A 69306-nucleotide genomic window follows, 5' to 3' on the forward strand; every position below is an offset into this window, starting at 1 on the left:
CTCTTGCAGAGCAGGGGCAGCTGCAAGGCTTGAAAATGGGATTTTTTGGGGGGGAAGTGGATGTTGAAGTGGGGCTATGCTGCTTGAGATGCGCTCTGCTTGCTTATTGGAAAGTACTTCAAGTTAGCCACAATGGGGGCCGTGCACTACCTCTGAGGAGGTCTACAGGACAGGAGGTGGGGACAGAGTTTGGGACACCTATGCTTCTCACCTGATAATCACCAGTAAATACAAAATATAATCCAAATGCAATACCGTTAACATCTTTACTGGACAACTTTTGTAGTCTCATCACTATAAAAGTACATTTAAAAACACACACATGCAAAGATAATCTAAAATGACTACAGCGATTCCAGGGTTTGTCTAGGCTCACAAGCCAGGCCACTAATATTTACTGTCTCATATCACAGGAGTCAACTTGACTGGCATGGCAGATGATTAATCACTGATCTATCCCTGTAGCCTGTCGGAAAACATGCAAGATATCATTTACTAACCACTAATTGCTTCAAACAAAATCATTTAGTATGACAAATTACTTAATATTTCACATTAATGTATAATTATTTAATATTGTGGTATTGGCAAGGAAGAAACATGACCAGGAAGCATTGTTAACAAAGCGCAAATTGATATTTTATTAGCAACTCGCACTTATGGCACAGAAATCTGCCTGATGGTTAGCCAGAGAATTGCAAAATCAGGGAAAAACGAGCAGAGGTGACAAACAGGTTTCACAAAACAGTAAACACAAACTAAAACAACGCACCTATATAAAACAAATAAACACAATTTTACACATATAACACTAAATCTGAATTGACATTAAGTTGTATGAGAAGTTTTTTCTGTGAGACTGGGTTGGAAAGTGCACTAATGCTACAGTATAAACTTAATGGAATTAATCTGTGAACATTTTTGAGTCCAACGATTATATCTTACTCTGACAATTTCTTTATGTTCGGTTGGTCCTAAGTTTGTTTCTCCATTGAAAATTGGCACAGATAAGTCAGATAAGTGCATATATATATATATATATATATATATATATATATATATATATATATATATATATATATATATATATATATATACAGAGATGTGGAGAGTCATTCAGATTGAATCCTTCAAGATTCTGAAGTTTGAAGCCAGAAAAGTGTGCAAAATACATCAGACAGTCCATGGGTGGCGAGTCTCAAGATGACACTAGGGGTCGACGGCCCTGGTGTGTTTTTAAAAAACAGAACATTTACTCTATTGCATTGTAGTAGTCATGTTATATTGTACTGTACGGTTGAATGTAATACATGTGATGCTGCCTCAAAAAAACCTCCTACATATACAGTTTCTACATTCAATAAAAACGAATGACAACAGGGCCATGATATTATTACCAATCCAGTCATCGATACCAAGATATCAAACATAAAGACATAACCATATGGAAACCATACAGTGTCTAACTCCATGCTGCTAGCATGCACGTCTTTCAGTGGATGAGAGGAATCCTCTCTTGTTAACATGTTCAGGCTGACCGGCTCCTCTCAGCACCTGAGGGCCAGAGGAGAGCTCAAGTCCAGGTAATGGAGGAAGAGGAAGGCCAGAGTAAAAACAAACAAACTCAGCCTCCATCCATCAGCCGAGCCTCCTCTGTCCTGGGACTGTTTACTTAAAGAACGTCTACTGTTTGCAGCTTTGCGGCAGTGCCTTGTGGGTACAAATATCTAAGCTCAACTCGTATTGTATGTCTCCAATATTAGCTGCTGTGAGTTTCTCTGTACCAGGGTTTAGTCATGTTTGGTTGCATTTTTGTGGTGCTTGATCACTTGTGTAATTTTTCAGGTGTTCAATGTGTTACAAATGATGCATTCTACTGCTAATGTACATCAAGGTATCACTTTTTTCCAGAGCTCACAGACACACAAACACACACACACACACACACACACACACACAGATATATATATATATCTATATATATATATAGATATATATATAGATATATATATATATATATATATCTATATATATATATATATATATATATATATATATATATATATATATATATATATATATATATATATATATATATATACGCCATCTAAACTATGCTCAGGCTGTCTGTCTGCATCCAGACAGATCACATACCTGGCCTTATCTGAGGATGGTTTAGTTTGTTTCGATGTTTATAAGAGCAGTTATCATAGGTGGCTTCCTAAAGCCTCCTTTTCCTTCTCTCTCTCTCTCTCTGTCTCTCTCTCTCTCTCTCTCCACTCACCTGTGACAGAGCACTTCCCCTGGCCTGCTCTTATCAGCCCACAGAGGAAATGCCTGCCCCAGGTAAACAAGACCCCCTGACCTTCAGGCTCTGCCTCATGCTGCAGCAGACAAGGTGTTTTTTCTGCTCCATGGAAAGCAGCAGTGGTGTAATCCTCTCTGCCATTCCCAGATTTAATCTAATCTATAAATCAGCAGGTGTAAAACAGGAACAGTTTATCAGCATAGTGAATGTACTGTTCTGCACTCATGCCAGTGTGCTGAGTAATGTGCAGAAACCGACATAATTATAAAATGAAAACTATCTATGGCAATAATAACTTCTAAAATGCATTTAATAGAGATAATCTAAGGCATTTCAGCTTTGATGTACAACCGCCTTTAATAAAGACGCATGCTAGCATTTTTTTCACCTTGCATCTATATGTGCAATTAACAGGGACAATAATTGTAACATATTTCTTTGTAATAATTCTTCTTTTCAGATATGGGGCTTCTTTTACAGAGAACTAGAATGTAGATAAGTCTATGAATGTTCCCCAGTTCCCACCTGATTGAGGAATACCACAAAACCTGTGGTTACTGTGTTGGTCCAGTTTTGGAAAGTTGGATAAAACTATGTACAGACATACTGAAGGAAAAATCAACATAAAGTGTTTTAGTAAGGTGTTGGGCTACTACAATCCACCAGCTTCAATGGGACTACAAGTCTCTGGAACTGCACTTGAGCAAATAACACCATTCTTCCGAAAGATATTTTTTCACTTCGTGATGATGATAGTGGCGAGCCCTATCTAACACATCACTCCAAACTCTCCTATGTGTTTACAACTGGGTTGAAATCTGGTGACTTTAAAGGCCATAGAATATCATTTACTTAATATTCATCTGCATGAAACCATTCATTAAGCCCTCATGTATTGTGGATGGAGGTGTGGATAAAGAGAGGACTTTCATTAGTATAGGAATGTATCATCATATGATAAAGGTGAACAGTGAATTAATTTGGGGACAAGTGGACACAAACCATGCCAGCAAAATTCTCCCAACATGAATAACAGCGCCACCAGTTTTCCATTTATTTTGGCATCCTTCTGTAAAAACAGCTTTGGTAAGACATTCTTTCATGTCTGTCTTATCCTAGTTTATTTTAAGATTGTAACCCTTGTTTTGAATTTGATTGATATATAGTTTATTGAGGGACTTAGTTGATCAACTGCCCTTAGAGTTCCATTATAAGTGACTTAGGGGGACTTTTCTCAGTACTGGAAAATGTTTCAGAATAATTGTCTGTGGTTATTGAACACTAGCTACAGACGTGGTGGACAGAGGTTAGGTAGACAAAAATGATCAATAAAGTAGTCCAATAAATCAAAAATGATCAAAGAGTTATTATCAAATCCTGGCAATTAATTGCCTGGCAAGTATTTATTCTTTAATAAATAATTCTCTTTTCCAAAAAGAAAAAAAAAGATAAATACAGTACAATGATCATACATGCAGAGTGTGATAAGAACTTGAACACCTAAACACACAGGAACACACACACTAACACAAAAGGCTTTTCAGTGATCTGCTTGTCGAGCAGCGCTAGGCTTTGAGTGACACCGTGTCCATTTCTCATCTCTGTAGGGGGAAGAGTGTATGTTGTTCCTGGAGTAAAGGGGCTACTAGTTGTTGATCCACTGCTGACCTTTTGTGTGTGTGTGTGTGTGTGTGTGTGTGTGTGTGTCTTGCACTGTACAAGCAGAAAATGATATCGAATTAGCCATGTAAGGGAATACCGGTACTTGAAACCTTTGCCTTGTGCCTCTGTTTGTGTGTGTGTTTGTGTGTGTGTGTGTGTGTGTGTGTGTGTGTGTGTGTGTGCGTGTGTGTGTGTGTGTGGCTCCCGGAAAGAGAGGTGCTCCCTTGGGAGCAGTAGTCCTGTTTGGTACGCATATTCCCACAGTTCTATTTCCCAAGGGATGCCCCATCCCACACACACACACACACACACACACACACACACATACCCGCACATGCACATAATAACACAAACATGAATGCACATATGAATATTGGTAAACATGTACACTAACAGAAACACATAGCAGAGACCTCAGAGGCTCATGCTCATCTTTCTGATTCTACCACCCCAGGGTTACACACCTCTCTGCATTTCTCTCTGTATGTCTCCCTTTCATTATTTCTTCATCCAGCCATCCATGCTAACCCCCCCCCCCCCCCCCCCCCAGGTTACCTGAGCCAAACATGCACAATTCTTCTTGATGTGCTGCTTCCCACGGTGAACAGTCTGGGTGGGTGGTTGCAGGGCTCCCCCATGACCACTGATGGACAATGAGGACAATGCACTCTGATGATGTTGGGAAACTGACCAGCTTCAGCTGTATGGATTAGAAAAAAAGGCCCCGTTAACTATAAAACTGTTGAATTAAAAAGAGAAGGCTCACTAACTACACCTACTGATAATAAACTCAAATAATGATTGCGGTCAAAATATCAGAGTAAAAATGTACACTTAATGACTTGATAAAGCCTTATTAGGTAATTACCTAATTAAAACATGTTCCTGCAATTATTATTATCATAAATTCCAACTGTACCTGTGATACAAATGTTACTCATGTGCTACTATCAAACTGTACCATAAAATGTATACGCTCTTCATTAAACACCACAAAGCACATTTTGGCTCTGTGGTGGGAAACTCCAGTTCAATCACACACCAGAGCCCAAACTGAGACACTTTTGTATTAACACCAATATGCTACACACTAATTAGGTGCAGCACTTCCTCAGAGTTCCTAAATGAAGCTGAAGTAATTGAATTTGGTATTGTAGCCCCCTCTGTCCCAGGCTGCAGGTCAGCAGATAGGCCAGGCTAAAGATAAGCAGAACAATAGGTCAGGCAGGGGAGCGGGTATGGTGTAATCCACCATCTCTGACTCATCTCCCTCCTGCCTGGGGGTCTGGACAGAGGAGGTTGTTAAACCAACGTCAAATACTAAAACATCCTGCGTCAATGACTGATCTTTCTCTCCTCCTGACCCAGTAGCTGAACGCTTTTACACCCTTCACACCTCAGTGGGAGCAAAGGGAGGGTGTGGATTCTTCACCGGCTCAGAGGGGTGTTTGATGTTAGCGTATGCATGTGTGTGTTTTCACAATAACACCATGTACAGCAATTTCTCAGGTCTCGCAATCTCTTGGAAGATACTTTCAAATCATTTGGCACGCTTGATTGGAAGAAAAAAAAGACAGTGGGTCTAATTTTAAATTAATGTCTATGTTCTGTCACTTAAGGCAGTCCAGACAGGGTTTCGCTGAGCTTCGTATGATTGTTATGGCCAAAATGCATGATTTCTCTGTGGCTTTTTTCAAAATTTGCAGTTTTTTGTGCTTTTTTTGTGAGAAACTGCTCGAGTTGGCAAAATTGCAATTACAAGAAATAGTCTTTCACTGTGATGTTTGTTGGTAAATGAGACCTTTTAGCTGTACTCATGATCGACACGTGAATCAGAGAGGGCTTTGGCTGAATGCACGTTGTGATGACGTCACGTGGTTCGCTGTGATGGCGTCACATGACACGTCTTGGCCCAAAAATCTGCGGAAAATCTGCTGTGATTTTGAAAAATTGCAAGCCCCTCTGAATATTGCTGTTTCCTTGACTTTGTGTTCATTTCCGCGACCATAAAATCGCAAAATCCTGGAGCGACTCATATGTCATATCTTACTGTCTATTTCTTAAATACACCAGTGCTGATCTACCTTCACTAAGATTTTACAGAGAGATTTAAAGCTCATGAAGATTGGCATAAAGCCATAAAACTGATTATATACTGTATAAAAATGTGTTTTAAAAATAAATAGATTTATACTATATATAAAATGAATACATTGGTTTTTCTTCAGTAACTGCTTTATTCTGATCAGGGTTACGGTGGATCTAGAGAGTATCCCTGGAACACTAGGTGTGAGGAGATAATATACCCTGGATGGGACGCCAGTTCATTGCAATTTAGCAAAGACAATCCACCTATTGAAGATTTTTGGGAGGCAGGAGGAAACCAGATAACCCCGGAGGAAACCCATACAGACATGGAGAATAACCCCAAGTTACAACATTAAAGTCCATAAATAAAGTTATGTGTAATAAAGTGGAATGACAGGAATAAGTGTTGAACACTCTAAGAAAAAGCAGTTCTCCGAGGCAAGGTAACACAAGGAACCAGCTGAAATCCATACGTAATTATAAATCCTATCTGTGAAAATTAATATCAGCTGGGTTAGTAAATTGATGGTATATAAAAAGGCTTTTCGTTACCAAAGTGTCACACAAGAAACATCTCATGATGGGTAAAAGCGAAGAGCTCTCCCAAGACCTTTGCAACCTTATTGTTGCAGAACATATTGATGGAATCGGATACAGATGTACTTCAAAACTTCTGAATCCTCCAGTAAGCACCATTGGGGCCGTTATCTGCAAGTGGATTTAAAAAAATAAAATAAAATCTGTGGTTTTCATTCTGGTTTGACTCAACTGTTTTCCAATCATGTCATGCGACAGTGTTTTACTCAAAAATGTATTGTTTATATACTGAAAGTATGTTTTGGCCAACTGACCGAAAAATATGTGCACCATGAGTTCACAGTTGCACTGGTCCAGGGTGGAACAAGTTGTGTAGGAAAGGTTGTTCTGGAGAATTTGTCCCTTGTTTTTCTGGAAGTGGAACCGGTATTTTAAAGTGAAACAGAAAATAGTTTTCTGTTTAGACTAAACAGAAACTAAAAAAAAAAGTGTCTTGATGCACCTTACAGTAAGAAAGGCATGTTGATGAGAGGGCAAAGAAGTGCAATCAGGATCAGTACATTCAGAACATTGCTCGTCTCTATGATAGTTGGCAGTACACACTTACGCATTTACACACACACACACACACACACACACACACACACACACACACACACACACACACAGCTCATGAGGATAGGAAGCCCTGGCTGAGGCAGGTTAATATCAGGTACACTTGACAACAATGGTTGCCCTATGAAAAGACCCAGCTGTAATAAGTTCTTTGTTGGTTCCTTCCAGCTCCACCACATCCCATCATTACTCATCCTGCTAACCAATTTGCTGGTTGGCATGGCAACAACCGCAGGCCGAAGCCAAGAAGCAGGACTGGAATCTCAATAGCTGAAGGAGAGCATGAAAGTGAAGGAGAGAAGTTTAAAAATGTCCTCTGTGACCCTTCGCTGTCCCACAATTCACAAATAGAAATGAGTGCGAATGCAAGGATTGCCATATGTCACAGTTTTATATCTAGTATTAATAATAACCCAACTCATATTTCCGATGCATCCTACGTATTACTTCAACAATCTAAAACTGCTAATTCTGTTGTTTTGGTTCAAAGGTTTAGTTGTATACTTTAGAGGTCCCTGAAGGGTGTGTATAGGCATGCAGAATTAAAATAAGACTCTAATTTCCAATAATTCAAGCCTAATTATATCACTTTGCAACATTTCATTTGTGTAAAGGACTAGTTAGCCACATAAGATAAGTATGGTCAGCCACTAATGCATGTGTGTGTCAAGGTGGGGTGTGTGGAGGCATGCAGGATGCAGCACAGTGTGTGGAAGCAGCCGGCTGGATTGGGCCCGAGTGCGCAGGTCAGTGTGAGGCGGTCAGCAGCTGCCTCCTGGCCGCAGTCCCACGCTTCCCAGGCTGGGGGAGGATTGACAGCTCGCTAATAAAATCAGAGCGGACCCATTGTTCCGGGGCCAGAGCCACCGCTGCTGTTTACTCTCTCCCATATGCATTATTCAACGGCCCAGGAGCTCCCAGGGAAAAGGGGGGGTCATTCAGGGAGCCTCTTGCCCTTGTTTTGTTTTGCTAATTTTCAATTAAAATAAACCACGGGTGCTGGAGCAGGAGAGAAAGAGAGCACTATGGAGAGATAGCTTTCCCCCTACTATTTACTGTGTGACGTCTAAGGGGATTATGGCTGATCACATAAATGACAATAAAACGCTACTTACAGAGTATTATTCCAGTGACATCGCTGTTATTTCACATACGGGGTTAGAGAGGGGACAATCAGACATGATGCTGCTTCAGTGTACTTAAGCTTTTACACTCTGCGTGATGGTTAAATACCTGTCACACACTAATGAGCCTGTGACATTAATCCAAGCAACAGTTTGCATTCTTGTGGATGAGATATTAATACAGACACACATCATAATTTTAGGTATGTTTTCATTATATCAGTCACAGTACCAGATATCTAGTCTGCTTAAGCTGTTTGTCATCCCATAATTATTTCAGACTAGTTAAGGGAAATCATTAGGAAGAGTGAACAGTTGTTGTTTTTTTTTTCAAGAGATCAACAATATGCACATTCCTTTAGATTCAGAACCAACAGGATAAAGGTTCCAGCAGGCATTCAACAGGCATTGAGTATTAATCATCCTACAGGCTATTAAATATCAGTAATCTGCGCAGGGCAGCGATGATCAATAAGTGCACCGGCAGGCTGTTATTGTTCGCTTTTTTCACGCAGGAGGAGGCTCCACTGACCAGGCGGGGCTGTGCACAGATGCAGTGACAGTGGGGAGCGAGAGAAGTTAAAGATTCACCACACATCTGTTCCTTTGCCACCGGAGCGGACACTCAGGCTCCTACCCCTGCTGCTGCCTGTCCACAGGCCTGTCTCTCTCCATGTCTGTCTGTCTGTCTGTCTTCCTGTTGTCTATCCCATACAGTAACTGCCCGTGTGCTGTCCACCTGTCTCACTTTCTGCGTCCCACAACACAGCTGACTCACTGCTTCCTCACAGTTTGCCTAACTGATTAAACTCTCACTGATTTCCAGAAGCAACATATAAAGTAACTAGTGTATTACTTACGTATATAATTTCCTTTGAACGAGCCGTATATCTGCTGATATTCAAATATTTCTAAAATACAAATCAAAACTACACAGTTGATATAACCTGCCAAATTTATTTTAAGTGTCTGTAAAACCTGTGTAGTTACACATAAGCTACAGTATACATGCAACTATAATATAATGTATGTACGGTGGGGTTCCAGACGTCTGAAACCGCTAGTGAAAATGCTTTCATTTGGCATTCTTTTCTAATTTAAAACATTTTTTTAAATGACAAATGATATTATCCACAATAAAACGAGTCAAAGTTAAATATTACACCCTGGAAAGTAGAATTGACATGAATATCAGAATTAGTATTATACAGAAAGTGTTAGATCATAGCAGTGCCATCTGAACATGTGCCTCAGTAGAAGAGATCAAGATCGAGGAAAATCGGGCATTTTGTACAAAGGAGGCAACAATGTCAATATCATAAATTTGCTTAAATTTAATTAGTGGCCTAGATATAGTGCAGGATCTTAGATAGTGTGTGTGTTTGTGTATATTATTGTATTTGTATATAATATTCAAATGATTTGTTTTAAACGAAAAAAAAAAAAGATTTTTACCCAGTGATACTTTTCCTACTGATGATCTCTATAAAGATATGCTTAATTACCTATATTATGAGGATATATGCAGTATATATATATATATATATATATATATATATATATATATATATATATATATATATATATATATAGTACAACAATTATGCAGAAGTATATATAAAAATAAGTGAGCAGTTCTTATGTTGTTAGTATTTAGGTACCACCAAGTCCCCCTCCCGAAAAAAATCTAAACTGAATTTCATACATATGTGTATTTTTCACCAAATCTCCTACTGTGAATATAACCTTATTTACGTTATAGTGGCATGTATAGTTTACTACACGGGTGTAATATCTTTTTTTATCTGGATTTTGCTGTGTAACTTGCTCTTTGATTATTAGATTAGATCAAGTTTGTGATTGGCAAGACAAAATGTTGCCTTCAATCTGTATAGACAGATGTCTGCTGATATTTCTTTGCTAAGCTACGTAAATAATTAAAATTGGGCACTGCTATATGTAAGACAAATTAGATATTAAATATTGGAGAACAAAAATATATTTATAGGCTAATCCTTCATTGAAGTACGATCTCTTTTTCCACTACAGTCAGCAGAGATTCTGGGGGAATTCATTATTATACAAATAAACTGTTTATAATCATAAAATCAGTCCACGGTCTTTTACACACTTGTTAAATCATCCTGAAACACAGAGCTTCTACTGGACATCTTTGTGAAAAAGAAAAAAAAAACACACAAAAAAGATTATCTCCATCAGGGCATCAGTAACTTCTTCTCATCCTTGTCATCTTCTCATATAAGGAGATGTTACAAGAGAGAGAGAGACGGAGAGAGAAGGAGACTGAAAGAAACTGTGGAATGATCTGTGAAGTAAGCGAGAGTGGAGTTAGAAGAGAGAAAGGCCCTTTGGCCGTGCTGAATGGGGCTCAGGGTGCAGGTGAGCACTTGAGGAAGGCCTCGCACCTGCCCCCATTGTTCCTGACTAATGGCTTTATGGTGAGGAGGATCCGTCTGCCTCGTAAAGCCAGCAGGCCACTAGCACTAAAGTCTCACTGCTGTCGAGGCATTGTGCGAGGGTACGAGAGCATGTGTGCGTACAGGCAACGGTCTGCTTAATGAAGCATCCAAGCACATGGACACTGTAAGAAAGAGATGTAACCTCATATATCCAAGAGACAGATTTACATACACTGAATAAATTAAATAAATGAATAAAATTGAAAAGAACACAAACCCGTCCCACATGAAATGGGAGCAATATAGCTGGACTTCATATAATAAAAGTTATAGCTTCTAACATCACTTCGCACCCTAACCGTAACCATTCATATGCACTTGCTTGTGTCTTACACTGAGCTGGAGCCTGTCCTAATCCTAGCAATGTACAGCTCAGCAACAGATATTAATAGTAATGAAAATAATAATAGACTCATTCACACAGTTTACCCTTGTGAGCAAACACATATACAGGCCGAGAGAGAGAGAGAGAGAGAGAGAGAGACAGAGAAAGAGAGAGAGAGAGTAAAGAACGTTCTTCTCACCACTGTCAGTGTCTGGTTTCACACTGTTAATGACTGTGTACTGTTTACAGTACTGCTTCCTCACTTGCCAGTGTCATATTACTACAGTTTCACTGAAGACACATACACACAGCTCCAAAACATGAGAAAAACATTGGTTAAAAGATATGATTTTCTTCTAAAACCATTTTTTTTAAAAAAACAATAATAATAAAATAAAATAAAAACACTTAATTATGATCTTAATAAATTGGGCTGATCGGCAGCTTCCCTAAAGCAGATGGCTGTCTCTGCGGGACTGTTAGTATCAGGCATGAAAGCCTTTCGCTCATCAGGTCAATGACAGTAAACACCCACATTAACATTTAATTTATTCCAATTTCTCTCATACGTACAGTATTATAGATAAGAACCAAATTATATGACAAAAAAACTAAATCTATGAGTAGCTTTTCTTGGCAAAGCCATCTTAGAAACCAATTACAGCACAAGTAATAGATCATTATTTCCCCGAATCAGCCCAGCTTATGGGGGTGGGGGTCAAAGATGGCCACCAAATGGAAAAGAGAGGTTTTTTTCTTAAATAGAGAGGGGCACAATAAAGACATAATCATCTCACCCTCAACTTTTTTCCTCTCCAACTTTCCGTTTTTTAATTTGCTGCCTGTGAAGTGCTACCTAATTTACTTTTTTGCCACATCCCTCCGAGGTGCCATTGTTGTGGCCGCCGAGCCGCCGCGCTTCCTCTCTTAGCTCAGCTCGGCGTGAAATTGGTTTAATGAAGCCGAAAGGTATGAAGCACTGTAGATTCCAGCGACGCTGTTTCGTTCCCCCCACCTCCAACTCCCCCTTAAGCTCACTCATATTACATCCTCATTTTATAAATCAGCAAATAAAAGATCACTATCTCTCACATTACATCAGTGGATATTACAGCCCGGGGAATGAAAATGGCCCTCAACACTGTTTTTCCGGGGCGCGTGTGTGGAAAGTCAAGCTAATGGGTAATATCAGGGAACTTATAGGTGTGTTCGCTGGGTCACTGGGCAAGACGCAGTAAAGTTATCTGTTGGCCTACAATACACACTGACCCTGAGAAACGGGCTCTCGGGTTACTCTTCCTCCTGGGTGGGGTTCTTATGGGATATCAAGGGATGTCCTGAGAGATTATTGTCTGTAAGTGAGGTGTGAGAGAGAGCAAGAGAGAGAGAGAGAGAGAGAGAGAGAGAACACATGTAAGTGAGAAGGAGACAGAGAACTGTATGGAGGTCTGCTACATTATATGATGCCTCTACTGGTATATCGTTTACGGCTCTTCGTCCTGTTTTTGGACAATTGCATGAAAACACATACTGTAATGGAATATTTAGATCCCCGCTGGTGGATGAGACACTGAACCCTGATTCAGACTTCATAAGCAACCGGGAGAGGGGGGTTGTCTGTTCAAAAGTGGGCTAGCTAACTGTTGGGAGTGTGTGTGTAATTGTGTGTGTGTGTGTGTGTGTGTGTGTGTGTGTTTTGGGGATTACAATGAGGAGCCTGTGTGAGATGAGAGGATGTTAGACAAGTAACAGGGAACGAGTAACTGTCTCTGTGGGTGCACTGGAGTGACATGAACATTACAGTCAATTACTGTCAGAAATGTATGTCAGGCTTTCAAAGCAATATACGTTTCAGTTGTGTGTGCAACTGTAGCTTGAAGCACAAAACACTTGTGGCATGCCAAACGTATTTCACTAGCAGCGTTTGCCCTGCAAAAGAGAGATGCTGAGAAGAAGAAACAAACACTAAATTGTCAGTGATCATCCTATCATCAGCTGTGAGCTTGCTATGTAACAGTTGGTCATCTTTTAAAAGCTGAAAATGGCTGTGCTTGGACTCATTTGTTGTGCATACAAATGGGGGCTAGTGCAGGACATCACACGCACATAGATACAGACGAAAGTGGTGTTTATGGCACTGTTAAACTAGCATGTTTAGCCTCCGAATGATCTGCAGTGGAGACCAGCCGGTGCGATTAGGAGTACAGCACTGTAGGAGTGCTATCTCTTACAAGTAATTACTCAACTATCAGGAAACACTGGCACAGGTCTGACAAAGCAAGCGAAAGCTGAGAGACAGCAACTGGAGAAAAAAAGGGGGGGGGGGACGCCTACAATTTCATAAAAGGGCCCACTTTCCCAAACAAAGGCTAGGTACATCTGATGAGGGAAAATCTGTTCCTATTTACCTCATGTCCAAAGTGTGCCTCATGCTTTCATCTGCTGGCTTATGGTTATAGAGATAAATAAAGAGACTTGCATGATATGGTTTGTCCTGATAAACGTATTCTAGACTACACAAAATAATATAACAATCGTGTATTATTGGTTCTACAGTAATTGTTATTAAATGAAACTCTTCAATTCTCATGCCTCTTCCTGTGGAATAATACAGCTGACCTGCTTTCCAGCTGCAGTATCAGATCATTCCACTGGTAGGAGCTACTGAGCAGTGTTGAGAAAGTTAGTTATTTACTGCCTTTAAAATGAGTCACAACGCCACAATGTGACACAATTATATGCAGAAATTTAAAGAAAGTTCAATAACACAGCAAAGATTTTTATTTAAAAAAAAATCTGTTTAGAGATCACAGATCAGACCTGAACAGGATCCCATTCACACTGTCTTTCAGGCTGGAGTGTGTTTGTGGTCGGAGGTTGTGAGACAGGTCAAACACAAAGGTCACACTGATGAGGCAGATCTGGTGGCCTGTGTTAAGAACCAACAGGAAAGGCAAACTCTGACAAAGTTTAACACCCAAGACAAACAGGGTAATATCAAATAAACAGCTGCAAGACTACACAAGTGTGGCTCCTCTCGCCTTCTCCTTTGTCCTATTTAAAAAGCCTCAAGGTGCAGAGCAGTCATGGGGACGGTGGCGGGAGGGCAATGTTATAACACATCGCTGAAACTGTGTTGCGCTCATCTGATCAAAGACTGTATGCCTTATTCTTACTGCAAAGTTGATATGTACCATCTATTTCCAGACCATAAAAGATGCCATTTTCATTCTGCTGCTTATATATTTATACATCTTTATTGTGTCATATAAAGTGTGATGTTATAATCATCATCATCATCATCATCATCATCATCATTATTTATTTATTTATTTATTTATTAGGAACATTTTGCGACCAATTATCTTAACTGGCAACAGGTCAGTAACATGATTGGGTATAAAAAAGAGTATCTTAGAGAGGCAGAGTCTTTCAGAAGTAAAGATGGGATGGAATCTGGATGGAAACATCTGGATGTTGCTATAAAACCTGTATATACCTTTCAGAATTGATGGTGCATTTCTCAGTATTCAAGCTGCCAACTCCATCGGCACTAATGCACTCCCATACCATCAGAGATGCAGGCTTTTGAACTGAGCACTGATAAGAAGCCGGATGGTCCCTCTCCTCTTTAGTCCTCTTTAGTTTAGAGTCTATGGTTTGCAAAAAGTATTTAAAATTTCTATTCGTCTGACCACAGAACAGTTTTCCACTTTGCGTCAGTCCATTTTAAATGAGCTTTGGCCCAGAGAAGACGGTGGCATTTCTGGATCATGTTCACATATGGCTTCTTCTTTGCATGATGGAGCATTAAGCAGCATTTGTGGATGGCACCACGAACTGTGTTCACCGACAATGAGTTCTGGAGGTGTTTCTGAGCCCATGCACTGATTTCCATTACAGAATCATGCCTGTTTTTTTTATCCAGTGCCGCCTGAGGGCCCGAAGATCACAGGCAATGCAATACTGATTTTCACCCTTGTCCCTTGTGCACAGAGATTTCTCAAGATTCTCTGAATCTTTTGATGATATTATGTACTGTAGATGATGAGATATTCATAGTTTTTCTCAATTTTACATTGAGGAACATTATTCTGAAATTGTTCCACAAATTGTAGATGCAGTTATTCACATTCGTTAGTGAACCTCTGCCTATCTTTACTTCTGAAAGACTCTGCCTCTATAAAAATATACTCTTTTTACACCCAATCATCTTACTGACCTATTTCCAATTAACCTCCAGCTGTTTCTTTTTAGTAACACTTACTTTTCCAGCCTTTTGTTGCCCCGTCCCAACTTTTTTGAGACATTTTGCGACCATCAAATTCAACATTACTTTTTTTTTTTATCTTAAAATGGTACATTTACTCAGATTAAACATTTGATATGTTTTCGATGTTCTATTGTGAATAACGTGAGTTTATGAGATTTGCAAATAATTGCATTCTGTTTTTATTTACATTTTACACAACGTCCCAACTTTTTTGGCATTGGGGCTGTATATTATTCACTTTGAAATTCAACTGATAAACTGAAGAAGCACTGATTCAAAGAGCTCTCTCTCTCTCTCTCTCTCTCTCTCTTTCTCTCTCTCTCGCACTGTCTCTTCCTTTCTGCGCATAATCCCAAATTGAATGCTACTTAACACACTGTTGTGCTGACATACTTATCCCCTGCTCCTGAACCTGGCATATACACACACCTGGCAGTGAACACACACCTGGCCTGCCGCAGCCTCCCACTAAGAAGCCCCGTAGTGTTTCACGTTCAGATCTAGTGAGCCTGAACTAACGCATACACACACACCACAGGCAGTGCAAATCCCCCTGAGACAGCCTGCCGTGAGCTAATGAGGAATTAGAGAGGACTAGGACAGCTTTACTGGGTTTATCTCATGGGAGTGACTCACAGGAAGACCCAAAGGCCAAAAACACGTATACATGCATGCTCACATTTATACACACACACACACACACACACACTTACTTTTATATGATAACTAAAGGTTTACATGTTCTATCTCAAAACGTGCAGTAGAACATACACCATCGGGCCAATTAGGAAATTTAAACTTTACAACACTTTGTTTTGCTCTTTCTCTTCATTTCTTTCTCACAATCTCTTTCTCTCTCTCACTCTCTCTGTCACTTTTTCGCTCTATCTGCAGGAGAACACCCTCAACAGGTATGTAACACACAGTTACCACGCCAGCTTTCTGCACGCACTACTCATTACATTCTATGTCATTAAGTATGGGGGTGGAAGAGAAAAAAAAAAGACTTAAAAGCTAGAAATCGGACGTCTAGCATGAAGATTTATAGCAGATGTAACTGCTGTAACCTTTTCCTCAGTGTGCTAGCCAGGGTGCTGGAGAGAGAGGTGTGTATGTACAGATATATGTGTATATATATATATATATATATATATTTCTGTGCGTGTGTGTGTGTACTCACTGAAGTACACACATGCTAGCCACATTACAAAACAATCCATATTAATTTACATTTACAGTTACAGTTATGTAGTAAACCTACATTTCTACTACATAAGTGTATATTATCTTTCATGTTGTTGGCCAGATATCCGACATTTCTGACAATGCAGCTTTCACTCAAAAGCCCGAAAAATATTATTCTTTGCAATCTGTGTTTGTATAACTGGGGGCATAACCTTATTGTACCATCCATGCAAAGGGCGATGCATGAATGAGTGCATGAAGTGTGAGTGTGTGTGTGTGTGTGTGTGTGTGTGTGTGTGTGTGTGTGTGTGTGTGTGTGTGTGTGTGTGATCTTAAGCCATGTCTGCAGGCTGAGGTGGAGGAGTCCGCATGGTAGCAGGTCTGGCACGTCTGTCAGGCCTCAACCTGTAGAGACGTGGAAACAACCTACACCCAGAGAGAGAGAGAGAGAGAGAGAGAGAGAGAGAGAGAAAGAGAGAGAGAGAGAGAGAGAGAAAGACTAAGAGAGACTAATATTAGTTAAATTCCCAGATAACAATAAATAAGGGTTCCTTAACAAAACCTGAAAAGGTTAGATATTATAATGCGGTGCCACTAAAGCTAGACCCAACATCAAAGTTCCTCTCTTTTGTTTGCACTGAAACGCCTGTGCTGCATCTTTAACTGGTCTTCTTTAGAGCTGAAAAAGATACATTGGCACCAAACCACACTAAGCATGCCATCTGTATTCTGGTTTTCCCAATTCAAATACATAGCAAACAAAGAGAATAATCCACCTACGTTCCTAGGCCTTTCTCTCACTATAGACAGTCCGGTTCATTTCTCCTCCTATTTCCTGCGATGAGGCAGGGCGCAGAGAGACTGCGGATTAGAAGAGAAAACAGGCGAGAGAAAGAACGGGCGAGCAGGTGAAAAGCGAGAAAATGTTGTTGCAGCAGCCCCAGGTTTGCTCAGCTGGGTGGCATTCAGGCCCCACCCAGACACCAGAGTCTTGCAGAACCTCTTCATGTTTATTTCCGTTTCTCTCTCTTTCTCTCTCTTTCTCTCTATCGCTCTCTCTCTCTCTCTCTCTCACACACACACACACACACACACACACACACACACATAACAAACAGAGGTCCTATCATCCAGGAGTGGGACTTGAAAGTCAGGTTTGTCTACTGTGGGAAAGGTTTACTGTGTCGCAGGTGGTGGGACCTGACCTCGTCTCGAAAAAGAGACGCAACATAAGCACTCTGAAGAAGAGTGACGCTCGCTGCCTTTACGGAGGAGAAGCAACATGGACACATGCAAGAAAGGAAAGAGAGTAAAGAAAGGTGACCAAACAGTGTAGGCCTGAGGGCTGGAGAACAAATGGAAGTTTTGTTAAATAGGTGAAGGACTGAGAAGGAGAATTAGCGTGATAAGGAGTGAGAGAGGAAGTGAAGAAGCAAGAGAAGGGGGATGAAGAAAAGGTGTGGAGAGGCAGGAGGCTGCAGGTTATACTTCAGGGGCCAAAAGTTCAGCAGGGAGGAAGCGCAGGTAAACAGGGAACCTGAGACAGCAAATGCCTGCTCTTCAACATGACCCAACCTTTGTCTCTGCAGCCTCGAGCTGGCCTCAGATTTCTGCCCGCTTCTAACACACACAGTCATGCAAGCACAACCCAAATTTCATTATATCCACGATTGAGACATGCACAGATGCACACAGATGTTTTTAAGAACACACAACTGTGTTGTACATCAAAACATACAAAAGACATGCCATCAAACAAAGAGAGCAATTATCATACAAACATATGCAAATCCAGTGTTCTTTTTTTTCTGTCAATGTTTGTGCCTCTGTAATGTTCACTTGGGCACCTCAGGCAGTAAATCATGCGTCAACATAATTATAATAATCAGTTTTGACACGAGTAGTATGAGTCCAGACGCAGAGTTGAATTAGGCTTCACAGGATCACAGAAAGAACGCATCTGATTCGCTGTTTGAACTTATATGAGCTGAATTATTTGAACTTGCTGAATCACTGAATTAGTGACTTCACTTACTATGCTTCTTTCTAGTTTCTAAAAGGAACACATTATTTTAACCTTTGTGGAATTATTAACATGCATATTAACATACTCTCTCACTCACACACACACACACACCCATACACGTGTTTAGCGAGACACAAACCAGTGCTAAGCCCTCAAAGCAGCCCTGCATGACCAACGATGATGTCATATCGGACAATGCCTGTCTCCAAGCATAACAGTAACTCATCCATGAACTGAGGGAGATGAGAAGAGAAAGCTATAGAGGGGAACGTGCCTTGAACAACTTGTATACACTATACCTCTCTCTCATACTAATTTATTTACCTGTGCTTCCTCATTCTCTAGAAATTGTCACAATTATACCTAGGGAAATACGGCACAAATGCAGCATGCCTGAAAAAGACTTGCGTCTGGAGGAGAAGGAAAAAACTTTATTGCGACATGCCACAAATAATATAAATAAATAAATAAATAGTATTTAAATAATAACACAGTAAGTCATTGTTGCGATCTCATATTTAACGCTCCCATATTTCAAATAAATGCATATTTTAGGTGTGTGTGTATATATATATATATATATATATATATATATATATATATATATATACACACACACACACACACACACACATACATACATACATACATACATATATACATATTTTTTATTGGGTACCAGCTGCTATGATTTTAAAAAAAATTAACCAATCAGAATCCTGCATTTTTCCTGTTTCTATTTGAAAGCCAGCTACTACACTCTGAGCTTAGGGATAACAAGGTGACAGGTGATATAATACTGAAGGCTTACTGCAGGAGGAGAAAAAGAACTGCAGACCTAATTTTATATGATAATGTGTTATTTTGCGTTATTGCTAGGCGCTAGCATTTTAATCATTTTCAGTGTTAGTGTTGGGTCCGAGTCCACCTTTATCAAGCTCAAGTCGAGACCAAGTCCTTAATCAATGGAGTCCGAGTCCAAAATGGGCAGAGTCGGACTCAAGTCCGAGTCCTTAATGGCTGAGTCCGAGTCGAGTTCAGAAAGTAATTAAATTGCAAAAAGATTTGAAATTTCAATTGTAAACGCAACACTGAGCTGTTAAATTAATATTTTAACCTTCACAAACAAATGACAGCATAAATGTAAAAAAAAAAATTTATTTCATGTCAACAGCACCTCAGCTAGTTTCCTATCAAAAAGTGGTTTCAAAGAAGAAAAAAAGGGATATAGAGGTATATGTAGAACTTTTATTGTATTACAAGTATATGAAAATACAAATGAACCTGTTTTTTTATTGTATCACACTATATTGTGTCCTCCAGTTCGAGTAGACATTTCAATTACTTGATGCATCTCCTTCATAGTTATATCTATAGGCTGAGAGAGAGAGTACAGAGTAGAGTTACATTTATCAGCATGTCATGACAATAGGCTTCATACTTTATTACTGCTTTTAATCTGTCTATGAATGACAACAAACTCATTTCTGAACACAGCTCTGTTCTTTTAATTCCTAAAATGAAAAAAAAAATCCCTATCAGCAGGGTTTATGATATTTACTACATTAAGAAGTACATTTCACATTTTACGTGAAATTCAAAACTGGAATCACCAAATACTAATGTTTATGGATCGGCGGTACGACTACAATCTTATTTCACGATAACGATACGTTTTCTCAGGTAGGTCTATCAGTAGTATTCAAGTAAGAAATACTACGGAAATTGAATAAAGCAATTAAATGTAAAATAAAATAGACTCCACTGTATGACATATACAGTGATTCTTATTAAATTTACTGAAGTTATTCAGTCAAAGGAGTGAGTGATTTTCTCTTTGTCTTTTGTTGTTTGATGAACATTAATGACAGAGACAGCAGCAGGTTTATTAGACTGCTGTCACTTTAAGACCTAATGCACAGATCTAGTATACTGTATTGACACACCTCAGATTTTCCCCCAACTGTTTACTTTCACTTAAGTCATAACCGACTGTGTTTGCATGAATACTCGGCCAGACCTGCATTTTGACATGCTGTGTGTGTATTTATTTGACTGTCTGAGCGCCTTAAGCTGCTAAAGAGAACTCAGTTCGGTACTCTCATGATGAGGTGGCTTTCTGTGCGTGCGTTTCAAATATGTGCATGTAGAAAGTCACCTGGTCAGGCAGGGAGACATTCTTAATTTCTTGTTATCATGATTTTATGTTGTTATTTATTTTCTGTCTTTCTTTTCATGTTTCATGTTCCAAGTCCAAAATATCCGAGTCCGTGTCACGTTCGAGTACAAATTTTTCCAAGTCCGACTTTGGTCATAATTGGACACAAGTCTGGAGTAATGGTCTAGTAATAGTCATAAAGGTATTCTATGCCAATTATATTAAGTATGGCAGTGATAGCTTAGTGGTTAAGACATTGGCCTTCTGACTGGAAGGTCATAAGTTCAAATCCCAGCACCACCAAGCTTCCACTGCTGGGCCCTTGAGCAAGGCCCTTAACCCTCAACTGCTCAGTTGTATAAATGAGATATATGTAAGTCGCTCTGGATAAGGACTTCTGCGAAATGCCATAAATGTGATGTAATGTTAATGTAATATAGCAATATTGACTGACAGTAGCTTGTGCCTTAAATAATTAAAATAACAAATCATTGTGTCATCACCAATTCTACTACTGTCAGACATCCAAACAAATTGCATGAGTTTAACTCTACAGATTTCATGGTGATTTAACTTAGTATATTTCCTCATATATTCCCCCTTAAATTATTTCCCTTGTACACCACTGCATCATGGAAAAATGTATCTGACATTAGTCATATGTAACCACACAATGAACCACAATTAAGAAGAAGGATGAAGTGAATTTGTCTTTACAGAGTGGATCTGATGCTGGGGTTTGGCTGGTTTTGCTATCTTCACATCACCAACACACAGGCATATTTCCTCTGCCTGCTGCTCAATCTGAAATGAAAAGACGTCAGTAAGCTGGATATGTCAGCAATGAGTCAAACCCAGCACATTGAGCAAGGCCACACAGATACTGCCTTTTGCATGCGACTGCACCCAGCATCACAATCTGTGTGCCATAGAGAAAACAATGCCGGGTAATGGCTCCATAAACAGGAGTCCAGTTAGGCCAATCAGCAGAGGAATCATCTGGAGAGCAGGGGGCTTCAGACACACTGATTGCAAGGTGATTTACCTCACGGGATAATGACTCAGCAGGCCACAGTCTGACATGAGAGCACAGAGCGTCTGAAGGGCAAAAAAAGAAAAAAGAAACATCCAAGACTATTAACAGCTTACACACTGGTGCAGATCATTCACCTAGTCATAGTTGCCTCTCTCTCTAGGTTTTCAATATCTGCTCTCAAGCAATGGAGGAGTAGCCCCAGGTGAATACGGCAGATTTATTTATATTCCCCATTTTCTTTCCCATCACAAAAGGTGAGGGAAAGTGACCTAGCAAGCTGCTTCCTACGGCATAGAGAACAAACAGTGGGCAGGCACACTTGCTGCTTGCTGCAGCCCAAAGAATAGGTAGGAAAGGTAAGTTTTTTTCAAATGGTAAATATGTGACGGCCAGTGTGTATGTGCGTGTGTGTCTGGGAGGGGGTCTACGTCAATACTTGAATGGAGTAGTTCTTTGATGTCTTGAGTTCAACTTGGGTCTCTGAGGGCAAAGGAAGGGCAGAACGAGGAGGAAGGCGCTCCATCCAAGTCATCTGATGGCTTTGTGGGATGGTAATGCATCAGCAAATGAAAAGGTCTCAGTGACTGCAGGCTATTCGGACATAAACCTCAGCACCACTTCAGTGGAGGTTCGTTGGCACAGTGGAAAGTGGCCAAATGAAACTTTTCAGTCAAAGAAACGTCTTGTGAGTGTGCATCCTGCATTTTCAGTTTGAAAAATTAAATGGGAAATGTTTGAAATTTCAACGTGAGCTGCTCAGAACTGAGTAATGTTTTAGTTATTTACATTTGGCTGTATGTAATATCCTTGCTGTTTATTGCATGGCTGTCAAATCCTATTATTAACTTATAGAAAGTATTTCGAGGCAAAATGATGAACACCATATTTTCACTTTCCCGTTTTTGCTCCTGTTGTGAGAAGTATGGCACCCATAACCCCAGAGAAAGGCTTCAGAAGGAGGACAGCACTCAGAATGGGCTGTTGAGAGTGGGAAAAGGGTGGGGTGTTGGTGGGATGATTGGGTCTATTTAACCCCCAGGAACAGAGTGCCCCCCTTCATCCCTATGCAATCCCAACAAGCACCCCCCCCCCCTCCCGCCCCCCTCAATCTGATCCCATCCCACTCCTCTCCTCCCCCCCCCAAGCTTTGTGAACCCTACACTGAGCTCCTCCCTATTCTGTCACCCGGCCATTCCGCTTTACTTAACACACACAATGGGTGCTCCGTGCTCGGCCTCCTGACGCTGCATTCTGACTGCGCACTAGGGAGCAAGCTATGGAAGAGGGCCTACTGACCTAAAGGGGGTCAGTAGAGGCATACATCAGATGACTAAATGCCATCCTGGGAGCACTCAGGCCTGGGCACCAGACCAAAACCCTACACACACATATGGACCACACAAAGCAAGTGCCATCTGAGTAAGAAAATGGCACTCGGCAACTCTGTGTCTTTCAGCAAAATCTTGACAAATCAAGAAGAGAAATGTTAAACTTACCTCTTTGCATAGAATATCCAACAGATTAAAATATATATAAAGAGGATGAGGGAGATTATAAACTGGAGGAATTAGTTACTGCACTGTATCTCTTTATGGAAACATACTGCATGCATATAAAGTATACAGACACTTTAATATTTACCCCTTTTCTTTTAAGGTGAAGTGAATAAACACCAACTGCAATTTGATGGGAAAAAAAACTTTCACAAGAATATTTGTCTCTGCAAATGTTTTAATGTTCCATATCTTTCTGTGGTATACACAAGGCCTACAGTGATGTGGTGCCTACAGGTAAGTCCTCACTATCCTATCCAAGACATCTGCACCAGAGGTGCAAACAGACGCCACACACATGCTATCTCATGCTAAGTTAATCCCACAAGTGTTTGTACATGTACAAGAGAGACAGCGTGTGGTGTGTATGTGAGAGATTAGAAAAGAGTTTAGAGTTAGACTTTCAAATTGCTTGCTTGTTCGCTTATATTTCACACTACAGTTACATCTTTAAGCCCAGACAGGCCTGATTGCTTCTCCCTACTTTGACATTCGGAGGGAAACCAATGGAGCTGGGAAGGGACAGGAGGGGGCTGAATTATATGCAAATAACCCCCTCCCCCAAAGGGCATCCAAATTTTGTGGGGTTAGAATTTAGTTCATCTAACCTGAATAATCAAATGTGGGAACGAAAAAGAAAACGGTCCTTTCCTTGCTTACTCTACTACATCTCAAACGCAGTAATCCACCCCCACCCTCCCCCACACCCCGACTCAACAATATCATCTCTGCTTCCATTAACTTACCCCTAGCCGGAGAGAGCAACAGGATGAATAGAGGATCAGTGGAAATTGCTAACAGAGCAAGAAGAGGAGGATGAGGAAGAAGCATCCTGAGGAAGGCAGAGAAAGACTTCATACCTGATCAGGCAGAGAGATCGGCTCCTGATTACGACACCGTTTTCCCAGCAGGCCCACTGCCTCATCCAGAGCTGCTGAATATGGAACAGACAGCCAACCAATCCTGGCGTCACTTTCTCTCACCTAATGACAGAATTAAGGCTATTTAGTGCCATTTTCTCATGGTTTATGGGCTTTTCAGAACACGCTTTGCCATGAGAAAACTCTGTTCGGTATTATAGTGTGGGAGGTCTAGCATGCAATGGTGCAAAAAGCATTGTGTGACAGAACATAGCATTACACTGAGTTAGTGAGATGGCTGCATTCTGACAGGCACTGAAAGCATTCCAGACTCAAAATAGTGCCCCATACAGTGATCATTTGCAAAGGATTCATATCTGTAACTGACTCATGTCATTTTCGGCAAAGGAAGATTATCAGTTTTGTCCGCGTTTTAAGTATTTGAAAATAACGTACATTCCAAATGAAAGCAGTAGGCAGGATGAATACAGAAAACTATGAAAAGAAACCCTTTGTAAAGTTCATAACTTGAAATAATTCGTTCGTTTCTGGGTTTTGATTTGACTTTGAGTGAATTAGAGTGGCCAATATGAAAGGTTATGACTCTTAGGAAGATAAGCAGGTAAGGAGCAGGTGGAAAAATTCCCCAAGCTCTGTCCAAGTTTATTACAGATATACAGTACAGGCAACATTATAATATCAGTCTGTATTTCCCTAAATTTCTTTAAATAACAGTCTCAACTGTGTTTAGGACAATAATTCTCTTTAATAATGGGATATGATGGCAAACTGGTTGTGAGTTGCATTCTGTTATGGCCTATATATATATATATATATATATATATATATATATATATATATATATATATATATATATATATATAAAGGAGGAGGTGAGAGGAAAGAAGGAACTCCATCTTGTCAATGACTGCACTGGAGAAAGTGAACATAGAGAGGTTCTGTCTCCAGCTGGACATCCACACCATGCCACACACACACGCACACACACACACACACACAGGGCACACACACAGGGCTGGGGGTGTTGGTGTAGGTGGGCTAAGCTGTTGGAGTTCATTTTCTAGAACCAGTGGAGGAGTAATAATGATGAAAGGCTAAGACACCACCACACTGGGCCACTGATGCAACTGTGCTCAGTGAAGACTATACTAAAAATTTTTTTTAATCAGATATCCACACATACACAGAATCACTCACACACACATTAGGTCTCCTAAGGCTTCCCAAACATCACCAAATTAATGTAAAGATGGGCTAGTCACTAGGCGACATACAAATCCTTTAGTTGCCTTAAATCTCAAACTTTGACCTTTGTGTCAGTCAGTGAAGTTGCCGTCACTGTGTTTCCCTCCTTAAGCAGGAGAATGCACCCAACCAAAGCCCTCTTTTACATCTCAACGGGCTTAAGCTGAAATACTAATGACTACCTGTCAAGAGGCGGCTAAGTAGACGAACAGAACGAACGCCGCAGCACATGTGGGAGTCTATGAGACATGGCGGTATAAATATTTTGATTAGCTATCAGATGGGTTTATTTTGGAATTTGGAGACTGAACTCATTTTACTTTGATCCACAAATTATTAGCTCATCTTCAAAACAATGTCACAAATTCATCTTTAATACAGGATGCTAAATTAAGCAGCAGAACAATGCCTTTCATAATTAAGGCTAACAAACTCTATACATCATCTTAACAATCACATGTGACATAAACACAAGGAACGGCAACCTGAACAGGGACGTAAACCTCTTAAACTTTACCCACCATTTAGAGGTTGCATGATAAGTGATGGTTTTGGAAAAAAATTTCCACGTCAACCAGCCTACACACGCACGCATGTTCTGTTAACACACCTTTAGGGACAGGAATAACAAGATGCTCAAGAAGAGGTGTCTCATTAGACAAGATGGCACCATCAGGCTACGTGGGAATATCGCCCTTCTAGCTGAATGTTTTTATGTAACACATGAAGCATCCATGATAAACACAAGTCATGAGTCACTACTAAGTCAAGTTGACGGAGAAGACGTAAATAGGAAAAGGGGGAAAAAATGCCTAGAACTCATAAAGCTCGTTCCCATTTACATGACAACTTAAGAGAAATGCTTTTTTATGACTCATTCAGGCCCTAAATCACTTCTTTCCCACTTTTTTCTCCCATCGCCTTGGCTATTAAATCACCATCTTGACCCGCTGACCCAGGGCCCAGGCTGTAAAAAAGCCCCCTGCAGGTCACAGGGCTGATTGGAGCATTTGAATATGAAATGGCCTCGGCAGGGCATGGAAACAGCCTGGCAAGGCGAGAGCCATGCTGACCCCCAAGCGAGGGGCCCACCGATCAGCCGCTCTGAGGATATTGGGCTCGCTCTCTCTCTCTCTCTCTCTCTCTCTCTCTCTCCTTCACTCTGTGTGGATTTACTTGGCCTTGAGGAGGGGAGGAAGAATGAGCGGGGATGAAGGGAAAGAGTGAGGGAAAGGAGAAAGAGAAGGGGAGAATTTGAATAAGAGAAGAGGCAATTCCTGTTAGCATAACAAAGGAGGCCGCCATCGTCCCTGATTGGTGTCACAGTGCGGCTCTATAGCTGACCAGGCCCCCTGGGCGGGTTGGTGTGTGGAGCTCAGGCATGTTTATGCATCCAAGGTGTGATATTTGCCAGGGGTGGAGGGACAGGGAGGGTACCCAAAGTTCTCTTAAGTTTGGGGGCGAAGTTTTGGGCTGAAACGCGCATATTTCTAAAGAACAAAGATTTGTAAACGCAGCCTCTTGCACTCAGAAGTAATTTTCCTTTTAACCATGGCAAAATGTTTAGATATGAACAACTGTCATTGGTACTAAACAGAAATAATATCCATAACAACCTGTTCCTCAGCCCGATCTGTGTACCAATTTCATCAACAGAGTTCAAATTACCCTACTTGCACTAGCCACTTTCTCACAAAACATCCAGGAATTTTTTTTTCTGGACTGTACATGTTTAGCACACGTAAGTCACAGCTTACGTTGAAACACATTCCTAATTATCCATTATTATACCAGTAAAGACAATGTCTTATCTACACAATTTACTCTCTTCAAATTTAATCTGCATAGTCAATTTGCATAGCTCTACAGCACAACATATTTTACAATGCCTCATAATCTTGACATTAATATCATTAGGCACATTAAAATTAATATTATATTTATTGTGTAGTTGTATTGTGAAGCATAAAATTGTCTAATTGTACTGGGTGAAGTCTAATATACAATGGTTTCACTGTTTACTGTATTTTTGGATTTATTTTTTTTTTTATGTTATACAATAATAAGAACTGGACAGGTTCGGGACATATCTAGCTGTCACTTTGTTTTCCTATCATGTAAGAAGCCAAGTTACAAACAAGGAGCCAGTACTATGGGACTTACAAGTGATAGACAAAAAGAAAAAACATTCAAATGACACTTTAGTGAGCTGTAAAATGCCCCTAATACCGTTTTCACAAGCAGCGCCTCAAGCTAAAACCTGCTTCACTACACATGACACTTGATGAGATGAAAGGCAGACGAGGAGGAGAGAAGAGAGGACCTCAAAGCACCCGAGTCTCGTCTGGCATGTTGTATCATTCCACCTCCACCAAAAGTTCCTCCACACCTTTAATTTTCCCCAGGAGAGCTGCCATAGAACAAGGTTGCATGCGGTAAAAAAGCATGTCCATTAAACACAAAAAAATCTGAACATTGTCATGATTTGGTCTAATGGATTAAATAAATACAAAACAGCATTAAACAGGTCCTGAGGATAGCTGAAATACCAAGACAATTTAAATAGATTCTTGTTTTCTTTTCTTTTCTTTATTTAAAAAAAAAAAAAAAAAAAAAAAACAGTTAAGACTGATGAAGTTATATTTTACTGGTGAGGTAGTAGAAACCACACCATCTGTAATTTGCTTGATTTCAACAGGGCCATTAATTATTTAAGAGCTGATCTTCATCTGCAGTTTCTTTCACAGGAAGCCTGTTGTACTGATATGGTTCAGCTTTACATATAGAATTTAGTTTCGGGTTGAAAAAGTTCCTCGTGTTACGTGGCAGCCTTTATCAGTCAAAAATGTTTAATGCTTCTAATTACATGTCAAGAAACAAACCCTGACAGACCACAAAACATAGCACTACAGCTCACGAAACACAGAAGTTGAATTCAAACATACTTATTTATATATAAAAGTAAAAGATTCAGATCACGTTATTCACCCATAATTCATCGTTCTCATATATTACAAAGATGAATATTTTTAAGATGGGGAAATTTTTTATTTTGAAATGAGCAGCTACACATTATCAACACAGGCTAATCCCCAGAGACATTAATCAATTTACAACACAAGCAGTCCAAAAAAAAAAAAAGTGTACTGTTCCCATGAGGAAAGCCTCATTACCTATTAACATTTCTTACAAATGTGTCATACTGATGTTCTTTTAAAAAGATTTTGTAAATAACGCATGCATGAAGATATGAAATATAGCCGTTGGTCTGGATTTGGAAGAAAACAAGGTTGTAGACTCTAGAACACTCACGTTGAATGAATCTATTATACCGCTACATTCTCCTGACAATACAGATATGATAAGAATCTGTCACATGAAGTAAGACATGAAATGTTCTTTGTTCATCTGTCAATCTCTGTTTCATCTCAATGTCCCTGGCCAACACTAATCAATATTTGTGGCCTAGATGGGAGCCATAATCACACACCGTCACGCAGTACCCTGCAGCTCCTTAACCTTTGTTCTTGTCTGCATTGTTCCTTTACAGTACCAAATTTGTTCCACTGTCACTGGGCATATGTGTCTCACTTCAGCTACCAAAAATAAAGTCGTTTTCTCCACTGTTTTGAGTTTTGCGCTCCACGATGAGTGAGACACAAAAGGACATATGGACAGTAGTTAATGTATGGCTGGACATATTGTATGATATGTTTTTTTGTTTGTTTGTTTGTTTGGTTTGTGTGTGTGTGTGTGTGTGTGTGTGTGTGTGGATGCCAGCTACAGGTACAATTACAACTTTTGTCTTTTTCTTTCACCTCTCATCAAATTCTCCTTCTCACCACACAGTAAATGACAAGGGCAGAATATCTCTAGAATAAACAAAAAGAATAACAGCATTCCTGAAACAACTTGACTTTCATCACGTGCACGTTCAATAATCCATAATATTAACAACTTTATGCCTAGTGTGATATCTCGAGGTTTGTTTTACTTACACTAAGAGCTCTAAAACAAACATATTGTATTAAATAAACAATTACAGATACCTTAATGTGACAAAAATAAACCTACAGTCTATGACTGGGAAGTCATTCCAGGTGTTTGTATAGCTTGTAGGCTTGGGTGCGGCAGTTAAAAAACTCATCCCCCCCTTATGCAACCATGTACTGTGATCAAACTTTGTGCTGGAGTATAAACAAAACACTTCCAAGTCGTTGCAAATGATACCAGAAAAGAAAAAGCTTCTAAGGACATCCTAAATGCAGAGACACTGATCTATCCTTAAACAAATGATTACTGATAAATCAGAGAATAATGATCATGATCAACCCAAGCCTAGCTCATACTGCATGTTACACAGTCACCTGGCATCAAATGCAGGCTCCGTAGAATGTTTATTTGAGTCATTTCTACTCTGATCATCTTCTTTGAATAAGTTTAATATTAGTCAATACACCAATCCATTAGGTTTATACTCTTGTGTTTCATTTATTTGAATTATATGCACCTGCACTGGTCCTCCTCCTTGATAAAGTTTTCTGATTTGATCTGGGTTCATATGCTTTTTTTTCCCATTGACTGAAATTCGATGACTGCTAATATTAGCACAGGTTTTTGCACCTGTGCACCTTTGCTGAACCTGACAAGGAGCAGCAGTTAACCTTTATTCCACCCACTCGGCATTCTTTGTGGTTGCTATACTATGGAGCGCCAACCGTGGATATTGTTAACAGCAGACATCAGAGGAATGGGACAAGCAAGCTGGCACACATCCGCCCATGTCAAGGCTGAGATTAAATGCAACTGCCAAGAGAAGTTATGAACTGAAATATCTCTGGAAAAAAATGTTTTAAAGCTTGCTTCTTTTTATTTTATCTGTCAATTTTGAGACTAGAATGGGTGCAGTGGTTCAAGGCAAAAGAAGTTTTATTCATAGTAAAATACAAATAATATATAGTAGAAGCCCAATGGATTCATTTACAAGTCTGGTTAGTGAAGGATAGCTGTAAGTCCGACAAGTGAGCACAGGGATAACAACCATAGGCTTGAGAGGTGGAACCTACACCTAAATAAAGTGCAAAAGAATAGCCAGCTCTGTGAGGTGGGGATGAGTCAGTGAGGGTCAGCTCAAAGCCCTGACCCCATAAGGATTGGATGCTTTTTTCCCACGGCGGGAGCTGATCTGAGAGGGTCTCATTAACAACATCTGCCCCAGTTCAGGGGGGATTAACCCAGCCCTCAAGCTTTTGCACCCCCTATTCTCCACTCCACTCCACTCGGCTGTCAGTCCCGCAGCAAACAGCAGCCTCTGTCCAGTGGACAGGCCTGACAGCACTGCCTACAGCCAGCCTGCTCTCCCATAATGCCCTACTGATCAATATTCCATCCCTGATATACAGCAGAAACACTGAGGGTCTGACTCCCTTGGAATACCACAGAACCAGTTTAGATGGTTGTCTCAAACCTCTTTTTCAGCTCTAACTTAATTCAAATTAAATTCCAATTAGCACATAAAGCTTAATCATTTCAAACGAGGCGTGCCCCGTCCAACCTGTAGGTCAGGCATAACCAAAAGAAAAGTATTCGTTATGAAATAGTCCTTTAACTAAGTTGGATGTGGTTGTATCATAGAAGTGCAAAAGAATGGCACCGGGAATGTCATATTCCAATAATAAATGTAAAGCTTAGACAGGAACTGACATCAAAAATATGGGGGAAAAAATCCCAACAATTCAGTGCCGTCTGTATTGTGCAGGATTGCAGTGTGGCGTAATTAGGATGATTTGGAGAGGGGGTTAAACAAACAGCCCCAGTGAGGTCATGGGCAGATGGAAGTGAGGATATGCCTGCACTTGCTGAGTGGGCACAGCCATACTTCTCTAACTGTGGAGAGAGAGAGAGAGAGAGAGAGAGAGAGAGAGAGAGAGAGTGTGTGTGTAGAAGGGGCCTCTCTTGGAAGTTAGGGTGGCTCTTGCTTTTCTCTAATTTTTACATGCCCAAAGGGGTCTGCTATCTGTACCTCCTGGGTTAACTACTGCACTGGTTCTGCTGAAAACAAAATAAATGTAATGGGCAAACAAATAAATCTTATATATGTGATGTACACATGCGAAAATATCTCTGTGTAAAAATGTGGGCAAGCAAGATATATATATATATCTTGCTTGCCCACATTTTTACACAGAGATATTTTCGCATGTGTACATCACGGCACATGTATTAAGCTATTATGTATTTAACTGTAGCAAAGAGTGTGCTTACTTCCCTAGGAGATGAGGCTTGCCTTGGCGATAACAAATCAAAACCTTGGCATGATACGTTTCTTTCTGATTGATGATTGATTCTGATTCGAAGTTATTGAGCCATAAAGTTTAGAACATCGGTAAAATCAAAACAGATACAACTTTTCAACTGTTAAGAATTTTTTCCCATTTCTATGTATATTAATATATAAAATATTTATAACATTAACTCAGTTTGCCAAGTATGACAGATATTTAGAATTCAAAGGTTATAAAATACAGAATTCATTTTCTATCCTCTTTTTTCTTTCTTCAAAATTTTAACCCATACAGTATCTGTATATTCCCTTTCCTGCTTAAAATTCTCAGCACAATTGGTGTCTTTGCACTTAAGAGCCACTGAGGTATAATCACTTATTCCCTGGGTTCAAACCTGCTCAGTCTGCACCAAGTCATGCAGCCAAAGCAGCTTAATAGCAAAAAAAAAAAAAGATCTGAAGTGTGTGATTAGATGACAGACAAGCCACTATCGCACTAGAGTGATTTAAGACCAAGCTAGGGAATGCGGGGAGGTCCTAATCTAATCTCCTGTCATCCATAGAGGTGCAGTGCACTAATCCCAAGGCCGCAGATCAAACCCCAGCAGTGTGTGTGGGAAGGCCGTCAGCCTCAGCAGAGTCCTCTCAAGCCGTGGCCCAGGGAAAGTGCAGCAGGGGGTCTTGCTGTGAAGGTGTCAGGTGCAGCAGCAGCAGCAGCATTAGACTGCCATAGTACAGTAGACAGAGAGCTGTCACTCTGATTTACCAAAAGTTACAGCCTTGTGAAAAAGTGACAGATAAGAGATGTACCATTCGGCTCAACACAGAAGTAATGAGAAGCAGGCCTACAAGCATCCTGGACTGGCTGAAATTTATTTTAATTAATAAGAGTTAATAAATGATAAGTCTATGCAGAAAGATCTATTTACATTTCATTTCTTTTATTTCATTTTGGTTAGTGTTGATATAAGGACAAAAACTTTAGTTTTTTTACATCATGCAGCATTCGCAATAGGCCCTGTAAGTCAAATTTACACCTCCAGGGAAAAAGTATTATTATTATTATTATTTTTTTTTTTTTTTTATTTTTTTTTTTTACAGGAACACTTCTGTTTCTCAAGGCACAAACAATATAGATATAGCCTCAAAAGGAAAGAGTATTATATATGAGGTCCTCTACAATTTGTATAAGTCACTAAGTGCTCCACAGCAATGTTAAACAGATCTACTCTTTAAGTGCAATTTGTGTAAAATGGTCTGAGTGACTTGGTTAGTCTTCACATTAAACACTGTAAATATCAGCTAGATAACTGAACAACAATGTAAAGTATTAAACAGCCTATATACAGAGATAATAATGCTTGCCTTTCTTGACCAGGGCAACTGTATGAGATTTGCATGCTTGAGATCTGAGACTTATAATGTGTACTATGTGAAATCTAGATTTAATCCTTATAGTGTAGGTAGTTTGAATAGTAAATGCGATTTAACTAACTCCTCCACCAAACCAGCCCATTTATTAAGGCAGGAAAACTAAAAGAAACAATAAGAAATGATCAAGATAGCAACTCCTGGAGTGTTACCTTTTTTTCATAGCATATTTTAGCTGTCGTGTGTTTGAATATAGCAATGCTTTTCTATTAGACAGTGACTTCGGACAAATGAAGCAACGATGTCTACTAAGTAAAAAAGAAAAAGAAAAGAAAAAGGAGAAAGAAAAACAGACCGCGCCATATCAACAGGTGGCAACTCGTTTGGAAAGTAGAAAATGGCAATCTATTTATGTGACGTTCAAATGAGGATTAGTGACGTTCTATGTAAACATGAACTTGTTTGTTAATTTATTTAAGATTTATTATCAATTTAAATATATTTAACAATTCAGTCTTTTTGTTATGTTGTAATATTTACTTTATTGTCATTATTTAAAAAAAAAAAAAAAAGCTATGTTATTTTATGTGATTGAGCGCATTCATGTTTTTTTTCCGCCCAGATGCAACTAAACACACTGAATAAAAAAAACAACAAAAACAGCTAAAGCAGAAATGTAGTTAAGCCTGCTTTAGATTTTAACATCATTTAGAATTGAAGCAGCTGCGCACTGGCAGGGTGTGTTTGACTTTCAGCTCACATAACACATCACATTATATAATTACTAGGCTACATCTGCCTCGTTGTTTGAATTTTATACACACACATATATACATACATATACATACATATTATATATATATATATATATATATATATATATATATATATATATATATATATATATATATATATATAAAGCATTTCCTTCATCGGATTTGCCAAAGTCTACAAACTACAGAGAGCCTGAAGCTTTCCCCTCTGACCAAACCCGGCAAGAGTCATGTGGAAATAAATATATGTAGACGTCAGTGTTCTTTTGTACAAATTTATTCAACATTTGAGAATAGAGGATGGTCTTAAAATAAGCAGAAACGCCCGTTTAAATAAAACTCTCCGTCCCACAAAAATGGGTTAAACTGATAATGTAAAAACATTCACAGAAAAGAAGTTTCACACAAACAAATCTGAAACGAAAAGTGAACAACGAGACATAAAGGCTGTGGTTCAAAAACTTTTTAAAAAATAAAATAAAAAAAGTACTATAAATAAAAACAAAATTTGCGCTCGCGACCAGCACAGTTATTTCATTTCAGTGTAAAACTAATTCAGAAACAAAAACAGGGGAAAAAAAAAGGAAAAAAAAGACTACACACGTTTGGACACAGCCAACAAAACTGACATTCTACAAATTAAGTGTAAACATTAAAATGAGCAAACATACTCTTCCTCCAGTGTTTTATTATTTTTTTTTGTTTGTTTCTTTCTGGAATTACATCAGCCTCTTCATGAAGCTATGTGCCTATTTTTTCATAGAGAGAAAATCTGACGGCATTTCAAGTCAGAAGTCCGATTTTCCTGCACACACACACACACACACACACACACACACAAACACACACGTTGATTGCGTTAGCTTATGATAAAAAAAAAGCTCATTTGCAATGCAGGTCTAAACTGAGAGCAATTCAGAACCCAGTTCATGATATGTCATAAACTTTGAAACGGACAACTTATCAAGATTAAAATAGTTTCATTCTTTTTTCTCCAAAAAAAAAAAAACTGAACTGCGATTTTTTTCTCTTTTTTTTTCAAATTATAAATGTTCAAGTATCCGAAGTACTTAGTCCTTTTTTAACCCCCCACCCGTTTCCTCAAAACCCCTATAACATGAGTCTCTTAAATGTGGGTTAGGGGTAATGCTCCATTCAGCATCTCAACTCTTCTACCCCTAAAACACGAGTCTCTTAGATGTATCTCAGGGGCAGTGTTTCCTTCACTCTTTCGGCTTCACACCCCTGCACTACCCCGAAAACACGAGTGAGTCTGTTAAATGTGGGTTAGGGGCAGTGTCCCGTTCACCCCGGTCCCCGCGCTCTGGTAGTGTGGATGTACGCTGTGTAAGCGGCTGCTCTGCAGTGCGTTGTGATCGGCGCTGTCTCCTCCGGGTGGCAGGTACATGCTGATCATGTCCCTCAGGTCTCCGAGGCAGGCGCGTTGTGAGTGTGAGGCGATGGCAGGCGGAGGCGAGCTGGGCTCTGTCTTACACACGGAGGCCACGGAGCCGAGGCCCACGGCGCCCGGGCTCTGCTGCGCGTACGACACGCCGCTGTACGTGGACGCCGCGCTCATGTATGTCTGCGCTGTGGACATCATTGGGTACTGCAGACCCGCCGTCATGTCATAGCGGTGCATCTGTTGCAGAGGCGGTGGGCTGCTCATACCGTGGTGCTGCGGGTAGGCCAACTGTTCCTGAACCAGCGAGTACGCGCCGTTCGTCCAGCCGTTGGCCACGTGTGCGTAGCTGTCCATGCGCTGGTGGCCCACGGACACAGCGCTGTTAACTGCGCCCGCGCCGGGAGCCAAGAGGCCGCCGGGTAGTGAGTACTTGTCTTTCTTCAACAGGGTCTTGGTCTTGCGCCGCGGCCGATATTTGTAATCCGGGTGCTCCTTCATGTGCATGGCACGCAGGCGCTTCGCCTCGTCGATAAACGGCCGCTTTTCAGCGTCGGTGAGCAGCTTCCAGTCTGCACCCAGGCGCTTGCTGATCTCGGAGTTGTGCATCTTGGGGTTCTCCTGAGCCATCTTCCTGCGCTGGCCGCGCGACCACACCATGAACGCGTTCATCGGCCGCTTCACGCGGTCTTGGTCGCTCCCGCCGCCGCTCTTCCCGCCCGGTCCCGAGCCCACGGTGGACTGCGGCGGCAGCGGACTTTTTAACTCGGTTTCCATCATGTTATACATTCAACCGACTTTACAGAAGCGCCTAACAAGCGGAAAAAAGTTCAATCTTCTTCTACAAAAGTAGGAACCAAGTGCGAGAAAAGTTTACAAGGAGCAAGCCTTGTCTACTCTAAAAACCACGCAGTAGTCAAACAAGCAGACTTTGTGTCTTAAAGACCAAAATTAGTTGTTGTGTTATTATTATTATTATTATTATTATTTTTAATAAATCTACCGGTTTCCAGCGTTACTCTCCTCTACAGCTCCTGGTGCTTTGCTCTGCTGTGCCACAGAACTCTGCAAACTTGGGCGCCAAGCTCAGCTGTTAATAGAGGCTAGACCATGTGATTTGGATTGACAGCATAACAATACGCTTCAGAGCTGACCAATCACAGCGTAGCTCGCGCTCTGCCGTCCCAACAACGCGCTCGAGCCTCCCCTGAGCTCAGAGTCGGGCTTCAGTTTTCACCCGAGTTAATCATTTGAGGGTAAAATCACACTGCTTATTTCATCCAACATAACTTATGAAACGTTATGTAGCGCCTTTAAGGAAAAATATCATTTTAAAACCAGATTTGTTTTGAAACAAATACAGCAGACACACACATATATATATATATATATATATATATATATATATATATATATATATATATATATATATATATATATAAATGTTGGTTTAATATTAACTTCACTTTCTCAGGAATTAAACGAGGCTGACCATTTGTTCACATACAAATCGAAATATTAAATGGATTTGAACAAGTTGGTTAACACGCATAAGCCACTTCACTTTCTGTGGTTGAAATCAGCTGAATTTCCTGTTAGCATTTCCCCTGTTGTCAGGTCTGTTTGTTCATGTAATTTAATAGCGTATGTGCGTGTTTATGTTCAACCTTATTATTACTCAGTTTCATTTAACATTGATGTCTCTACAGCATTTCGAGCGTTTCGTGTTAATGACCAAAGGAAAAATAAACGATTTATCCAGGCCTATCTTTATCTGAGCATTTGATTAATATATTATTCTAATATGCTGTCCTCTATGAATCTCTCTCTCTCTCTCTCTCTCTCTCTCTCTCTCTCTCTCTCTCTCTCTCTTTCTTCTCTCTCGCAGACACATTTCAATTTTGACAAGTACAAAAACAGGGAGAAAAGCTTCAAGAGAACAACAGTTTTGAAAAAATATATATATATTTTTTAAATAATGATTATAATAATAATTTACTATCAAATTGGAGATATTATTCGGGATGTGTAGGCTATAGCCTAATATAAATGTCAAAATGCGACACAGCCTATTTAAAATTCGAATTGATCTAAACATGATCCGCACATTATATTTTATAACACTTAATTCCGTCAAAAGAAAAGTCAGATGGAAATGATCTTCTTATTTTACAGGATCACAAGAATATGTGTTATTTAGCCTACAATCAGTCTAATACAACCCTGTGGTGGAATAAACTCATTCCGTGTGAGATTTCTGCCTAGAGTTTATATTAAGTTTGGGAAGTTACAGTAGCTGATTTGTAAGCACCAGGTCAATCACCACCACAATTAAAGCAGAAATTAGCATGTGTGAAATGAACGACGATCGACGCTGTATGAAAGCTCCAGCTATTAAATCTGAGACTACCGGGGACATTGAGTGGAATAATGATGCATTAACGCCCCCTAGTGGGAGAAACTGTAGCGTTTCGATAGCCTCTTTAAGATCTTAAGTTTTAGCGAGGATTGATGAGAGTATAATAAATATCTCCTTCACACACACACACACACACACACACACACACACACATATAACAGGATTAATCTGGCTTGTTCTTGTTTTACTGTGCTTATTGTTGTTGTGTCTGAATTACTCTCTGTGTATGTGTGTGTGTGTGTGTGTGTGTGTGATTTATTAAGCTCGGGGGGAGTTCGCGCTGGCCTCTTGCTTCAGGCAAACTTTACACCTGCAAATGATTACAAGCACCCATCGAGAAGGGCGTCAGTTAACACACGTACCGACTGCAAGATTCACCCCTCGGAGTGTGAACGATTAAAGTACTGAATATTCAGAGTGGGCTTTTAACAGCGCACACTAATGAGCCTGTGGGCTCATCAAGCGTCTGCAAGTTTTTGCATCAACTGGTTCACCTATGTCATACCTAAATGCTGTTTTTTGGTTTGGTTTGATTTTGGGGGGAAAACAATCTTCTTTCGTTTTATTGCTTATTGTTAAAATGTTGGTCTTTATAAATAAATATATAAATAAATAAACAAACAAACAAACAAATAAGCATATTTGTCCAAAATACAAAGTACTGAAAACGTCAGAGGGGGGGATAAAATATTTAATAATAATAATAATAATAATAATAATAATAATAACGCTTATCTTTACACTTATGATTAATGGTGATGAGTCAAATCCCTGATGTATTCAGTGTAGGCCAATCCAAAACACTCTGTAAAAATATTCACGTTCCAATATATTTTTTCAAAGCACTATTAGAACTGCAATGAATCTTTGGCTTTTTTGTGTACTTCTTTGTCCATGGAAAAACAAAAGGTTACATTTGCGGATTGAATGACGATCACTCTCAGCTAGTCTTGGTAAAATATCCACGGTTCTCAGCATAGGAGGTCAATACCAATCTAAATCGGTGATTTGTACGAGCGGGATCAGACTGCATGAATGTGAATGCAGACAGTCGGACCTACAGGCCGCCGTCACCAAATGTCTAATTAGCGCGCGCAGGGTTTAACCCAAGTCATTTCACCACACCGCTGCTTTCTCCGAGTGCTCTCAGGAACACATCCTCTTGTAATCTGCTTATGGAAATGGAGAAGACAGCGGGAGAAGGAAAACTCCGCGTTACCCAGGGGCTTGGTAATGAGGACCTGCGCTCCCCAAATTTTTTAATTAACGAAAGCTACAAAACAGAGGACCAGGAGCAAAGCGCGCGAGCGTTCAGGATCAGGGAGAAGAAACTCCTCTCAGGGTTATGAAGGCCAAGCAATGGCGTTTTCAATTAGTCTACAGTACAGACCAGGCTGTTCGAGAAGTCTCCAGTTTGAAGTCTCCGTTTGAATTATTATTATTTGACTTAAATTATAATTAAATATAGTAATCAAATTGCTTTTAAGAGAGAAATCGCAGCAATTAAAATTCTAGTATTGCACTGCAATCCGTGAAATACAGTCTCATTATGTGTATGTTCTTAACCGTATTTCACCTATACTGTTAATAACGGCCTATTTTTAATGACAACAAATTAGCCCGGGATTTGTGCAAAATTTTCCATTTTCCTTCTGTAATCATTAAATGTCAATTCATTTGCTAATAGGATGAACACTTAAGCAGAACAGAATTAGTCCAGAAAGAGGCCTGAACACAAATAGCACTTGGGGAGGAAAGATGCATGGCTTGTATAAAATTTAGGCTGTAGTCGTGTTGATAATATTCAGATTATTTTTTTTTTATAATTATAGGCTATATATGATCATTATTGTGGTAAACGTCCACATTGTTCGATGTTTAATTTCTTTTAACTTCCTGTAGCTTAAAACGTGTAGGTATAAATGTGCTGGATTTGTGATCACTAAGGAGTAATGTAGACTCAAATGTCTGACTTGAAGAACGTCAACAGAATTTCTGCTTCTGGATTTGAAAATGAAATGCATACCAGAAACAGCTGTATATTCCCTGCTATTACTTTTTTTAGTTCATGTCTGAAACAAGGTCCTCAAGAAAGCCAATTAACAGAGAAAAAAAATTCCAGCCATTGTACCTATTGAAATGGAGGCTATAATTAAGCGTGTTTTTTTTTTTTTTTTCCTGGACTGCCATGTAAGTGAAAATGTGCTATAAGTCGGTTTGAGCTGGCCTGAGTGGCGTCTCCTGTCCTATAGACACATGTAATATCATATTCTCCAGTCTATTCACTTCCCCGATCTTCTTTCACTCGCATTATCTCATGCTCCATTATTCTGCGCTCTATTAATATGAGCTCGTTTTACCCTACGTCCAAAAATGCGTGTTTCTTTTTAATCATTTTAGCCAGGTCCAAATAACAAATAAAAATTTGTTAAAAAAAAAAAAAACAGAAAAAAATACAATATAAGGATTATATAGACCATTGATGATTGTCGACTAACTGCAGAGCCTATAAATCATTTAATTCACAATTGTCAAATTTTGCGAAATGGTGAAAGAAATGGTGGGGGGGGGGGGCACAGAAACAAACAACATCCACTTCTACATTATATTCAGGGGCATTTTACAGGCTGAAGGAAAGATGTCAGGTGACAAATAAATAAGCTGTTAAAAAGAGTGTAAATAGCACTCAGGCAGTTATCATGCAAATGCTTCCCTAATGCATCAATCGTAATTTATTTAGAAAGAGGTTTCACAATCTCCCTAATAGGACATAATTATGTACATTAATGTTAATTTTAAATAACGCCGTCTGTGCAAATCCCTTTGGGGATCCATTCAGTTTGTCTATTAATACAAGCAGCCTGCTTGAACCTCACATGAATGAAGGGGCGACCTCTGGCATATGGTTTTCCCTGCTGCAGTTCTTTTTTTTTAAAGGGAGTTAGCTGAAGATAAATTCTAAGTATAAAGTAACAAGTCTGGCTATAATAGACTGTCCTGTTTTAGGATAAATCCCTCATAAAGCACTTGCACCATATTAGCTGAATACTGATACATATCAGTATACTGATTAGATGTTCTGGTTTCTTTCTCTTCCTATTTTCACATACAGATTTTCTTAAGACCCATACAAAAAATTTTAATGTACTTAAAATAAAAGAAACAAACATGTTATCTTCATCATTCATAACCTACACTCTCTGACCCAAACTGTACCCTTCCTTGTCAATGGGGAGGTACCTTGAACGTTTCAGATGCATTTTTCACCTGAAAATCTGTATATATTGTACCCCAAAAAACATTTAAGGTACATAATTGGGCCGTAATTACCTTTTAGAGTAAAGATTTAAAAGTACATTACATAAAATGAACCAATTTAAAGGGAAGACTAACAAATCATATAATTTCTTTCTATAGTTCTATTTCTATAACTCTGTCAACTAGGGAAAGGATTACATGCTTACATATCAGTTTCTAAAGTTTATTCACTGATCCAAATGGTGGAACATTAAACTGGGATTGCTGTTATTGAAGTCATGTTGAGAGCATAATTATATTAAATTGACAGTAAAAGTATTTACTGGGCAGAAATCAAAGATTTCCCCATGTTCCAATACTGTCTTCTCCAAAATAGCCTTGAAGCGCATGCTGCGTTATGCAGTTAGAGGCTAGTAATGTTAGTATTGGCGTCGTACCATAAATGCCTAGAAACCTTTTGCCATCTCAGCAACACGCAGTGCAATCCCCAAAAGATTCAACTCACCCATTTTGTGTGTGTGTACATGTTTAGAGAACATTGCCTGCAGGGGCAGACATGACACAGGCGTCACTGTAAAAATGTCATAAAATTAAATAAATAAAATAAGATGGAGTAATTATGAGCATTACAAAATTTGCCTGAGGATAGAAAAAATATGGGTGCAGAAAAAGGGTGCAAAAAAATCATCAAGCATCAATATGCAGGTATAAAACATTCCAAAAATGTATTTAAAAAATATTTTACTTCAGTAATAATAATAATGTTCAGTAATAATTGCAATATAAATTGCACACGAAAATCTGCACTTGGCTGCTGTACAACAAGCAGTTAAAAGATCCACCACACCGCCTGTCACAACACTCCCCAACTGAACATATAAGATTCAATTGGGAACATGAAAGGTGCGTGGCCCTGACAACTCTTTTTCTTGGCAAACCATGCATGGCTTTCTTCATTATTTTACAAAACTAGCTGAAGTCTGACAATGGCTGAGGGCACAGTCTTTGCTGTAATCTTTCTAATCCACCAAATGAAGCATGACCAGGAGCTCTCTGCTACACGTCTGAAGCACTAAACTTGAACATCTTCAGCTTTATCACATGACCCGACCCCCCCCCCCCCGCCCCCCCGCCCCCGACCCAAACTATTTAGATAGCATGTAATACAAAAATACAAAAAGGTCAACTGTCTCAGAGATACATCTAACAAAAAAAATGCAAATAAAAGAAAGCATGCATGTTTACAAGCGTATATGCTTTATAGGGTGTTATATCACTTATGATGGTCTGTATCACATGTCAATTATGTCATCTAGTTTATGCTGATTTGCTACCTTTGTAAGTTTGCCTTAGAGTTACCCATAATCCCAATGTACTGAATTGTTCATGTCCTACGCTATACCGTATGCTCTTCTGTGTGTAGAGGTCGTGTATTGTCTGGCAAATTCTGGAGGAAGAATATTTTATCCTACATTAAATACGATAAATAAACACTCCTAAATACCGTACACCCAGCACTCCTATCACAGTACGCTCATACTGAACATCCTATCAACATACTTAGTACTGTTAGCCTTTATAGTATAGAGACATAGACAGAGTAATGATTTCTGATCCCACTATCTGTGCCAGCCAGAAGAGGGTGGGTTCCCTTTTAAGACTGGTTCCTGGTTTCAAGGTTTCTTCCTCATGTCGTCTTGTTACAGTCATCTCTGGATTGGATTCATTAGAGATCGAATTCTACATCCAGATTTCTGTAAAGCTGCTCTGTTATAGAAATCAAATGGAATTGAATGTGTACCCTATATAAGGATGATATAGGATGACAATCAAATGAACCTGACTTAATGTTCTGTCTCTGGGTATGGACCTGAAAAGACTAGAAGACACATCTGAACAGCCATTAAATGATAAATAGGATTCCTGTTCGAAGGCATCATAAGGCTGGTGTGCTCACATTAACACACAAAGCACACAGACTGAATCTCTTTTTTGTTGCTTATTGGCAACATATTTCTAAAATATCTTCAACTTACAGTGGAGAATTTTCAGCACAATATTAATACCAGCACATTTGGTACATGATGCGTTAAATGAAAATAGTCCCCAAACTACATTTATTCTTACAGACTGAAAGCTAATTTCAATTAAACCACTGATTAAATTAAGCAGAAAATTACTATAAATATGGTTTTCCTGAGCCAGTGAGTTGTCAGTATTACAACACATTGTGTTCAAATTAAGAGATGGCTTGCCCTGGTGACATCATCAGGCCACATTTGTGCAGAAATGCAGGTAAATTGCCTCAATATTACACTTTTGTCTGTAACATGATTACTGCTAATAATATTCAGACTGTACAAAAGGTATGCTTACAGAGGTGTATTTTATGTTCAATTCTAGCACTATTTATTTAGGGTTTAACAGAATACATAAGAAGGCTTAACTGTTGTCCTTTGTCAGTCAAATTTTATAAGGCTGGATCAGAATTTGAACAGCATTACTGTCTGCAAGGCTAATTACAGACCTCATTATTTCCCATGTATCTTTAGAATCATTGGCATGTACTACAGTTTCTCCAAAACAATGGAAACTTTCCCCTTTTTTGTTTAGCACAGAGTGCTGAGTGGTCTGATTTTGCTTTGCACAAAGCTGGGCAAAGCAGTTAGCTTTTGTTTTAAACATAATTGAGATCCCACTAATCTGGGCCTCGCTTTAAAAATGAAACAGCCGCTTTGTAAAAGTCTCATTAGTTAAAGATAATATTATGGAGCAGTGCAATTCATTTGCAAGGCACATCTTTAATTAATTAAATACGACGAATTTTGTAATATGATTAATGACACAAAGTTGCTATCAGTAAATTATATTAAAATTAATATCTAAAGATAATACCTTGTGCATTAATTGCAGAACGCGAGGCCTCAGCAGCAGCAAAAGCCACCTGAACTAATTATGGAAGGCAATTTATTAAATCATGGAGAACAAAACAAACAAGTATAAATTGATATATTAATCATAGGCTCCATTACGTCTAATCCAGGAGTGAGTTGGGGTGAAAAAGACAAATCTCTGTTGCCTGCCAAGCACTTGATAATGGAGATACTGGTCATAAATTTATCCTGCAAAAAAGCCTCATTAAAAGAGGCGTAATTTAATTAAGAGTTATCCATCGCCCTCCAAATGTATTAATTACCTTGGGTGTGATGAGATGAGTTTTGTGGATTACTGATGAATTCATTATGGTCAGTGTTGTGAGAGTGCTGCGAACAGTGGTGGGAACCTGGTGCTGCTGACAGGATAATGGATTGTGGGGCTGGAGAAGACTATGGTCACCTTGCCAGAGGTAACACAGAGGAGTGCTTAAAGCACTAGACCAGACCCTCAAGGGTGACCATGTGGCCCAGACTACTGTAAATCAGCATCAAATTAAACATCAATCTATAAACGACAAAGAGGAAACAGGACAAATAGCTATTGACAGCATTTCTGCCATATTTCTGCTACTCAGAGGAAAATAAACAATGGGACGCACGAGCATCAAAGGCTCATGCCTGCAAATGTATAAATTTGTACAAGCCGGCTCAAACAAAAAAAAATGTGAATGGTTAAGATTGGTTAGGGGAAGGGGTGGGGTTACCAGTTATAGCATTTTTATGACTTCTATTTCTATAAATTTTTAATAAAATAATGCACAACTCTGTCACTCCATTACTGTGAATTAATGTAAGAAATAAGCACTAATCGTGCATTCAAAGTTACAAAAAGCATATAGCTCAACTAAATTTTAGCTTCCTTTAGCTGGGCTGGCCATGCAGTGCTACTAATGACCATTACACTGCAGGCAAAAATCCAAATGCATAACTGCTTGAACTGCTGTGATAACTGAAGAGACTTTGCACTCTAGAACCCACTACCAGCACATGCAATCATACACTTATACACACATGCGTGCACACACACACACACACACACACACACACATGCTGCAGAGGTGAGGAGAGTTTAGAGAACTTGACAGATCAAAGTACTAGAGACTCACACGTCAATGGCAGATACATGCTGGAGCACTAGAGGGGACACATCGCAGAAACTGTGACAGCCTGACAAAGACATTCCCTTCCTCTTGCTGTGCCAACACCCCCCCCCCCCCCCAACACACACACACTATGGATCTTTATGCAGTGAGTTAAATGTTTTAGTCAATCAATGTTTCTCCTTCACCCTGTTTAAATAAATGTTCTTCTTTCAACTATCTACAATTTTATTATTTCAAAAATATATATATAAAAAAAATCTCTTAATGATATAGTGAGCTAATCATTATAAACCTAAGAACAATATGCCAGTTATTACTCACAAAATATTTGCATTTATTCCCAATAAACATAAAGCCTGGCTTTTCATGAAATTCAAGTATCATCCAATGATTTATTAATAGTAAGCCCACAAACAATTACAAAACACTCCACTCGAACCCCAAGATACAACAGAGCATGATTTGAAGTGACCTTATTAGTGACTCTCAAAATGAAACCACCCTCCTGTTCGTTCAGACTGGTCATTTTCCCCAGACTCTATTCTGTAATGCCAGTGAATGTAGTTCATGTGTGTGGTACAGAGCTACAAACAGTCCTCCCTGCTTTCCCCCCTCCCCTCTGATCGCTGCCTCAGCACTTCAGTCTCCCAACAGCAGTTTTCAGAAAGACACTCACCACCTTCACTCGTCCCTCTTCATCCCTCTTTCCACATCTTTAGGGGGTCTTGGAGATGTCGTGTGAGCAGCGCTGAGAAGCCCATGAGACCCTCCAGTTGTGCAGCTCAGAGCCCAGAGGAAAGAGAGAGGCAGGAAGATTCTCATTCGGCAGTGAGCCCTCCCTGCACGCCGAGCCATCACATTCAGCCAAGATTGCTTCATACAAAAGCCAACAATGCCGCAGTGAAAGCCATTGTTGATATTCAACATTTTCTAAATAGCTGAACAGAATGGATAACATGGTGGCCTGCAAAACTTGGCAAGGGAAACTGACCTGGATCTGCCATCTGTAAAAGAGAAAGGGAGAATGTGAGGATGGACACAAAAACAGCTCGTCTTTTTCCGAGACAGTGGACTCTGGTGCTGTATGTTACAGGGCTGAGAATAAGCTCACTACAAAACATGTATAAGCACAAACATTAGCACACATTAGTACTACTCAATGAAAAGCGTAGCTTCTTCTGTTCTCCCTTAGATCTTTATGAGGTTCATCCATTTTAGCCTTTAATTATTGTTCCAATTGCCTTGATGGCTCCTGACAGCTAACCTCCTGTCTTTGTCAAAGTGACAGCTGCAGATTAATACGGACATTTAACAAGCCTTTAACTTCTCATCAGTCAGTATATGTTCTAAGAGGACCTCAGAGAGCGAAAAGGGCAACGACCTTTTGTGCTAATAAGCTGGAAATGAGAAAAGAATTGTTTGTGCACATGGAAATATTTGTATGAAAGCTTCTTTGTGTGACTATGCATATGTGTTACATCTCTATGGGACATATTTAAAGAGGCTTACTAGATAACTAGATAAAGACATACTCGATTGCTGCTTTGAAGCTGAAACAGACACCACTGCTGCTACCTGTGATCCCACCTGTGAGTCCTTTGTTAGTTCAATAACACTACATTCACAACCACACCTCTAGCCAATACACAACTCAATGGACATGGTATCAGCTTTTGACCAAAACACACAACAGTCTGCACAGCCACCATATTTCACTATAAACTGTGTATACACTGTGTTTTTAAATGATCTGAATAAATGGGCAACTCTCCTAACATTAAAGTCTATATGTTCATGGCGTGTATTGGGATTGTCATATGTGGTCTGTTTTCTGCTTCTGCTGCAAACAAAAGCAGAATTTAATACAGGTGTACAGGATTACTCAGCCAGAGCAAGGGCAACCAGGCTGACCATTCAAACAGTAGGAGGGCACTGGAGCTTCATAATTACATTGATCAGCAAGAAATTACAGTGCTGACAGCAGAGGTTAGCTAAGTATAATCTTACAGGTGTGTCAGCACCCGGCTGGCCAGCAAGGCAGAGAGCAAGAAAGAAAGAAAGAGAGAGACTGGAGAGAGAAAGAGAGAGAGAGAGAGAGAGAGAGAGAGACCCTGTGGTGTTCTTTCTGGAAATCCACGTCAGTAGCACCCATCTCAAACTATTACCTGCCATCAAAGCACTAATTTTACTCTAGCATTACTGTCGATCCCCACCACCCTTCCCCCCTCGATCCAGCCCCTCCTCGCTGGGCAGCAATGGGGAAGCCTGGTGGGAAAACGACATTCAATCTGCCGGCTGCCCCATTCAGGCCAAATTGGCAAATGACAGCTCTCCGCCTCTCAGGTTTCGGGAAGTGAAAGGTGCCACCAGCTCGAGTCTAAGCTGAGCAGAGGCTCACAAGACGACAGAGATGAGAGAGGACAACCTCCACAAACCTCCTCCCACATGTCCACTCTGTGTGTGTATGAAGTGGAGGTAAAGAGGGAAAAGGAAAGAGGCTGCCTTCTCTGCACTGCTTCAATGGGACGCCCTTGTCCATGGTAAATGAAGCCGTGCAGACTCTACTCTCTATTAAGCTAAAATTTTACAAAGAGCCAGTGTCCACTTAAATCCCCAAGAGCAACAGGTTGGGAGAGCAATGGACTAGAGTTCCCAGTGAATGCTGGGACATTAACATCAAATTTGTAACTCTTGCGGCAAACAAAATCAGCTCTAGTTACAGATAGGAAAATGGGGATAAGGGGATAAATATAGAATATTTGTTTTATTAGTGGTTAGGTCTGAGTAACCTTACTTCTTTTTTTATTATTTAACATTTCTCTGTTTGGCATATAAACTGTTGTATTTGGTCACTTTGTTTACAATAAGTGCCTAGAGGACATGGCCCATCAGTACATGTAGCGCTTTGAGGTCTTGTTTTGGAGCAGGTGATACATAAGGACTTAAGATATCTGGATAAAAGAAAAACTAGTAAAGTATATGCAGAATGTATATAATTCGATATATTCCACAGAAACTGGGCAAAAAAAATCTATCCTTTTTGAAAACCTTAAAACATGAATTACTGATGTATTGATGTAGTAATCAGGCAAGGAAAACTAATAGTGGACAAATGTTCAGACCTGTAAACTACTATCATAAAAAAGTTATTTGCAATCACCAGTGAAACCAGTGGTGTAGTAAAAAAAAAAACCCACCAAAATATTTTCAATTGCACCTAAAACATAAAAGTCAAGTAAGCGAAATATATGCTTTTAATGAAGTGAAAGAAAGGCTAAAGTTTAAAAAAAAAAAAAAAAGAAAGAAAGAAAGAAAATTTCTCTACCCAAGCTACCCCATTCATGAAATAGGGTTGTGCCAGAAATAGTGTCATTGTAGGCCAGAATTGTCAGCCTCTGCGAATAGAACCCTCATTACTGATGGTTCTAAAAATAAAATAAAAAAAGCAAGTGTAAAGAGCATTTTTTGTACAACACAAAGTTTCCTAAATTTAAAACAGACATGAACTAAATCAGAAAATATACAGGGATTACAAATTGGTTCAGTAATTTAATTACAAAATCCTGTGTAGGGAAGGAAACAGTAATGAAACACAAATTAATTCAAATACATTACTGATATTCTATTCAGAGTAGCTCTCCAACCTCTAGTGAGCATCCTTCTGTAATACATAATAATGTACTGTAATAATGTTATAAAAGTAGCAATTACATTCTGCTGATTTTGCGCTTCTGTGTCAAAGATGGGAGACACAGCACTATGGGGAAAAACATTAAGCTATGACAAATTTTAATTATTGGATGATTAAAAATATCAGTCCAAAATGCTTAAAAAAAAAAAAAGCCTTCAAAAATTATAATGCAAAATGAACCAGGAAACAATGCAAAAAAAATTATTTTAAAAAAAAAAAAGGGTGAAATAAAATTAATTGAAAACTTAACATCCTTTTGGTGCATTTATTACAGTTTCTTTGAGACCTCTTTCTCTGTCTTCCATCGGGTGAATGAATCTGAGTCTCTGGTGACCATTAGAGCTGATAAGCAAACTACTCCATACTGTCTCCTTCACACACCTCAAAAAATTATACCTAAAACATGACCCTAGCTACCAGTCAAATATTACATTGCATCCCTGACTTAGATGTTAATCTTTCGGTTAAGTAAGTTTCACTGCTATATGGAAGAAATGCTTTCATACTATATCTTGTATATATACAGTGGGGGAAATAAGTATTGAGCGTGTCAACATTTTTTTTCAGTAAATATATTTCCAGTGAGGCTATTCACATGATATTTTCACCAGACTTCGGTGTTTATTCAAGAAATCCGCAAATATAAAGAATTCACAACATTAAAGTCCATAAATAAAGTTATGTGTAATAAAGTGGAATTACACAAGAAAAAAGTATTGAACACACTAAGAAAACGCAGTTCTCCAAGGCAATGTAAGGCAAGGAACCAGCTGAAATCCGTAAGTAGTTAGAAAGTAATTATACCTCCTATCTGTGCAAATTAATATCAGCTGGGTTAGTAAATTGAAGGTCTATAAAAAGGCTTTTCGTTACCAAGGTGTCACACAAGAAACATCTCATGATGGGCAAAAGCAAAGAGCTCTCCCAAGACCTTCACAACGTTACTGTTGCAAAACATATTGATGGAATTGGATACAGATGTATTTCAAACCTTCTGCATCTTCCTGTAATCACAATTGGCGCCATTATCCGCAAGTGGAAGCAACATCACTCAATCATCAACCGGCCACACACAGGAGCTCCTCGAAAGATTTCTGAGCAGGGAGTCAGAAGAATAGTCAGAAGAGTAGCCCAACAGCCAAGGACCACTCGGAGCTCCAGAAACACTTGGAGGCAGCAGGTGCCATCGTCACAGAGAAAACAATAGGCAATGCACTCCACTGCTCACCCTCACCACGCAAGACTCCATTACTAAAGAAAAGCCATGTCGAAGCTTATTTAAAGTTTGCTACAACTCATTTGGACAAGCCTATGAAATACTGGCAGAGTGTAGTCTGGTCAGACGAGAGCAAAATTGAACTTTTTGGCTGTCAACTACACACCATGTTTGGAGAAGAAATGGCACTGCACATCACCCTAAAAACACTATACCAACAGTTAAGTGTGGAGGTGGAAGCATCATGGTGTGAGGCTGTTTTTCATCGCATGGTACTGGCAGACTTTTTATAATTGAAGGAACGATGAATGGAGCCCTTTACCGGGAGATTCTTGAGAAGAATCTGCTGCCATCCACCAGGATGATGAAGATGAGACGTGGGTGGAACTTCCGTGTGGGACAACGATAGAAAGCATACAGCAAAGGAAACTCTCAATTGGTTTCAGAAAAAAAAATCAAGGTGTTAGAATGGCCCAGTCAATCACCTGACTTCAATCCAATTGAACAAGATTTAAAGACAATATGTTTAGAAGAATGGACCAAAATCACACCTGAATACTGCGGCCGATTAATTTCTTCATAGAGGGAGCATCTTGAAGCTGTCATTACAAACAAAGGCTTCTCCACTAAGTATAAAATAAATTTCAGTTAGGCTGTTCAATACTTTTTTTCCTGTGTCATTCCACTTTATTACACATAACTTTATTTATGGACTTTTAATGTTTGGATTTCTTGAGTTAATACCAAAATCTGGTGAAAATTTCACATGAATAGCCTCATTGGAAATATATTTACTGAAAAAAATTTTCACATGTTCAATATTTATTTCCCCCACTGTACATCTGCCAGATATTAAGCATTGTGCTGATTAATAGAAACACTCCTGATAAAAGAGACCTGTACTACAGAAAGAAAGAAAAAGACTCTTTAAAAGGATGACTTCTTAAACTTGTCCAACTAACTGATTAAAATCAGAATCAATTTTAATTTATTTTTCCAGCCGGATATATGCTTGGATGCTGCTAAATAACTATAAAATCATCCAGCTCAAGGATGTACTGATTAATCAAATAACAGGAAGGAAATAATGAATCAGGAGCCTATTTTCTCTACAAGGCCAAATGTACAAACACACATGGACAAACAAAGGGCAGTTTTCCAGGACCCCTTGCAGTGGCAATACAGGCATGTTGTTCTTAGAGCGAACCCCTCCCACCCAGAATGAAGGGTGCTTTTTGTGCTAATTAAGTGCTAATGGTTGTGGCCCTGCAGAGAATACTAATTAGGGTTCCCTTTCTCCTTTTGGCCGAGCATGTACTTCAACACAGCCTAATGAGGAGAGGCAGGTATGTGTGCACCCTGCTTTGGGTTAATAGGGTATCTGCACTTGGGTCTCTGAGTGAGTGTGTGTGTGTGTGCGCGCGTTGGGGGGTGCGTTTCCTGTGCCTTGGCCTTTCCTGAACACACACACACATACTCAGAGAGAGAGAGAGAGACACACACAGAGTGTAAGGACATACATCAATAATGTACATCCTCTTTCATCTCTTCTTTTGTCTAAACAACCCTCAGCATCAATGTATAAAGTCTGAACATCAAAGCAAACACAAGCACAACAAACCCTCAAGGACATGCAGGTTATGAAGCATGCATTTCTGCACTGAGCAACTCCGGAATATCTCATCATTTATGTGACACAGTGTAATTGGCTAAATAAATAAATAAATAAATAAATAAATAAATAAATAAATCTTCAATTGCGCTTGTTTTAAACTGTTCTGGAGAAACTCTGCTGCTCTCCAGCAAAAATAAATAAATAAATAAATAAATACATTCACAATGCAACCTATTTAAACTCGAATATCAGCACATTTGCAAGTTCCCAGCGAGCCTGGACATTATCATTTAAAACCGCCTGCTACGGCTAAAAAAGATGGCAATTGGCCAAAACCTCCTTCTTGTTTATGGCAGACGTAAATGCAGAGGGGAGAAGAAGAAAAAAAAAGTAAATAAACACGTTTTGTGCGCGCGGAGGATCCGATTGGAGAATGTGAACTAAGGGCGGAAGAGCGAGAGCGCGTGCGCGCATGCGTAAACATAGATTTTGGGGTGGTGCTGAAATTACCTGCGCGATAATGGCGTTGCATTGCAGATTAACTTCCGTCCCTTTAAACGGGACACATGTGGGTAATCTTGTTCTCCTACCCAAAAAAAAAAAAAAAACATGTCAATGGCTGAAAGGCTGCTTCAGCGCTATCAGGAGCGCGTGGAGCCGCCACAGCGATGCGGCAGGCGCGGGTCTAACGTTGACTGTCAGGAACGCACGCCGAGATCTAGTTATAATATAATTGAATTTTCATATCAGAGGAGAGCAGAGTCCCGGCAGACAATAGGAGTGCTGAGTCCTCTCTGATATTGGCACAGACCCTTTGCCACGCGCATGAAATCAGTATGTTAATGTCCCTGGGTTTTCTTTTTTTTTTTCTTTAAGGGCACTTGTGCTTCTGCAATGTACTACCGATGTGGTTTCAAAAAATTGCAACTATTGATAAGTAGGCAGCCAGCAATCCTTCGGTCCCCACACCCACCCCACCACCGCCGCGCGCTCACACACCTCCACTTTCCATCCATCCTTCCACCCACCCACCCACCCGAGCTCCCACACACCGCCGCACCCCATCCTACGCCCCATTATTAAATTTGTAATTTATTTTTTCCTAAATCAGAATGACAGCTTGCTTTCTTTTCTCTGCAGCAGGCGACGAATCAAGCCGCTTTAATTACTTTCGTAACTTCTCTGACCCTGCCAGTGCCGCCTTGCAGCGACAAAATGGGCTCCCAACAAAAGCCCACCGCAGCAGCGGGCCGTTCATTTACAATGCAGGAATTTATCGACCTCGGGATTTTCTGTAATTTTGTTAGCATTGCAGCTCATATCTTTCTCAGCCCGAACTGCCTCCTTACTCAAGCGCAAGCCTGCAGCCTTTTTATAAGAAGTTTTCTTGTGAGAAAAGTGTGGATTTTTACCTTTTACCTAACTTTCAACTTTGTGTCTATGTATGCATGTTTATGTCCATTAAAGTTCTGCCATGAGACACATACCTCAGTGCACTGTCGACCCCAGTCTCAGGCCATGGCTCTGCCATCACACAGGTTCCCAGCCCTGTCCTAACCCTTTTCATGTGTTTCCCCTGCTGACAAAATACCTATTTCAGCTAATCAGCTAATTAACAACTGTTCCTGAATTAAAGTAAGGAAAACACTAAAATAAAAAAGTGCAGTAGAAGGGGTACTCCAGAACCAGGGCTGGGAACCCGTGTTCCAACAGAAAAAAAAAAAACTAGCAGAGTTCTTAAGTTTCTAATGCAGCATCAGCAGTGATGAATGATGCGCTTGATCTTTTTGCAGAGTTTGGCCAATAGAGGTCAGGGTCATCCTGTGAAAGAAGAAGCACTATCACTAATGATGGTTCAGGGGTTGTATAAGATCATGCAAGAATTAAGAAATCATTTGTTTAATGAAAAATAAAATTTGAAAAATAATTCAATCTTCTATACATCTGCAAAAATTGTTTTTAAAGATTTTGTCGAACGTTTTAAACATCAAGACCACGAGAATCTCATGGTGCTTTTTTGCCAACAATAGTGCATGTCATAAAACTTGACTATAAATATGAATGGTTAACTTTCTTGGATTATTTACAGTTTGTTTATGAGATTTCACTTGCGGAAGCAATTTAACAGCTATTGGCTATGTAGGATAGATACAACCTTTGCTCTTTATTATTGACACTCAGGGTTCATCATTCTCTGTGTCACTGAGTTTCACAACACACATGAACATGAAGCTGCTACTGTTGGGCCCTTGAGCAAGGCTCTTAACCCTCAACTGTTCAGACGTATAAATGAGATAAATGTAAGTCACTCTGGATAAGGGCATCTGCCAAATGCCATAAGAACGTTGTTTTTTTGTTTTGTTTTGTTTTGTTTTTTTTAATTACTACTCATCTTCCTGTTGAATTTTCAACTCTTTTTGTGTTGTTAGTTTTCTAGCCCACTAATTTTATCGAAGTTCCCACTTCTCTTGATTCCCAGGACCTGTGTGTTCTGTAATCATTGTGATGGATGTAACCTGATTTTCAAGATGATTGCTACTACAACATTAGGACAAATAAGAAATAAAAAAAATAAAAAAGATTTTCATTGACAACTGTTCTGTCGATATTGTATAATGGAAAAATCTGGGCTGTACAACAAAATTTTGTACAATAACAACTGATCAGCTCAAAAGCTTGTTCTGGCAGTAATACGTAGGTATCTGTGGAAAGCACAGAAGTGAGAGAGTAAAAAAAAAAAAGAAAAGAAATAGTAATCCTTAAGTGAGTTCCCGCAGATAACCAAGGTTTCTCATATAACTGTGTTTGTCTGTGTTATTAAAGCCACTAATATGGTGTAATCCCCACTATCACCCTCACCTCCTCACCAGCACCCCGGTTCTGGCCTGGCCACTGGCTGAGACACAAGGTGGCCTCTGGCTGACTGTCTCATAATTGAATGAGTGATTCTCCATCCCATTAATAGACAATGATATGGAGTAAGCGGCCATATGTCTGGAATATTAATGAGTGGCTGCAGGGGGGTTGATAAGAGGAAAGCAACGCTGGGTTAATTTCCAGTACAGCTTGTGTACAGTTTGCAGTGCAAGTGTGGTCACCCGCTTTCCTGACTCACACACTGCCCTTAGATGTCTGGCATCATTCATTCCAGTGCAGCAGAAAAGTAAGAAATTGTAGCTGACAACCAGTATTTACAATCTTTTAATATCCACAGTGCTATCACTTTACAATAGTATTACAATATTTTGTAATACTAAAAATAATAGTAATACTAAAGTGATACTAAATACAAAAATCAAATCCATTAATAATTTGTTCATCGTGGAAATACTTTACGTTGTTGCCATTCTCACGATACATAGAACAAATCTCTGAAAATCATAATTCAAATGAATGGAATGAAACATTTCTTGCATTCAAAATGTATTACCACACTGTAACACCACAAGCTTTAAAGTTCTGACTGATCAGTTTTACAAGCAATTCATATAAAATCCTGCAGCATAACGCAGGCCAGGCAACATGCAGCATGCCGGCAACATGGAAAAGCAAGATGACTTAAGAGATTAGGATGGAAGACAGACTTTTTTTTAAAAATAGCCCTCCCCGAAGCAGAAGGAGAGGAACACGTAAAACATTTATAGTGCAATTCAGCTCCATGCAAATCAATATTTACCATCTATTAGCATCAAAAAAGAATATTTCCCATTTTACCTTGCAATAATGGTGCTCAGCGCTGCAAAGTACCTTATCACAGGTTCGTCAGGGAGAGAAAGCTCCTTGTTTCCATGGCAACAGTGAAAGCCATTGGTTTCCTTTTCAGACAGATAATGAACTTCTCTCCTCTTTATGTCACTCGTCCACTCCACTCACAGCTTCTCACAATAAAATCTGTGCATCCTTGAAACCGCTCATCAACTCCTGCTAATATCAGCCAGACATAAATTTGAGCAAACAAACTATATACTGTTCAATCTATATATTACATACTGTTCTATCCATGTACCATGGAAACATAATAATTTTTCATCATATTTGTGCACAGTTTATTAAATAAACTCTATGCAATCCTGCAATCTCTGCAATTGAAGACTGTTAAAATTCCCATCCACAATTCCTTATCAGTTCCATGTTTCAAATGTACCTGCATTGGGGTCCAAAAGTCTGAAACTTCATTGAAAATCTGGATTTTTTCATGTAAAATTGGAAATAAACAAAAGGTTTAAGAATTTTGAAATATTTAAAACAAAGAAAATAAATGGTCGTTTCTTGAATATTTAATAATGAAGGCTCTGCACTTTTTCTATGTATGCAAATTTGTGATATTGACCACGTTAACCACTTTGTACAAAAGGTCAGATTTTCCTCTCCTATTGAAGCAGGTGTTCAGACGACACACTGATGGATTTGATGTAAAATGGATCATAAGGTTTTGCACAAACTTCCGTGCCATCTCGAGTGTACACTGTCATTAAAGCAAAAAGGCGAAGTACCAAATACTAAATCTGAAATTTATATAAATAATTCAGAGATCCTACTTTTCACTCATGTTGCTGTCAATCATATAATTTGTAATGAAAATGACTGTATTCAGTTAGAAATGAATGCAAAGTACAAGCATTTTCACTAGCTGTCTCAGACTCCACTGTATATTCTCACTTAAAATCTTAAGGAATTGAAACATAAAACTTGGTCAAAATCAATGCTGTAAATAACAAGCAATGGCCAAACTAGAAGCATCACAAGATACCTGCCTTTTAACCTCCTTATTTCCATTCATATTATATTGGCTTAGAACTGCTACAGAATTGCTTTATTAAATATAGACCCATAGCATTACCTTAATACTGGTAATAATAAATTTCAATATCATTTATGTTCATTACAATCAATATGCAATATCATCAATATTCATTATTTAATTGAATTTACAATATACCGTGGTCAACCGCTAAAATAACAATAACTTTGTCAATGTCCAAATATTCCTAATAAAGGGTGTGTGTGTGTGTATATATATATATATATATATATATATATATATATATATATATATATATTTATATATATATATATATATATATATATATATATATATATATATATATATATATATACATAGTGTTTTGACATATGGCCTGTCATTTATTATTATTATAGTAGTAGTAGTAGTAGTATTGCTGTTGTTGTTATAATAAATAATAAATAATAAATTGCAATATCTAAAATAAATATGGCCAATAGCCTGTGTCAAGTTTCACTACAGCAGTACAGTATGAGATTTCAGATGTGTGATCATTTGATGATAATAGAGTATAAGATCTGTATGAGATCATTTGATGATAGAGTATAAGATATGTTTGAGATCATTTGATGATAGCGTATAAGATATGTTTGAGATCATTTGATGACAAAGTATGAGATCTGTATGAGATCATTTGATGATAGAGTATGAAATCTGTATGAGATCATTTGATGATTTATTAAGGATCATACTGAAACACTCTCTCTACCAAAGATATATTGATCTTAGTTTTGTCACTGCTTTTGAGAAACTTGTTATTTATCCCAGTGCATTTTTACTTGAGCATTCTCAGTTTCAAACATCTTAGTGGCAAAAGCGAAAGGAAATCATACATAAAAGAAGTGAAGTTTTAATAACTGCAGTGCATTAACATACAGTGCCCTCCACTAATATTGGCACCCTTGGTAAATATGAGCAAAGAAGGCTGTAAAAATTGTCTTTTGATCTTTTGTTAAAGAAATACACAAAAATACTCTGCTCTCATGGACATCAAACAATTGCAAACACAACACAGGTTTATAAAAAATATATCTTTGTTAAATATAGGTGTGCAACAAATATTGGCACTCTTTTAGTCAGTACTTTGTGCTACCTCCCTTTGCCAAGATAACAGCTCTGAGTCTTCTCCTATAATGCCTGATGAGGTTGGAGGATACATGGCAAGGGCTCTAAGACCATTCCTCCATACAGAATCTCTCCAGATCCTTCAAATTTTGAGGTCCACTCTGGTGGACTCTCCTCTTCAGTTCACCCCGCAGGTTTTCTGTGTGTTTCAAGTCAGGGGACTGGGATGGCCATGGCAGGACCTTGATTTTGTGGTCAGTAAACCATTTTTGTGTTGATTTTGATGTATGTTTTGGATCATTGTCCTGCTGGAAGATTCAACCATGGCCCATTTTAAGCTTTCTGGCAGAGGCATTCAGGTTTTCATATAATGACTTTCTGACCGCAAGATGCAACTAACTTCTGCATTTCTCCAGCTGTGATCCTTGGAGATTTTTTGGCCACTTGAACCATCCTCTTCACAGTGCGTTGAGACAATATAGACACAAGCCCAATTCCAGGTTGAGTTATAACATTTCCATTTTACTGGAACTTCGTAATTATTGCCCTGATGGTGGAAATGAGCATTTTCAATGCGTCTGCTATTTTTTTATTGCCACTTTCCATTTTGTGAAGCTCAACAACCTTCTGCTGCACATCACAGCTATATTCCTTGGTCTTACCCATTGTTATGAATGACTAAGAGAATTTGGCCTATGTGTTACCTCATATTTATACCCCTGTGAAACAGGAAGTCATGTTTGAACAATTTCATTTTTAGTCACTCAGGTGTCCTATAAAACGTAAAATATCAATGGGAATATACTTCAAATATATATTATTTCATATGAATTCACGGGGTGCCAATAATTGTTGCAAACCTATATTTAACAAAGATTTTTTTGCAATTGTTTGATATCCATGAGAGCAGAGTATTTTTGTTATTTTTTTAAAAAACAAAAGATCAAAAGGTTAAACAATAAAGGCAATTTTCACAGCCTTCTTTGCTCATATTTACCAAGGGTGCCAATATTAGTGGGGGCACGGTGCATTTTTATTTTTTTTAAAAAATCATACCAGGAAACAACAACTTAAAGATTTAAAGTTAAGTTAGAAAATGATATTTGAAAAGAAAAGGGATGTAGGACTGAATCCAAGGCTGATGAGAAAAATATTGTCGTGACCCAGAGGTCAGCCGAATATTTAGCGTTTTAATCTCTTGATTAAGAGAACTCGGTTCACATCAGCTAGTGTGCATTCCTCTATTCACTCAAGAGTACAGTAAAAATAACACCTACAAACAGAGCTTTTATTTAGTATAATATGATAAAATTGACTATGAACAGTTTAGTTATGTAACCGGTCAATTTCTCACTAGTCAAAATCTCAGAACATATTTCAATAAATGAGGGGCAGAAAGATTACGCATTCCAAGACCTTAAGTGAAGGTTCCTACATGTCTAGAATATTCAAGTATTCAAGTATTTACTTACATTACCTTATTTATCAAAGCTGTTTTAAAGCTTGTATGTGTGTGTGTGTGTGTGTGTGTGTGTGTGTGTGTGTGTGTGTGTGTGTGTGTGGTTTGTATTCTTGTTGATAACAGTTTACATTCCAGGTGGCCATTTATGTAATGATAATAGCTGCAGATCTGAATAAATTTGAGTGATGTACTTTAAACACTTTAAGTATTGCTTAATTGACAATGTATCATAAAGCAAATAGTTTAAAGAAATAATTAAAGTTTATATACAGTCAGGTCCATATATATTTTTGAACATTGACAAAATTATTGTTATTTTAGCTGTCTACCACAGTATATAGGAGATAATATTGAATAATTTCAACTTAAAGTGCAGACTTCCAGCTTTAATTTGAGAGTCTTAACATCCAATTTAAGTAAATTATTACAGCACTTTTTAAGGGATGCTCAGCTGTTCCATGGCTAGGTGTGTGTTATTCCCTCATTATTTCATGTACAAATAAGCAGATAAAAAAAAAAAAAAGATAGACTTGATTTGAAGTGTGGTCTTAGCATTTGGAATCAGTTGCTTTTAACTCTCAATATAAAGTCTAAAGAGCTGTCACTGCCAGTGAAGCGAGTCATCATTAGGCTGAAAAACTCAAAACAACCCCAGCAGAGCAAAAACATTAAGTGTGGCTAACTTGGTGTATTCTTAAAAAGAAAGAACACAATGGTGAGCTCAGGAACACTATAAAGCCTGGAAGATAACAACAACAAAAAAAACTGGGGTGGATGACAGAATAATTATTTCACTGGTGAAGAAACACCCTCACCTTCACAGATTAAGAACTTCCTCCATCTTTATCTGTACCTGTGTCAAAGTCAACACTCAAGAGAAGGCTTAAATGCAGAGGGTTTACCACAAGATGTAAATCACTGCTAAACCTCAAAAACAAGAAGAGCAGAGTACAGTTTGCCAAAAACATCTAAAGAGCCCATATACTTCTGGAAGGAATGAAGAAGGGAAAGAACTGCTCATGATCTAAAGCATACCACCTCATCTTATGGTATGGACATGTACGGCTGCCAGTGGAACAGGTTCCCTTGTATTTATTGATGATGTGACTGCTGACAAAAGCAGCAGGATCAAGTGCATTGGACGGTATTATCTACTCAGATTCAGCCAAATGCTTTAAAACTCATTGGACGCCGCTTCACATAAACAATGACCTGATGCATACTTTGAAAGCAAGCCAATACATTTTTAAGGCATAGAAATAGAATGTTCAATCACCTGACCTGAATCCAATTGAGCATGCATCTCACTTGCTGAAGGAAAAACGCCCCAAGAACAAACAGGTACTGAAGACAGCTGCAGTAAAGGCCCAGCAGCACATCACCAGGGAAGAAACCCTGACTTCAGGAATTCACTGACTGCAAAGGACTTGCAACCATGTGTTAAAAATATCAATTTAATATATCATTTTCAATTTGTTCAATTACTTGTGGTCCCTTAAAAAGGGGAGACCACATATAAAAAGTGCTGCAATTCCTACACTGTTCCCCTGGTTTGGAGGTAAATACACCTAAATCTGCACTTATTCAATATTTAATTTTAATTCCAGTATACTGTGGTAGGCAGCTAAAATAACAATAACTTAATCAATGTCCAAACATTCCTATTAAAGTTGGCCGGCGAATGTATATATAAATGTTTATTTTGGATCCTAGTGATTCTCTAACCCGCATGCAATTAGGAACTTATAGAAATTATACATATTTATATATTTAGTGTTTTGACACATAGCCTCTCATGTAACTGTATATATGAAATTGGTTCCCATTTCCTCAGTACATATAGCCTCTCATTGAGGGGAAAATGGAAGGACTGAATAAGTATGCATTTAGCCAACAGTGTTTCATCAGCTTCTATAGCCTCAAACTCCCTCTTTTCTCCCACACTACAAAAGCAACAGTCAACAGGTCTATTCATCATAGTCATAGTCATCAGGCAAAGAGCTTGGGGAGTTCAGGTTAATTTAGTTAATGTCGTTTTAATTTTACGATGTCACTAAGGCCATCTACTGGCCAGTAGAGGGATTGAGCATTTGCAAATCTCCAATCTAAGAACAACTAACTAAATATAAAAATACAACTGAACAATTCTAAATAATGGCAGGGATATAACAGACAAAAGGGACTACAATAATGTATCAGTGAAATATAATGACAAAATAAAGAAAGAAAAACTCCCATCCAGGGTGTCTTCTGCCTGTACTCAGTGTTCCAGGCTCCAGATCCACCGCAGCCCTCATGAGGACAAAATGCTTAACAAGGACGAGTGAATGAATAATAAGGAATGTCTAGTTGTCTTTAAGCTTATAAATTTACACAAACTGTGTCCAAAAGGCATCATTTGCATACTTTTGTTTATGCAAATAAAGTGCGTTATAATCCAGAAAGAAACAATAGACATACAGTGCATGACTAGATGCTTCTTATGCAATCACAAAACACACTAGCAGCCAAGTGGACACACTAATAACATTAATGATAATGATACTGAGTCTTTATTGGTCGTATATACATTATAGCACAGTGAAATTCGTTTCTTCGCATACCCCAGGAGGTTGGGGTCAGAGCGCAGGGTCAGCCATGACACGGTTCCCCTGGAGCAGAGAGGGTTAAGAGCCTTGCTCAAGGGCCCAACAGTGGCAGCTTGGCAGCGCCAGGGCTTGAACCCCCGACCTTCCGATCAGTAACCCAGTTTTAATCGCCAAGCCACCACTGTCCCCCCACCACTGCCCCCCATTATTAAATAATGTGAAATTATGTAGTAACCTATAAATGTGTTAAAACATATTAAAACTATTTATATTTTAAATTCTTAACAGTATTCCTGATGATGTTTTGCACACTCTTAACTAAAGTATTAACGGTGAATAAACTGAGCTGGGTTTTTTTCATAGGGCGTTATGGAAGTAAGAATAATAATAGCTTGTTTTTCTGCCTTATGAATATGTCGTAAACAGGGGGTAATATTTCATCAGATCATCTTTCTAGAAATCACCTCGCACAACACCCTGTACCTCCCACACTAATGTTGTCTCAGAAAAGACACACGCCAAACTGAAAATGTGCTTTTAATGTGCATTAAGTGAAAATAACTGTTCTTGAGGTAATAAGAGGCTTTATTTCAATCTTTAATATCAAATGGGAATCACACAATAAATGACGTCTACTGGAACCAGACTTCACATTATTTAAGGTGGTTTCCGTGACAGTTATAAAATAAAAGACTGGCCACATTATATACAGTGCATAATCATGACAGTATATATAACAGTATATTTTAATACACAGTATATTTTAACAGTATTTTTTAATACACACACATATACACACTATCAAGGAAACACATTTTTATACCTTTTATACCTTACCCATGGGAAGGTGCATGTGGTGTAACTTTCATTCGCTTTTAGAATAAAGCTTTAAAGTTACATCAGTGGTTTATAAAGTCCAGTTATGCACCATAAATGATTTTTAACCAAAGATATACTATATTCACATTTCCAGAAAAATATAAACTAAAGATACAGAAGATTTGATTCTACCACTTTGATTCTACCACTGCAATGACAAGGAAAGTTATAATTGTGTGCGTGTGTGTGTGTGTCTGTATTAAAATATGACAATACATTTTGGTACCATTATTACTGAGTATGCACACACACACACACACACACACACACACGTTTTTGTCTCTGTGAGGTACTGCAGTGGACATTCACTGCCTATATCCTGGATCATTTCTAGCTGTATACGTGGTATAAGCAGTCACTTATTTCCTCTGAGCCACCAGGTGGCCCAAGTTGGATGTCGCTTAGAGCCCCAAAGGTTAGGAAAAACTCCTGTCTACACCTAGCCCTACCCTTGACCTCATTTAAAAAAAGTGTAAGGACAAAGCAAATGTTCTCACAGTCTTTAAATTTCACATATCACAATAATTACAAGGACATTTGGTCTCTCTCTCTCTCTCTCTCTCTCTCTCTCTCTCACACACACACACACAAACTGCTACACTGAAGGACAAAAACAGCTGCGTGACAGAGTTGCCAGAACTCAAACCCTTTATGTCCATTAAAAAGCAATAGTCTACTCTGGAACATTGTATGTGTCTGCAGTCCTCTGAGGTGATACCAGGAGACTACAGTTCACCTTGTACACTTAATTGTGGTATTATATTTCAGTGCTGTATTACTATCTAACTATAGCTTTAAGAACAATGACAACCAGGCAGCAAAGGAAGCAGAACAGAAAACTAGTAATGATGACCGAGAACCTGAAAGAGTAACGCTGCACTTGAATAACAACCTTTATGAGCCTGGAAGGTAATTCGATTTGGAGTGTATTCCAAAACTGTATTACTTTAAACGGCAACATTATGTTAACGCTTACATCCTGCGTGCCGCACTGATGTGTTTGTATTCAGAAGAGGGTGAACATGTGGAGTTTCACAGCAACGGCCAGTAAGAACTGCTCCTCTGCCTACATATAGGCTGTGCTATACCAGTGACATAATGCAGACAGAAACACAACCATCCTTCACCCTGGCTGTAATCCAGAAAGTAACTCTGAGGAATTACATTGCTTTGAGATGAAATTACATTGCTTTGAGATGACACACACGCACACACACACACACACACACATATACACACACACAGCTCTAGCTTGGACAATCACTACTTGGTTGCACAGCAGGGCTTTTGTAAACTAAAGCAAGTTCATTATTTTTGACTGGTGGGGACTGCAAATTGTCAGTTGCTCGCTTCTTAGCGAATGCTCGTATAAGTTTTGAACGGTAGTGATCCCCTGCCAGGAAGTAGAGGATCGGGTCCAGGCAGCTGTTGGAGCTGGCCAGTGGCCGTGTGACTTTGTATGTGACGTTGACAAGGTTGAGGATCCAGCAGTCTGCCTCCAGGACACGGTAAGTATAGTAGAGGGTGCGTGTGATGTGGAAAGGGACAAAGCTAACAGCAAACACAACCAGCACTATGGTGATGAGTTTAATAGACTTCGTCCTCGACTTGCCCCTCTGACTGGAAGAAATCTGTCTGGGGCGACAGAGAGCCCGTGCCATTAGGCAATAACACACCATGATGATAATAAAGGGCACGCCGAAGAGCAGTGTCATGACGACCGAGCTGTAGGTGACATAATTTTCAAAATCAGAAGGACTGCTTGTGTCGTGACACAATGTGTCATTATCCCGCTGTGTTGTGGTGACAAAGATTAGGTTGGGAATCAAGCACGTTGTCACGGCTGCCCACACCAGACCACATACCAGCTGCGCATAGCGCGGCTTGGCCAGTGTGAGCGAGCGGATTGGGTGGCAGATGCCCATGTAGCGGTGTACACTGATACATGTGAGGAAAAGAATGCTGCAATATAGGTTGGCGTAGAACAGGAAGCGCACTGCTTTGCACAGGACTACACCAAAGGGCCAGTGGTTGCGATTGGCGTAGTAGTAGATAAGTGTGGGAAGCGACAGAACATACAGCATGTCTGACAGTGCCAAATGGAACATGTACACTGTGCTAGCGTTCCAGGGACGCATCTTAGTCAGGAACATCCACATGGCCACGGAGTTGAGCACCAAGCCCAGCACACACACTATTGTGTATGATACAGGCAGCAGGATGTATTTGAACTCTTCGTCGAAGCGGCAGCTTTTATTGGCATCCTCATTATCCGGTGATACCGTTAAAGGACTGGAAATGTTTATTAGGAAGGGAAGTGGTGTGTTCATCTTGTAGCTGCAAAGAAAAAGACATGTAATAATTAAAGAGCAAATAGAATTATCGATATATTGATTTCAATCCAAAAAGTATGGGATCAGTTGTACTGATATGGAGAATAGACAAGGTAACGTGAGTAAGCCTTTCGATGACCATGTAACCCCTACACATCTCATATCAAATCCCTTTTCTCAGCTTTGATTGATTCTTAGTGTATAATTCATATTTCAGGAAGTTCACCTCAGATTCTGAGATGTTAGTGTATCAAGAGCTACTGCATGAGATTTTAGATTCTTTTGTATTTGTGCGTTTTATGTTTATTTTAAAGCAAAATACGATCATAAGATCTAACACTTTCACCTCGAACACGCACTTTCACATTTACTAGATCACATCTTTGCTAGCGTACAATTACTAAGTGCTCATTTACCACAGACTGTGCAACAGTGTGAAGGAGCATCTTCCGGCACTACACAGGCTGTACTCACTAGACACTTTTTTGAATAATAAACAAGTTTCAATTTGTATATTAATTATTAAAGAACGGATCTGTGAGGAATAACTCTGCTGGAGAAAAGAAAATCTATAGAAACCATCCCAGAGATTCTAGAGGTTTCCACTACAAATACCATTACAAAATATCAGCTGAGTATTAAAACCATTACCATTAACATTATTGGGCTTTAATGGTATCCACTAGACACAACACGCCACCAATAGAAGGCAACAAATTACCAGTAGAGACCCACAGAGACCATTACAGTTTCCATTTAAAACCAGTACAAGTCCCATTATGACCATTAAAACCGTTACAAATTAATCAAGGATTTCTATAGTTGTTGGGGTTATTTTTTTGGGTTTTTTTTTTTTTTTTTTTTTTTGCTTGTCTGTTTATTTGTTTTGTTTTTCAGCAAGGAAATTATATTTATTCTACTGTGTAATTGGACATGTCTGTATGTTTTCTGAAATTCCTTTTTTTTACAGCGAGTTAAAGTACAAACTTTCCCACGGTCAAAAAATTGGTTTTACTCATTTACAAAAAAAAAAAAGAAGAAGAAGAAGAAGAAGAAGAAGAAGAAGAAGAAGAAGAAGAAAGGAAAGCTTAGCATTTAGGCTTAAACACTGTAATAGTAAAGACAACTGCTATGTTTAGCATTCGCGGCAGCTAACTGAACTACATGAGGTTTAATGGTAGGTAGGCAAACGTTACATTCTTCATTCACGCCTACTTGTTCTGGAAAATACTGAGAGTTATCCTCTGAGATACTATTCTAAACACAGATAAACATGAGTAAAATTCTCCAAACCTTTTATAGTCCGCATGAGTGGTGAATGTGTCCATTCAGGGTGTGTGTGAAGTGAAACTGACCGTATCGGCGCGCGTGTATGTGTGTACGTGTGTGTGAGTGAGTGAGTGAGTGTGTGTATTTCGTGAACCCGCCCACAGAAATGTCAATGAGAAAGGCGCGTTAAGAGTGTCTTGACTAAAACACCTCAAAACAGAAATGTTTTCCCTTGCTTCTTCTTCTTTTCTGAACGCACATATTACAGTCCAATTTCAATTTTATTACATCACTTAAGAAAAGTGACTATCACTAACATAGCCTACACTATATGTCTAAATGTTTGTGAAGCATCACAACCATGTGCTTTTTGAACATCCCATTCCAGATTTATTCCACTATTCTGGGAAGGCTTTCAGTAGAGTTTGGATCGTGGCTGTGGGGATTTGTGCTCATTCAGCCACAAGAGCATTAGTGAGGTCAGGCGATGATGTTAGGTGGTGAGGCTTGGCACATATTCAGCGTTCCAGTTCATCCCAAACATGTTCAGTGGGGTTGAGGTTAGGGCTCTGTGCTGGCCACTTGAGTTCTTCCACTCCAGCCTTGACAAACCATGGTTGACCATCACTGATGTTGTTTTGTGCACAGTGGTATTGTCATGCAGGAACTGGTTTGGGCCTCTTAGTTCCAGTGAAGGGAAATTGTAATACTACAGCAATACAAGATATCCAATCGTGAGCTTCCAAATTTGTGGAAAGCATTTTTGTCAAGGCTGACACACTGTACGGGTGTGCTGGTCAGGTCTCCAAAAACGTTTCGCCATATAGTGTTCTCTAAGTTGTAAGTATTAGTGTGAAATGACTCTCGCAATGTCTTGCAAAAGCCACGTTGATTACCAAGTAACATTAATCAAATGATAAAGCTAAACTTATTTCTTCAGATTAGTAAAAAAAAAAAAAAAAAAAAGTAACTTTAGTTACAATTGGGACTGCCAAACAGTCTCACCCGTCAAATGTTCATTTGTTTGACTAAAATAACTGATTTGGTTCTCCTAATTGTGTCTTAGTTACTCGGTTATAATGTCCCAGAATCACCTGACTAGCAACAGGTGTAACAATCATAAAGAAATAAACATGATGGGTGAGGCACTCAATAATCCTGCCCTAGATGAAAGGTTCAATAAAAAAAAAGTGTGTTAATGTTCCCATAAAACAAAAGACTGTGTCTCTGAAAGACTGTGAATAACAATTTGACAGATACATTGCAGTTGTTCAAATCCTGAAAGCATTTTCAAACTATTTCCTGAGAAGAGAATCCCCATCTTCCCTTTTTTTTCTTTCCAGTTTGCTTGGATGATGCAAGAGCCCCAAAGACCAAGGACTAAAAACATTATAATTGAATCCTATGATGAGCACAACACATCCAACAATAAGCCATAACAAGCTCACACAAGGTTTCAAGATCCATCAACAATAACTTAAATAGCCATAAGTGCTTAGGTATGCAGGAAAGGGTTAATATTTACTTTGACAGGACAATCATAAACATGGATGAGCAAACTTTGGAAGATAATCCTGGCAGTGATAAGGACAAAATGTTATAATGAGATATCTTTATCTATACAGTATCTCTGAAAGCAGTTCTACAGCAAGAATCATAGACACTATAGGAGGAAGTAAAATTTCATGTTGTCTCCTTCTGCCAACAAAGTACTGCACAGATTTGCTTTAAATATTTGGACAAAATCGTCAATTCAGTTTTCATCCTTTACAGTAAAAATACACTAGATAATAAGCATAGAACCTATTTTCTGCAATAGATTATTAGGATTTTGATGTAACAAGGAAGTGAAAAAATCTAACAGAAAAACAAACCAGACTGAAAAGAACAAGTGAAGCCAAATTTGTATTTTGACAGACAGCTAAAAATCTCTTGATGCAAATTTAATCACAGTGTTTAGCTGTTAACTCTTTTTTAAATACTTAGGCCTACATGTACTGTATATAATATGAAAAACATTACAGTAAGGGGAAAGCACATCGAAGAAATGTTGCAAGAACATCCAGTCTTAAGCCTTTGACGAAATGTAGACAAAAGAAAGTGAAAGGAACAATGCAAAACCTAGCCACCAGTCAGAAGGTTTACAAATGAATTCTTTATACATCAATTTGTGTAACCCTTTAGACAGTAATACAATTTAAAGCCTATTCACACCACCACAACGCTACTTGTTATTGAATTTCTTTTTTAATTTGATCCCTTTTCATGTTGTGGTTCTGCAGTATGCTATCATTTATTTGTTTTAAAGGATCTACTGTATATTGTTACCTTAAGAGTTTGTTTTTATATAACCAAGAATGACTCAGTCCGTGAAGCTGTAGGGATTACTTCTGTCTTTAAGGAACTGAGTCTTCCTTGCCTCATAGCTGACGGGAAGGTGAAACTGTGTATCAGTGCTGTGAATGCTAGGGAGCTGAGTGGGAAAGCGAGAAGGACAAATACTCACTTATCTCATCAGGCCTAGATGGTCCACTCTATCTATGGGGAATAGTGTCTATTCAGTGCTAAAACAGTGTTCACTTTAGTCAAGAGGACTAGCATTTTAGATCAGACTGGCCCTCAGAGAGAGCTACTAGAGCTGCAAAATCACATGCAGCCCAAGTACATGCTTTCATAAGAGCCATAACGTAGAATGAGAAGTTGTTCTGTTCTGCGGTTCAAGCCACAAATTGAGTCACATTTAGTAGTGTGATAGCAAAGGGTATTTTGAAGGAGAAGGAGAAAGAGAAGCATTATTACAAGAAACAGCACTGTTTATGAGCATCTGAATAACAAAAACAGCACATAAGGATATGGTGGAACATGTAATAGTGTGTAAAAGTCATTACCCTCCCTGCTGCTCTCCTTTTCCTGCTGTCTCCGTACCCCACCCCCCACCCACAATACAGACCTCAGAGAGTGCAAAATGAGTTTAGATTTTGTATTTTTGCTAAGCCCTACATTGTGTAACATTGTGGACAGTGTAATTGAAAAATAAATGTAAGTTTAAAAAAAGCATTAAGAAGAAAGGAAACAAAGAAGATTTGCCAGGTCTTATTTGTGAAGAAGAGTAATAAAATGTTTAGGTAGCTTAAGCGGTTAAATTCCCCGAGTAGATAAATCACTAGTTTAGCAAATTTAAACATTGTCTTAAAATGTGTAGGCGGATGATAAAAATCACATATTACTTAATATTATAAAATACTACTTAATTGAAACGAGTAAACAAACTGGACAAGTGGGGTTGGGAGGTTTTGACAGATCAGGGAGGAGAACCATCATTCCTTATGATCCAGAAAAAAAT

General features: G+C 39.0%; 2 protein-coding genes across 2 annotated transcripts; both read right to left on the reverse strand.

Annotated features, from left to right (window-relative positions):
• Positions 1-34181: 34181 nt before the first annotated feature.
• On the reverse strand, positions 34182-36256 carry sox3 (SRY-box transcription factor 3). Its single transcript, XM_053630870.1, has one exon. It carries the CDS (start codon positions 36112-36114, stop codon positions 35200-35202), a length of 915 nt encoding a protein of 304 aa, XP_053486845.1. The 5' UTR covers positions 36115-36256; the 3' UTR covers positions 34182-35199.
• Positions 36257-63523: 27267 nt separating this feature from the next.
• Positions 63524-64691, reverse strand: p2ry4 (pyrimidinergic receptor P2Y4). Its single transcript, XM_053630665.1, has one exon. The coding sequence runs from the start codon at positions 64689-64691 to the stop codon at positions 63609-63611; it is 1083 nt and encodes a 360-aa protein (XP_053486640.1). The 3' UTR covers positions 63524-63608.
• Between the last annotated feature and the right edge of the window lie 4615 nt (positions 64692-69306).

This window comes from Ictalurus furcatus, chromosome 8, assembly GCF_023375685.1.
Source record: "Ictalurus furcatus strain D&B chromosome 8, Billie_1.0, whole genome shotgun sequence".
In the NCBI taxonomy this organism is placed as follows: domain Eukaryota; kingdom Metazoa; phylum Chordata; class Actinopteri; order Siluriformes; family Ictaluridae; genus Ictalurus; species Ictalurus furcatus.

What these genes read in the sequence shown, in the direction of transcription:
- p2ry4 (XM_053630665.1), bottom strand. Translation starts at nt 64,691, where the DNA reads ATGAACACACCACTTCCCTTCCTAATAAACATTTCCAGTCCTTTAACG.
- sox3 (XM_053630870.1), bottom strand. Translation starts at nt 36,114, where the DNA reads ATGTATAACATGATGGAAACCGAGTTAAAAAGTCCGCTGCCGCCGCAG.